This window comes from Gorilla gorilla, chromosome 2, assembly GCF_029281585.2.
Source record: "Gorilla gorilla gorilla isolate KB3781 chromosome 2, NHGRI_mGorGor1-v2.1_pri, whole genome shotgun sequence".
Lineage (NCBI taxonomy): Eukaryota > Metazoa > Chordata > Mammalia > Primates > Hominidae > Gorilla > Gorilla gorilla.
The window spans coordinates 81635427-81707515 of record NC_086017.1 but is presented as its reverse complement, the minus strand read 5'-3'; the positions used below and the strand labels follow the sequence as shown (position 1 = coordinate 81707515).

At 42.4% G+C, this 72089-nt stretch overlaps 2 protein-coding genes across 3 annotated transcripts; one reads left to right on the top strand and one right to left on the bottom strand.

Annotated features, from left to right (window-relative positions):
* Positions 1–36119: 36119 nt before the first annotated feature.
* On the top strand, positions 36120–49699 carry PROK2 (prokineticin 2). 2 transcript variants are annotated; one of them, XM_004035897.5, is made up of 4 exons: positions 36120–36436; positions 39804–39929; positions 46855–46917; positions 48529–49699. In XM_004035897.5, the coding sequence occupies exons 1-4, from the start codon at positions 36341–36343 to the stop codon at positions 48631–48633; spliced, it is 390 nt and encodes a 129-aa protein (XP_004035945.1). In that variant the 5' UTR covers positions 36120–36340; the 3' UTR covers positions 48634–49699. The 2 variants fall into 2 exon arrangements, with proteins under 2 accessions (XP_004035945.1, XP_004035944.1); XM_004035896.5 differs by lacking the exon at positions 46855–46917 and having other exon boundaries at positions 36124–36436.
* A 14680-nt stretch (positions 49700–64379) lies between these two features.
* On the bottom strand, positions 64380–67130 carry GPR27 (G protein-coupled receptor 27). Its single transcript, XM_019024428.4, has one exon. It carries the CDS (start codon positions 66820–66822, stop codon positions 65695–65697), a length of 1128 nt encoding a protein of 375 aa, XP_018879973.1. The 5' UTR covers positions 66823–67130; the 3' UTR covers positions 64380–65694.
* Positions 67131–72089: the final 4959 nt, after the last annotated feature.

Below are 72089 nucleotides of genomic sequence, written 5' to 3'. Positions count from 1 at the left end.
CAAAAGCATCTGATTACCTAATAGCTTTCAATATGTTAGCATATTGGTTGAACATATTTAAAAGAAATCTGTTCGAGACTCCAATTTAGATGAGAGGAGTCAGTAGCCAGCAGGTCTATGGCCAGAGTCAAGAATGAAGGCAAACAATGGGAAGATCAAAAGGTCTGATTCAGGCTGGGCGTGGTGACACACACTTAATCCCGGCATTTTGGGAGGCCGAGGTAGGAGGATTGCTTGAGGTCAGGAGCTTCGGACTAGCCTGGGCAAAATAGTAAGACCTTGTCTTTCCAAGAAAAAAAAAATGTTTAAATTTTTATTTTAGATTGGGGTAAATGTGCAGGTTTGTTACAAGGGTATATTGCGTGATGCTGAGATTTGGGCTTCAGTTGGTCCCATCACCCAGCATAGTACCCAGTAGGAAGTTTTTCAGCCCTTGTCCCCTCACTCCCTGCTCCCTCCCTCCTTTTGGAGTCCCCAGCATCCACTGTTCCCATTTTTATGTCTATGTGTACTCAAGGATTAGCTCCCACTTATAAGTGAGAAAATGCAATATTCGGTTTTCTGTTTCTGCATTAATTCACTTAAGATAATGACCTCCAGCTGCATCCAAGTTGCTGCAAAGGATGTGATTTTGTTCTTTTCTATGACTATGTAGTACTTCATTAGTGTATATGTACTACATTTTTAAAATTCAATCCACCATTGATGGACAGCTAGATTCATTCCATATATTTGCTATTGTGAATATCACTGCAACAAACATACAAGTACAGGCGTCTTTGGTAGAACAATTTGTTTTCCTCTGGGTATATACCCAGTAATGGGATTGCTGGGTCGAATGGTAGTTCTCTTTTTAGTTCTTTGAGAAATCTCCAAACTACTTTTCACAGTGGCTGAACTAATTACAATTTTCTTTAAAAATAGCCTGGCCTGGTAGCATGTGCCTATAGCCCCAGCTCTTCATGAGGCCCAGCTCAAGCCTAAGAGTTCAAGGTTACAGTGAGCTATGATCTTACCACTGCACTCCAGCCTGGGTGACAGAGTGAGACCCTGTCTCTTAAAAAAAAAATCTGATTCACTTTAGCTCAGAATTGCTTGGAACATTATTTACAATCTGTTTCAAGGTAGGAATTGTACACTTTTGATAGGAATCAGTTTAATTCGAATATGGTAGAATTTCTCTTTTGGCATTCTAGACGTAGGTTAGCTTTTTCTCTAATCTGTCTATCATATGCATGCATGGGGAAACTGGTTAATTTGATATAATTTAACCTGACACTTGTAGTTCCCCTATGATAACAATGATCAAACTTTGTATATAGGCCTTATTTATTTAAATAAAATCTAATTATTATGAAATAGCCCAGTGAGGAAAAATAAAAGAAACTGAAATTCTTTTCATCCAAAAGAAAATAATGATCAAGTATTGGCCGGGCGCAGTGGCTCACCCTCGTAATCCCAGCACTTTGGGAGGCTGAGGTGGGTGGATCACAAGGTCAGGAGTTCAAGACCAGCCTGGCCAAGATGGTGAAACCCCATCTCTACCCTGTCTCTACTAAAAATACAAAAATTAGCCAGGCGTGGTGGCACGTGCCTGTAGTCCCAGCTACTCGGGAGGCTGAGGCAGGAGAATCGCTTGAACCCGGGAGGTGGAGGTTGCAGTGAGCCGAGATTGTGCCACTGCACTCCCGCCTGGGTGACAGAGCGAGACTCCTTCTCAAAAATAATAATAATAATAATTAATAAAAATGATCAAGTATCAAAAATTAAAACATTAGAATCCTAATTCATTAAACTTCTAGGGATCTAGGGTGTCCTGAAAGAAACTTGGTTAAATATAAAATGTGTTCTTATATCCTTGTATCTCATTAAGTAGAATAAATATAATTGAAACATTCATGACTTAAGGATTGTATAATGTAAGATTTCCTTTGGGAAATGTTTTAATGGCTATATGTTTATTGCCATATATTTTTAGGAAAATAAATGTTATAGCACATCAAATACATGATTTCACCAATATTACTGCTCTCGGAAATAATGAAATAGATCTTGGTGTTAAGCCCAACTTGATTTAAAGACAAATATTAATGATGGTATGGGTGGTACTCAGATGTAGCAAAAATTGTGACTGGTACTCAGATGAATGGAATCCTGTGGCAGTACTTCAGAGTCATCATTCAGAACATTTTTATCGTATAGCCCTGGGGTGAACAAAGTGAAAAGGATGAAGGTCAAATGACCTCAGTGTATGTCATTACATCTTTGGTTTTTACAATTAAGAACAGTTAACATTTATGGGTGCTTGTGGTGCACCCAATAATGTTTATATAGTGCTTAGTACATGCCAGGTGTTGTAAGAATTTTATTTTACTTGTTTATTGTTTTTAATTCATTTAATCCCCACAAAAACCTCATTTAATGGATTACAGCTAGTACATGGTGAAGCTGGGATTTGCACCCAGGTGTCAGCCTCTGGAGTCTGCGCTCTTTAACAACTCTGCAATAAGGCATCTCTTGTGATAACAACAAGTGCCACACATATTATCTCATTTAATTCTCACTGTGCTCTTCTGCTGAGCTACATTATATCATTGAATACATGGTGTCAATGGGGCAAGCCAATTCATTTCTCAGTAAGTTGTATGGCAGGAAAAGCTTTCAATTACCCAAGATTCTAAGTCAATTAAAACCACAGTGGGGAGGGCACAAGAAGAACTACTGAAGTGTGAAAATCAAAAAGAATGTAGAATTTCAATTAACATTTATTTCTTATCTCATCCTTTTCAAAATTCATTATTTGTGTATACATTGTAAAGCATTTATGCATCGTTGCAATTGTGCATTATGTAATTTATATTTATATTTATATCTTTTATTTGAGACAGGTTCTCCCTGTGTCACCCGGGCTGGAGTGCAGTGGCATGATCTCAGCTCTCTGCAACCTCTGACTCCTGGGTTCAAGCGTTCCTCCCACCTCAGCCTCCTGGGTAGCTGGGACTACAGGCATGCTCCACCATGCCCGGCTAATTTTTGTATTTTTAGTAGAGACAGGGTTTTGTCATGTTGGCCAGGCTGGTCTCAAACTCTTGACTTCAGGTGATCCACCCACCTCAGCTTCCCCCAGTGCTGGGATTACAGGTGTGAGCCATCGCACCCTGCCCATTATGTAATTTATAAATACATATACGAATATTGGGAATGCCTGATCAAAAATTTTACACCGATGGGATGTTTGTACTTAATACATATTTTATAATAACTCCAGGTTTTCTCCCTGCCTGGGCCATTTCCATGACATGAACAAGTCAACTTGGAAACTTACATTATCTCCTTAAAACCTGTATCCACACTTAAATGAAGTATGCATGACTTCATTCACTATGCCATCCAAATTCATTCCCACAGCACATTGTCACTAATTGCCTGGGAGTATTTCAGACTCACAAAGTATATGTTACATTGAGGCTTCATCTACAAGACAAAACCAAAAACAAAACAGCTAATTGATTCAGAAAAAATATCTCATTGTCTGAAGGAATCCAAGAGGTTGAATGAATTAGCTGTTAGGATATCCATTGTGCTAGGCACAGCAGGTGCCACACGTATGGGCTCTGTCCTGATGGAGCTGACAGTTTATTGTTGCAGTCGGGAGCACAAATCCCTGGCAGTATGACCTTGCGCAGATGATTCATCCTCTCGGTGCTAAGTTTTCTCATTTTTACAATGGGCATAATAACAGCACCTACTTCAAACGATTGTGGTGAAGGAGATGGTGAATTAATATATGGAAAGTGTCTCGCACAGTGTCTGGCATCCACAAAGCACTATATTCTCTGTTTTGTTGTTGTTGTTTTTGTTTTTCATTGTCAAAGGAGGTGAACGAAGCACTAGATTCTTGTCACTTTGTGTGATGATTAATGTCATGTGTCGGCTTCACTACCCCACGGTACCCAGATATTTGCTCCAACCTTGTTCCAGGTGTTTCTATGAAGGTATTTTTAAATGAGATTCACATTTAAATCAATAGACTTTGAGTCAAGCAGATTACCCTCAATAATGTGAGTGGGCCTCACCCAATAAGTTGAAGGCCTTGAGAGAAAGGACTGAGCTCCCCAATGGAGGAGGGGATTCTGCCAGCAGACTGTCTTCAAAGTTGAACTGCAATACCAACTCTTCCCTAAGGCCTCCAGCCTGCTGAGCCACCCTGCAGATGCTGGATTTACCAGCCTCCACTATCACATGAGCAAATGCTTTAAAATCTCAATCTCTCTCCCACCTTTTTATTTCTCTCTGTCATACACATCTATGTGTGTATATATGTGTGTATACTCATATAAGAGAGATATGTAACTCTGTATTCATCCATAAGTAAGAGTTACTTAAAGCTAAGAGTGAATTACTGATACAGAGTAATATATCTCTCTTATATGAACACACACACACACACACACACACACACACGGGTATTTATGTATACGTATCCTGCTGGCTCCAATTCCCTGGAGAACCCTGACTAATACACCGTGGGATAATGGCAGCTAGCATTTATTGAGCCCATTCTACTTACTGTTTAACACTTCAGATATGATCTTACTTATTCTTCAGAAAATCCCTATTACCAACCACCATTTTACAAAAAAGAAACTGAGCCTAAAACAAGCCAGTGACTTCTTTGCCCCAGGTCATTCAGCTAGTGTGTAGCAGAGGCAGGATTACTCGAGTGCCTCCCTCACTTCTCCAGTACAAGTAAATGCTGTCATTGTTTGAGTATTCAAAGGTTTTGAATGGAGTGATCTGTCTACAGTATGCCCACAATGCCAGGTGATGTACAAATATTTATGTGGCTATTTTAAAAACGCTTTCAGGCTCTTGAGAGATACTAATTGCCAAACAAAATTTGCCCCCCCTTTTTTTTTCTCTTTCTTTCTTTTTTTGTTTTTTTGAGATAAGGTCTCTCGCTCTGTCACCCAGGCTGGAGTGCAGTGGCATGATCATAGCTCACTGCAGCCTCAACCTCCTTGGCATCAGCCTCCTGCATAGCTAGGACTACAAGCACAGAACAACACCTGGCAGTTTGTTTTTTTAAGTAGACACTCATGTCTCACTGTTTTGCCCAGGCTGATCTCGAACTCCGAGGCTCAAGCAATCCTCCCACCTCGGCCTTCCAAAGTGCTGGGATTACAGGCATGAGCTACCACACCCAGCTGACCACTTCTAGTTGTAATTCTTGCCTGGGCTGAACTGTTGAACTGCTTCAGCAAAGCTATTTGCAATACATCAGACAGAAGCTAAGTAGACAGGAAAAAACATGGAGACCACCCAATCCTCTGCCACAAGGGCTGCCTGGCAGAAGGGAGCAATTTTAACATCTTAGAGTGAAATTAGCCAAGGTATCATGACCAATTGTGGTTTTTGAGGGAAATAAATCTCTTTTGAGTTAGTTGAGGGAAACAGCTGTTTACAAATGGACTTTCAAAACCTCTCCTTCCTATCACTGTGCATATTATGGAATTAGCAAATCCAATCAGGCTTCTTCCAGTAAATAACTGTGACTATTGAATGAAGCTCATCTGAGGGTTTGCCAAGGACATTTAAACCAGTCCGAGAACCATCGGGCAAACCCAAATTAGCCAGCATTCACAATTTCCTTTTATGTGCAAAGCTGTTTCTAAAATTTAAGAGTTCAAAAGAGCTTTGAAGGAATATTTTTATAATCTGTGCCACTGGGTAACAGATTGAACTTAGCCTCAACTGGTGATATTTGTCTCCTTAATTATCAGCAATAACAACACTTTAAATTGATATGGTGCTTTTAACTTTGCAAAGAATGGTCAAGTTCATTTATCAACTCATCTACTTTGTTGTATCATACTACAATTTTCAACTGTTAGTCTAAGACAACAGGCTAAAATATTACAAAGAAAGATGGGCTAAGAAGTGTTGTCGATGTCTTTTTTTCTTAAGCTGAATTTAGGTGACAATGACATGATCTAAAGATACTTTTGTTATCTGATATAACTTATTTAGTCATCACAGACATAAAATATCTACTTGACAGTAAATGCGTAGAGAACACTTAATGTAGAAAAAAATTTAATTCACATGCACATTCTGAGTATAGATATGAAAATCGATGATTGGAAAATGACTGGAGAACTTTCTTTGCTGTTTATCTCTGTCTGCGAGTCTAGCAAATTGAGAGTTTGCTGTACTATTAAATACAGTGCTTCAAAAGAATACTGCAAAGGGGTTAAGAGCAAGCAAAGGGCTTGGCCTTGGCTTTTGAGTGGTCCGTGCTGTGCCTGGCTATAGAAGCATCTTTCTATAAGAAATATTCATACACTCACCATAATAGGAAAGTAATAGTTATGTCGGCAAACCCTTCAACTATAAAACTTGCTAAATGGTGTTTAAAACAGCAGGAAAGCATTTGTCTATACATTTTGTATTACTGTTTTGAATTGTATGGATTAGGGTTATATGGCATATTTTAAGATTATGTGATGAAGGCAACAACTCTGAAATATATGAGGCTGTAAAACTTATATTTAGATATTTCACTAAATAAGGAGACAAGTTTGCAAGTGAAATTAATAGAAGGTTTGTGCAATTTTGGAAGGTAAATCAAAGAAGTAAAGCTATTTGATGTGGAATTCCCATTCAGGAATAAGACATGAAGACAAATTAGTCAATGAAAAGTACATGTATACATAAAATATGTACTGGATTGTACTCTCATGTTTGAAAGTAGAAAGGCATTATCAAATAACTATAAATGGTATATTACTGCATCAGAATCAACTCTTACAGCAAGGGATGCTTATACCTGTTGCAAAAAAAATGCTGTCTGTCTGTGAGTAGTCAAAGTTCACAATTTGTTTTGTCTCTGTCTATTGTATTTCCATAATTCTAGCTATTCCTGTTCCAAATTTGGTGTTGCACAGATCCAAGAAGCAATTGGGAATTTTGTTCTCTTTCAATGTGCTCAGCAAAATTACTACTGTCATTGCCTATTACCCCAAGAATGATGTTTCTGTCTCTTCACTGTATCTTCCATGAGCTCTCTATCTGAAATAGCAGAAGGGAAGACTTCTGTTCTAGCGGCAGAAACCTAGCACCACAGCATTGCACAACTCCAGAGGCAATACTCACACTGTAGTTTAAGTGAATTCCTACTGTCATTTTTATAGACTACCATGTGAATGGTGCCCTTTGGAGTGTTGCAAATCCTCTGAAATTAATTTCACCTATTAAATTAACAAAAGCTTATAGGGTTATCTCGAGAACACAGGAGGTTCTCTCCGCAGTTGGCTTTCTCTCTTCACCTTTATAAGGCCAGACACTTCCATCTCAACCCTGGCTTTGCTTGGCCTCTCAGTGCAGGCACTGACGGGTTGATGGGATTTGGAAATCTAAATGGCCCAACATTGGTCAGGCATCCAACCCATGGTCTAATTAGCTGTGGTCACAGAAGTGGTTTTGTGCCATCTACTTAGCAAGAGACAGAATCTCTGAGAAGAGGTATGGATCAGCCAGGCAATTGGCTGCTGAGCTGGCTGTGGTTACATAGATAACACTGGATTTTGTCAGGAGAGCAAATACTCTCTAAAAATTTTCTCATTATGCAGAAGTCATTGACTCTATAAGTACTTACTCTTTCCTAATAGTGAAACTGCCATTGTCTGGTAGATTGTATTATTTATTCAAAAATTCTTTCTTTTTTATTGTACATAGATTGTATTATTATTCAAAAATAAATAATTTTTGAATAAATTTTGAATAAATAATTTTTGAATAAATAAATTATTTATTTTTGAATAATAATACAATCTACCAGATGATGGCAGTTTCACTGTGAATCGATTATCCCTGTGAATCGATTATCATTTCCTGCCCCATGACTGCATGTCAGGCCCAGACCTGGGACTTGAGGAAATGCTAGTGAAAATGATTGCTGTTACTTATCAACAGAGGCCTTAAGGGCCATCATCCTCTTTCCTTGCTGCTCTTCTCCCTCTGCTGTGATAGAAGCAATATTAATATCTGAGGTAAATATCCATATGATTTCAGTTAGTGATATTATTTGGTATTTTTTCTGTCCCTGCCCCTCCACCCTGCCATCTTTTGTTCCTGTTTTTCCTCCCCTGCCTTCTTTGTGGTTATGTTGTAGAAACTCTTGATTCTGTTACATTCTTACAAAGAATGTTGATGGTTTTGTTTTAGCAGGCAATTAACTTAGACAGGCTCAAACTAGGAGTTCTCTCTTGTGTATGGAGGGCCGCAGCTCAGATCTCAATTCTGTTCTCTAAGCCTGACCTACAAGCTGCTTTGAGTCTGCCCCATGCGCAGATCATTCAGGTGTCAGGAACTGGGGCGATATTTATGCACAGAAAGCTTTTGAGGCTCCTCTGCCCTGGCTCTCATCTCTGGGATTCTCTCGTCACTTTCCAGCAGCAGCGGTTGCCCCAGAACCTTTGGTTCTTCAGGCCAAAAAGAGCAGATGTTCTCATGGGTTTTGCCCATCCATGCTGTCTGCAGCCCAATCTCAGACTGAAGTCATGAAAATGGGAAACTCACCCTCTGATGATCCCTCTTCCCTGTTTTGACTCCCTCCCAAAATCTGCCTGGTTTTGCTCGCTCTCCAGAGTATTTTGTTTGGACTTCAGAGCTGTTGCCTGCAAACAGGACAGGCTCTTAGAAATCTACTCTGTCATACTGAGGTGAAATTCTAAAGCCAGTTCAGGCATATAATAAGAACTAAAAATAAACTTCTGTGGTTGAAAGCCATTAAGACTTGGGGTTATATTTGTTTCTGCAGCCTAACTTACCCAAAACTGGAATGTTGCTTCTTAACCATTTCACATCTATATTTGTGAAACTTATTCAAGGACAAATGAATTTCCCTGAATGTTTCTGATGCTGTGAATTTTGCTTTTCTCCTTCCACTGTTAAGATACTTTAAGTGGTACCCTTTCCTTCTTAACTTCCACTGAAATCATGAAGAAGACTGTCCCTTAACTTTTTAAGAAGATGTTCCATGTTCCATGTTTGCACACTCCATCCTTATCACTGAAACCACAGGGTTTAGAGATCAGGATTCACCATCATCTAAATTGAATACACATCTAGCATACTGTGCTACTGACAGAATTGGTCTTGGTAAATTACGAAACATTTTATTTAAAATATATGATTAATTGACTTCTGCTAAAGCATGGTAACATAAAAAACCTGTAAAGAAGGGGTAAAAACAAATTAGACAAAGGAAAGCATTTTTCTTGGAATTGTCATTTCAATGTCCACTTCCTTAGAAATGATTCCATAAAAAGCATGCCTCTCTTCATATAAAATAACCAAGCATGTCTCTGGCATAGATGTTAAGTATTATGCTATTGCCTTTAATAAAATGCAGGATTCTAAATAAGCAACCTTCAAAATTAGTGTAAAAACTCTTCTTCTCTTAGTTGATTAAAATTGTGAAAAAAGAAATACACACATACACATTTATATTTATATATTTTTCCCTAAGTTGATTACTTTCCAGTCTAGCATCTAATTGGTAACAAAAATCTCTTTATAAAAGTCAAAATCTTTATACAGAAATCTCTTTATAAAAGTCTACAGGGGAGTTGTAGATTAGAAAAGCCTTTTTGAAATTCATGACAATCTTTTAGTATTATCAATTTCCACTTAAATTACCAGAAAGTCTGGGAGGCTGACAACAAGAGATGTCCTATAGTCATCTTCACAGCTTCTTCTTTTTTATTTGAACATTTATCTATAATTATTTTGTAAATAGCCTGTACATATATTTATATAGCTCAAATTATGATTTCTTTTTTAATTTATGTATTTTCATCAGATTCTATCATTTATTCAACCAACATTTATTGAATGGCCACTTTGGGCCAAGCACTGCGGCTGCAGGAGTGAACAAGACAAAGCTGCAGCCTTCATGGTTCTCTTCCCTTTTTTTTTTTTTTTTTTTTTAGGATGGAGTCTTGCTCTGTTGCCAGGCCAGAGTGCAGTGGTGCGATCTCGGCTCACTGCAACCTCCGCCTCCCAGGTTCAAGCGATTCTTCTGCCTCAGCCTCCTGGGTAGCTGAGACTACAGGCCCGCACCACTACGCCCAGCTAATTTTTGTATTTTTAGTAGAGACAAGGTTTCACCATGTTGGCCAGGATGGTCTTGATCTCTTGACCTTGTGATCCGCCCACCTCAGCCTCCCAAAGTGCTGGGATTGGTTCTTCCTTCTATAGGGGAGGCAGACAGCAACCAGTGGCACAAATACAATCACTTCAAGTTGTCAAATATGCTATGCAGAAATGTAAAGCAGGATAAGGGGTTAAAACCTACTGGAATGCTTACCTGCTCTATAATTTATTTACCTTTGTATCATTCTGAATTACAGTAACTGCTTTGAATTATAAGTAATCCCTGCATAAAAGATTAATGGTTTATCTGCATTTTGCTTCCACTCACCCCAAATTCCACCACGCTACTGATGCTGCCCTTCCTGAGGAAACCAAAGACCTCCTCAGCTCTAAGTTCATTGAACATCTCTCACGCTTTTCCTAAGTTGACTCCTTTGCACATCTCTCACTGTTGCTCACTCACCAAAATATTGCTCCTGCCCTGGGGTCACCTCTGGCCGTGCTTTCTCTGCATCTTCTGGAATCTTCCCTTCATCTGGTAGTGTACTCATTATGCATTCACACTGAGGAGCCTGGGAGGGCCGGGTCCTCTACCCTTTTTCTTCTTTTTAAAATATTCGCCTTCGGGCATCTTATGCATCCCTCATGCCTGCTGCATTACCCACATATACTCTAGTGACTCAAAAACTCCTGTCTCCAGCTGAGGCATTGCTCCCAAACTCCAGACTAGTGCTACCAACTGCCTTAGGGCACTTCTCCTTGGATGTGCCTTGGGCTTCTGACATTCAATTAGTTCAACACTGAGCTCAGCATCCCACTTAGTCTCCACGCACCCCACTCAACCATTCCCCATCACAGAAAGTGGCACCACCATCTACTCCTCAGCTGCCTAAGCCAGAAAGCAGGTGCCATCCTCTCCCTCACCCTTCTCATCTTCTTAATTACAAAATACAGTGAAACTGACTTCCTTAATATTGCTCAGATCTATCCACCTGGCTTCATCCTTATTCTTACTCCCTTAGACCAGGCCACAGGGTGACAGACACACTCTCAGATTTGCTAATTTCAATCCATCTCCACCCTGCAGCCAGGATGAACCATCTGAGCTCTTCATCTGATTGGGGCTGTCCTAGGCTTGAAGTTCTTTATAGCTTCTCTCAGGGAAAAAGACTATCGGACATTAACCTATGTACCATTGCAGATTCTTTCAATTTCTTCATTTCTGAAGAAGCTCAGCTTGGCCATGGATGAACACCCCAAGCTGCCTGGGGCCCAAGTTGAAGCCGTGGGCCAGTTGAGTCTACACACCAACCTCTGCTTTGAGTCATCCCTCCACTTCCAGAATGGGATGAAATGTCGCATGATGAAGCATGACATCTGGCTTCCTGGGCAGCCTCCAAGCACCAGATGCTGCAACCCAGAAGTGTGGGGAAATTAACTCCCCATGGATGCTCCCTAAATAAGGGAAAACAAGAGGTAGAATGAGCTGGGCAAATTAATTCCTCCTTCTTTCTATTTTCATGGCCTACTAAAAGACAGGGTTTCTTCCCACAGCCTTTCCAGAGCAGTCCCATGTCCCAGGCAGACTCACCTGCTAAGCCACCTGCTATGCCTCTTTTCAGCTCCTTGTAACATGGTGGCCCCACAGCAGTGTGTGAGTTTCCTCACCATGCTTGGCTTCTTTATTTGCCATACTTCCCTTTTTAACTTCCCTTTTAAACCTTGGACTTGCACCTCCTGAATTGTTAGCACTTTAGTTTTTGACTCAGGCTCTACTTTCTGGAGGACCTGGCCTTAGACAAGAGCTGAACTTCTTGGCCACTGCCTGCATCACTGACTTCATCTCTCTTTCTATGTACTGAACCCTCTCCTAGCTACCACCGCCTGCAGTGTCACAGATGTGACACATTCTTTCTTTCCTCTTCCAGGCCTTTGGACATGACCTCTCACCGCTCTCCTGGGGAAATCTTAGGTCTCACCTGGGAAGCATTTTTTTAGACAACTGTTGCATCAGACTGGTTCAGGTACCATGTTTAGATGCCCATGGCACACTGTGCCTTCCTGGGAAAGGGCTTATCCTTCTTGTTTACTTGTTTGTCTTCTCCACCTGGCAGGAAGTTATTCACTATGTACTCTAGCACCTGCTTCAATGCCTGACACGTAGTGTCCAATAAATATTTGATGAATGATTGGATAAACGAATACATGTTTTCAAAAGGAGACAAATTCCCTGGAAAAGGTACACAAGCAAGAAAATTTTGCAAGTGTTCAATTTTTGTCTATGAAAGCTTTAGTATACTTTTTAAAAAACTGAAGCATATTACCTTCCATTTTTTTCTTTCTCACTATGAATCTTCATAGAAGTAAATACTGTAAAGTATAGTTTAATGGGTAGGGGTTTGTTGTTTGTTTGTAAAAATTTATGGAGTACAAGTATAATTTTGTTACTTGTATAGATTTTGTAGTGGTGAAGTCAGGGCTTCTAGGGTATCCATCAACCCAAATTATGTACATTACGCCCGTTAAGAAATTTCTCATCATACACTCCTTTCCATACCCCAACCTTCCAAGTCTCCCATGTCTGTCTTTCCGTACTCTATGCCCATGTGTACACGTTATTTAGTTCCCACTTATAAGCGAAAACATGTGGTATTTATCTCTCTATTTCTGAGTGGTTTCACTTAAGCTGATGGTCTCCAGTTCCATCCATGTTGCTATGGAGGACATGACTTCATTCTTTTTTGTGTCTGATTAGTATTCCATTGTGTATACATACCACAGTTTCTTTATCCATTCATCTATTGATGGAAATGGTTAGGTTTCATGGGTAGGTATAAGTCTGGTTCCAAAACTAGACCTTTATGTTCAAATCCCAGCTCTTCCACTGACCCGTTTTGGGTTTAGTGTGTGTGTATGTATGTAACTTGACATATACCTGGTTTCCTCATGTGAAACATGAAGTAAATAGTAGTCTCCACCTCATAGGATTGTTGAGAGAGTAAATAGCTAATATAGCTGAAGGACTTGGCATATGTTTTGACACTGTGCTGAAGAAGGCATTGGCTACCATTACTATTATTATTCGAAGAGGACATTTTTAGTTTCATCTCCTACATAATTTTGCAGCCCACCAGGTAGGATATTTCTGGCTGTAAGGCTTGGAAAAACCCATCCTAAATGACATAAAAAATAAGGTGACTGGGCATGGTGGCTCAAGCCTATAATCACAGTACTTCGGGAGGCCAAGGCAGGTGGGTGGCTTAAATTCAGGAGTTGGAGACCAGCCTAGACAACATAGTGAAATCCTATCTGTTAAAAAAGTACAAAAATTAGCCAGGTGTGCTGGCGCATGCCTGTAGTCCCAGCTACGTGAGGGGTTGAGACAGGAGGCTTATTTCAGCCTGGGAAGCTGAGGCTTCAGTGAGCCCTCTTGCTGCCACTGCACTCTAGCCTAGGCAACAAAATGAGACCCTGTCTTAATAATAATAATAATAATAATAATAATAATAATAATGAAATGGCCGGGCTCAGTGGCTCATGCCTATAATCCCATCACTTTTGGAGGCCGAGGAGGGAGGGTTGCTTGAGGCCAGGAGTTTGAGACCAGCATGGGCAACATGGTGAAACCCCATCTCTACAAAACACTTCAAAAATTAGCCAGATGTGGTGGCACATGTCTGTAGTCCCAGCTACTCAGGAGGCTAAGGTGGGAGGATCACTTGATCCTGGGAGGTCAAGGCTGCAGTGAGCCCAGATCACACCACTGCACTCCAGCCTGGGCAACAGAGCAAGACCTTGTCTCAAAAATAAATAAATAAAAAATAAGACAGTAAGGAAATGTATTATCTTACCTAACTGGCAGGAGTGGCACCATCAGTAGCTGAAAGATGTCGTCAGATACCTGGCTCTCTCCATCTTTCTCATGATGTTGTAAGCCTCATTTCCAAGTGCCTCATAGTAACAAGACAGTTGTGAGTGGCAACTGGAGCTACATACTTCTTTGTTCTCAACTACCTGGTGAAAAATGGAAAAACCACATCTCCAAGTGTGTAATATAAATGTTTCCTTCATTTTGATTGAACCAGTCCTAGTCACAGGACCAATGAGTCATGCAGGCAGGTGATGGGGGAATGGCACATGCCAATAGCCTCCTTAAGATTCACTCCTGGCCTGGCACGGTGGCTCACGCCCGTAATCCCAGCACTTTGGGAGGCCGAGGTGGGCAGATCACGAGGTCAGGACATCGAGACCATCCTGGCCAACATGGTGAAACCCCGTCTCACTAAAAATACAAAAAATTAGCCGGGCATGGTGGTGGGTGCCTGTAGTCCCAGCTACTTGGGAGGCTGAGGCAGGAGAATTGCTTGAACCAGGGAGGCAGAGGTTGCAGTGAGCCGAGATTGTGCCACTGCACTCCAGCCTGGCGACAGAGTGAAACTCTGTCTCAAAAAAAAAAAAAAAAAAAAGATTTACTTCTAGAGTCTCGGGTCACATTCTTCTAAGCTATACTTGGTCAGAATCGGAGTTGTGTTAGGAAGAAAGACACAAGTGAATGGAGGCGGGGCAATCAGTGTTCACCAATGTACTATTGCTCTCAGAAAATATGGAGATGCCTCTTTTTTCATATTTTAAAAAACTTCTCAATTTTTAATTTTTTTTAAGTTTTAAATTTTTGGAAATAATTGTTTTGTTTTGTTAGTTTTTAGAAAAAGGATCTCACTCTGTTGCCCAGGCAAGAGTGCTGTGGCATGATGACAGCTTACTGCAGTCTCTGACTTCTGGGCTCAAACAGTCCTTCCGCCTCAGCCTCACAAAGTGCTGGGATTACAGGCATGAGAGAGGATGAATTCTAACACATTACATTGTGGTTAGAAACTATGTTACCAGATGTAAGAAATAAAATAAAATTACATCTTCATATGTATATTTTATATATTTATAGCTAGCATTTATTGAGTGATTGCTTTGTGCCAGATCTGGTTTTGTGCCAGATCATCACTCAGATACTATTAAGTGATTGCTTTGTGCCAGACACTACCCATCATTTCCATCAGCCTTCACAAATACCCTAATTTATTTCCTCAGAAAATACTTATGAAGCCCCTACCATACTTCAGGCACTGTCTTGTCACTGGGAATATAGCAACAGCAGGAAAAGACCAAGACCCATTCCCTCATGGAAACTACATTCGAGAAATAGGAAACTGTGGCTGAGAGGGATTGAGTGAATTGCCCAAAGTTACACAGCTTGAATGTAGCAGAGTCGAGATTTGAACTTCAGAAGTCTAATCTAACTCCAAAGTCAAGAATGGGTGTATTAGTCTGTTCTTGCACTACTATAAAGAAATACCTGAGACTGGGTAATTTATACAGAAAAGAGGTTTAATTGGTTCATGATTCTTCAGGCTTTACAGGAAGCATACTGGCTTCTGCTTTTGGGGTGGCGTCAGGAAATGTACAATCATGGCAGAATGTGAAGGGGAAGCAGGCACATCTTACATGGCCACCGCAGGAGGAAGAGAGAAATGGGGGAGGTGCCACACAGCTTTAAACAACCAGATCTTGCGAGAACTCACTCGCTATACTGTACCAAGGGGCGATGGTACTAAACCATTCATGAGAAACCCACCCTCATGATCCAATCACCTCCCACAAGTCCCACCTCCAGCATTGGGGGTTGTAATGATTCCAGTTCTCAGCCAATGGCAGGCTTCGTTCTTTCAGGCCTTGACTTTTCAGGGGAGAGCTCTCTGGGGCCTGGAGGAGGCATTGCTCTAGGGGTCAGGCACCATGCCCCACAGTGGCATCACTGCTTGAGAGCACCCAGAACAATGAAAGGCAGCCTACGAGCCAGGGGAGGGTCCACTCAAACCAAGGGTGTATGGAGCAAACTGCGTAAGCACTGAGGCCCCAGGAGAGATTTGCACAGGAGATGCAGGCACCCAGTATGATCAATCCCTCTCCCCAGACCTCCAGCCATCATTTGCAATAACCGAAGTTAACATTACCTGATGCTTTGCTTCTGGGAAACCAGTGTGCATAACCTCCTTAAAAAAAATAAGGGTTTGGCTGGGCTTGGTGGCTCACACCCATAATCCCAGCACTTTGGGAGGCCAAGGCAGGTGAGTCACCTGAGGTAAGGAGTTCGAGACCAGCCTGGCCAACATGGCAAAACCCCATCTCTACAAAAAATACAAAAATTAGCCAGGTGTGGTGCTGCACACCTGTAATCCTAGCTACTCGGGATGCTGAGGCAGGAGAATTGCTTGAAACTGGGAGATGGAGGTTGCAGTGAGCCGAGATTATGCCAATGCACTCTAGCCTGGGCAACAAGAGTGAAACTGCGTCTCCAAAAAAAAAAAAAAAGAAAAAAAGGAAAAAAAAGGGTTTGTGGCATGTAGTGGGGCGAGAGTTTCAGATTTCTGAGCAGGAACCTAAGCTGATAGAAGAATTGTACACATTAAAAATGCCTGGTCCCTGTCATATTGTAGTGATCTGTGACCTTAAATTTAAGTATTCAACTTTCACCAGGTTATTTTGAATTTGAGTTCTGCTAGATAGAATCAAACCTATGTAAGGCTGGGCACGGCAGCTCACGCCTGTAAATCCCAGCACTTTGGGAGGCCAAGACAGGTGGATCATTGAGGTCAGGAGTTTGAGATGAGCCTGACCAACATGGTGAAACCCTGTCTCTACTAAAAATATAAAAAAATTAGCCAGGCATGGTGGTGCACGCCTGTAATCCCAGCTACTCAGGAGACTGAGGTAGGAGAATTGCTTGAACCCAGGAGGTGGAGATTGCAATGAGCCAAGATCACTCCACTGCACCCCAGCCTGGGCGACAGGGGGAGACTCTGTCTTACAAAAAAATAAAAAGAATCAAACCTATGTTACTAATTGTTACTGAATCATCTGAATTTGACTGGCTTCAAAAGTGTCTTTCCAATAGGACTGTTTGTTTAATTGGGTTTAATATTATGCATTTTTCAACCAGTCTTGAAGAAGTTTTCAAACACCCACTATGTGTCAGGTGCTATGCTAGGCACTGGGTGAATTAAAAAGGCATAGTCTGGTCCCCGGAAGCAGACTCAGAGATAAAGATTTTTGTGAAAATGATTTACGAAGGCAGTGTCTCCTGGGAACACTGGGCAAAGTAAGAGTAGGGGAACAGGGCAAAGCAAGAGGAAGAAGCCCACCAGAGTGGCGATCTCAAACCAAAGGCCAGACTCCACCTGATCCTGCAGGGAGCTCTGGAGAGTCAACTGCATCTAAGGGTTTTTCCTGACTCAGAATAAAGGAGCTGGGCTTTCATTCTGCTGTGTTAGCAGGTCATTGGCTACTGGCTACCCCAAGCAGATAAAAGCACTCTGGCATTTCTGGCCCTCTGCACAAGCAGAGCAGGGTCTCTCTGGGAGCCTGAGAGCAGTTCTGTTGCAGGTCCCACTGACATAGCAAAAGAACAATGCAGCCAAAGTAGGAGAGCATGGAAATGGTAAAGGAATGTGAGGGCTTCTGAGCTGAGCATCAGCAGTGGCTGCTACAAGTTCCCTAAAAGATGGTAATAGTCAGGGGCTAGGCGCTCACGCCTGTAATCCTAGCACTTTGGGAGGCCGAGGCAGGTGGATCACTTGAGGTCAGGAGTTCGAGACCAGCCTGGCCAACATGGTGAAACCCCATCTCTACTAAAAATACAAAAAAAGTAGCTGGGCATGATGGCTGATGCCTGTTATCCCAGCTACTTAGGAGGCTGAGGGATGAGAATCGCTTGAACCTAGGAGGTGGAGGTTGCAGTGAGCTGAGATCACACCACAGCACTCCAGCCTGGGTGACAGAGGGAGACTCTGCCTTTAAATAATAATAATAATAATGTTTTACCAGCTATCTGGGCATCCCTTCTCCCAGTCAGCTTGACACATAAAATTAACCATTATATCTGCCATTATCAAATGCAATAAATGCAGCATAGGAAATAAATAAAGTGCAATTTTGTAAGTACCTATTTGGGAAGAGGCAGACATTCTCAATCTGCAAGCACTCTAACCTTTCCCCTTCCCCTGACTCCCCACCTAGACATAGGCCCCGTGCTGGTGATGGAGCAGCCATGGTGCCCCCACCAGGAGCTATGTGTGAGGACCAACATTCCAAGAATGGCTGGGTGGGAGGATGGAAGAAGCCCCTGCCTCTGATGGCATCGTGGAGCATGGGCACCAGCCCTGGACTGCTGTCTCCAGATTGCTTTTACGTGAGGAATACAATACCATTGGTAGAAAGCCAGAGGACGTTAGATTTTTCTGTTTCATGCAGCTGAACTTAATCCTAGCTGGTCTCCAAGCCTTAGAGGAAGGATTGGCCTTAGAGAGATGAGAGCACTTGTTTAATTTCACAGGAAGAAGCAGCAGAGGGTAAATGCAAAAGTAGGGAAGAGGCTTCTCACACTAGCTTTTTAATAGAGGTAGAGATGATTGTGACACTCTAATAAAGGAGCACTCAACACAGTAAGTGAAAGGGCATGGCTTATGATCTCTGTGGGAGTCTTCACCTGCAGAAAGCTGGTTCATGTAACCCAGGGCTTTTCAATCTCAGCACTATGGATGTTTGGGGTGGTTACTCCTTTGCTGTAGGGGGCTGTCCTATGTAGCGTGGGGTGTTTAGTAGCATCCTGGCCTCTACCCACAGTAGCACCTCCCCCAAGATGTGACAAACAAAAAAAGTCTCCAGATATTGCCAAATGTCCCCTGGGGGACAACATCACCCCCAGTTGCAAATCACTGGTTTAGCCTGTGAACTTATTCTCTCGGAAAGATATTTAAATCCTAGAAGAGTTTTTTTGTTTTTCCGTTTTTTGGTTTTTTGATGGGAAGAAGGAATGAGGGAGTGAGGGAGATGTTGGTTAAAGGATACAACATTTCAGTTAAATAAGAGAAATAAGTTCAAGAGATCTATTGTACAACATGGTGACTATAGTTAATAACAATGGCTGGGCACAATGGCTCACACCCATAATCCCCGCACACTGGGAGACCAAAGTGGGTGGATCACCTGAGGTCAGGAGTTTGAGACCAGCCTGGCCAACATGGTGAAACTCTGTCTCTACCAAAAACAAAAACAAAAACAAAAAATTAGCTGGGCATGGTGGCACATGCCTGTGATCCCAGCTACTCGGGAGGCTGAAGCAGGAGAATCGCTTGAACCCGGGAGGCAGAGGGTGTGGTGAGCTGAGATTGTGCCACTGCACTCCAGCCTGGGTGACAGAGCAAAACTCCATCTCAAAAAACAAACAAACAAAAATATGTGAGGTATGCATATGGTAATTCACTCAGTTTAGCCATTCCGCATGTATACATATTTCAAAACAACATGCTGTATATGAAATATACAATTTTTACTTGTCAATTTAAATAAATAATTTTTAATTGACAGCAAGCTATATTACTCCTATATTTGTGGTATAGTTATTTTTAAAAAAAGCATTGTATCAAGCAACCAAGGAAAAAAACACCTCAACAAGTATTATTTTAATTATCTACAAACTTTATAATTATTGACAAATTATATCCAAACTGTAAGGAAGCTGAAAATATAATCTTCTTTTGGTTCTACAGGTCTACTACCTTCCTTTAATTAAGCATCAAAAACAAAAATTGGCAACTAGAAAAATATATAGTAATATCAATCACAGAATAAATTCACTATAAATGCACCTTAGCTAAGACATTTCCCACTATACATCCACAATTTCCACATCTATAAATGGAGACGCTTAGGCAAGAAAGCCCGGAAGTTTCTTTCTCCTTTAAAATTAAAATCATTCCATGATTCACTGCACAATTTTTGAGTTATGCTGGACCTTGAATTATGATTCCATTTACAAAAATGTGATTTACATGCAAATTTGGGGAAAATAGGTCTATAGAAAGAGACATCCTGGCTAGGCACGGTGGCTCAAGGCTGCAATACCAGCACCTTGGGAGGTCGAGGCAGATGGATTACTTGAGGTCAAAAGTTCAAGACCAGGCTGACTAACATGGTGAAACCCCGTCTCTACTAATAATAGAAAAAAATTAGCAGGGTGTGGTGGTGTGAGTCTGTAGTCCCAGCTACTTGGGAGGCTGAGGCAAGAGAATTGCTTGAACCTGGGAGGTGGAGGCTGCAGTGAGCTGGGATCACACCACTGCACTCCAGCCTAGGCAACAGAGTGAGACTCCATTTAAAAAAAAAAAAAAAAAAAAAAAAGAATGAGGCATACTATGATTTTTCTTCCAGAGGTTCTGTTAAAGAATATAATTATTTTAAGGTAGGAAAATCATCACTGATTAAAAAATTCAACAAAGTAATTGTGCTATCATTGATTCAAGGTCAGGTTTTTACACTGTTATCTTCTGAAAGCATTCATTATCAGCTTCTTTGCATGCTTTTACAACTGACATGACCAGAGTCAAAGAGAATATGCCAAGAAAAGGTCAGTAAATGCTGAGGTGAATCAATTTGCATAAGAAAAAAAAAGGAGAGCGTTGTTTCCATGGCTTCTAATAGAAGCACAGAGAGAAATGTGAAAAATAAAAACCAGTTTGCTGTGGCAAACGAAATAAACTGATCTATAAATATATCATGATTTTAGTTCCATAAAATCTCATTGTTCAGTGGTGATCTTTATTATGAGTAATCATGGGTTGCTTTTTGTTTGTTTCTGGCTTTTTTTCTGCTGATCTCTGTGCCACACGTCTCTGAAATAGCACCTACTAATTTCTTTTTTATCTCGTTCTGGTATATAGAGAATATATGTAGTCATCAAGTAGGAAGTTAGATACATAACTATCCAATTTCAACATATAAAGTACATTTATAGAGTCAAAGAGGATGGTATAAAAAATGAAAACCCAAAGATAAAGTCCTCAGCAATGTTTTCCTTGGGAAAGAGAACAGTTCATGTTTAAGACACTATGTGTTTTCCTAAGAGGTTGAGAAGTCCCTCTTACGGGCAGTTATGTTGCTTCTTCAGTCCTGGAGAGATACAAAGGGCATGTCGGTCACTGATGGGTGTGTACAGAGTAACCCTGCTTTGCTCAGAAGTGGGATACACGGCTCTTGCCTTTGCCGCTGCAGCATCCATCCCCTCTTCCTTTGTTAACCTTTATTTTCCTTAGGAGAACCACCCCCACTTACCCTCAATTCAGGTGGTCAGAGTGGAGCTACCCCCAGATGTATAGCATCAGCAGACACCTCCACATTGCAAGCCCATCCAATCAGCATATTCCATCCCTGTGGCCAGAGTGATTCATTCCGAATGAACACCTAACCCAAAATGGTCCACAGAGACTCAATCCTGGGATTTCTGTTGAACCGACTGGAAGAAGGGGAGAGGAGTTAGAGCCCTACTTCCAATAAATGAGGAACAGAGAGGGTGTCGGCCTGAGCTGTTGGGACTACCTCACAGGAGGATGAAACAGAGACCAACCCAAGCCAACACAAACCACAAGGGAAGACAAGCTTGAACCTACCCCTGGTCCTCTGGGATTCTAGAGGATGTAAATTCTTTCCCTTTGCTTAAGCCAGTTTGAGTTGGGTTTCATTGCTTGCAATTGAAAGATTCCTGAGGAAGTCAAAAAAGTCAAGTTCTGCAAGAACCTAGAGAAATGTTCATAGCCCAGAGATATTTGTGCAATGAAGTAAAGAGAAATCCATGTTTTTTTTTCAGGGATCTGTACATAGCTTGCAAAACTATGAGGAACAAATTAGGACATGGTTAAACACACAAAAGCACTCAGAAAAGTGCTTAGCTCTAGGGCTAAGGAAAAATGCATATGTGGGGAGGGGCACACATGGGCTTCCAAAGCCCTGGCAGTGTTCAAATGCCAAAGCTGGGTATTGGCCACAAGACATTTATTATTATTATTATTATTATTATTATTATTATTATTATTAGAGGCAGGATCTCCCTCAGTTGCCCAGGCTGGGGTGCAGAAGCACTATTAACTTGCTGTAATGTCAAACTCCTGGGCTCAAGTGATCCTCCCAATTTAGCCTTCTGAGTAGCTAGGACTACAAGTGTGTACCACCACCCCTGGCTAATGGTTTTTACTTTTGTGGAGACAAGTCTCACTATGTTGACCAGGCTTGTCTCAAACTCTCGGCCTCAAGTGATTCTCCTACCTTAGCCTCCCAAAGCTCTAAAATTATAGGCATGAGCTACTATACCTAGCCTATTGTTATTTTTTTATGCACATATACATCTTATATTTTATCTTAACATTATATATTTCAATATCTTTGAGGTTAAGAAACTTGCACAAAATCACAGAACTTATAAATGAGGCAGTGTTAGTATTCATCTCACCAGGTTTTGAAGATTAAATGAGGCAAAGCATGAAAGGATGCCAAACCATGCTGGACACACGGCAAGTGCTCCGTAGATGTTTGATGTTGTTATAATCATAACTGTTTGGGGATGTTGGGAGGATTACATAAGATAATGCATATTAAACACTTAGCCCAATTTCTGTCATCCATGAAATGCTTATTTTAATGTTGGCTATTAATATTATCATTTTTATCCGAACTGGATAATGCGTTTTCTTGGCCAACATACCTTCCATAAAAGCAGGCCATCCATGATATTTCTTTGTGGGTTAAGCTTTTTCCTCCTACCATTCAAGCTCTTAACCAGCCTTACATTTCAAGAATCTTCACAGTAGTGCAGCAAAATTGTAATTTATACCTGTACTGTACAGTAGTCATTAGCCACATGGGGCTCTTTAAATTTAAATTAATTAAAGTGAAAATTTCATTCCTTAGTTGCACTAGGCACATTGCAAGTGCTCCACAGCCACTTGTGACTAGCCGTACTGCTAGGGACTACATGGATATGGAGTATTTCCATCATTGCAGAAAGTTCTATTGAGCTGTACTGTGCTACACTGGGGAGTAATTAAAACCAGAACCTAAAAAGCACAGAGCCCTTCATATGAGGGGTGGAGAGGAGAGGCATCTCTGGGCAAGGCTTCCTGGCTGTCTCCCAAGAGGCCTCACAAGGTGGCTTCACCTTGACCCAGTGACGATAATCCAGGGTCTCTCTCAGCCTTGCAGACTCAGAGCCTGACTCGTCAGCACCAGAGGTCTCCTCCATTTGGGTCATGAATCAGAATGTCAGTCTATTGATTTACCATGAAAACCCTTACTACTTTCACTGCCCAAGGACTGGCATTCAGGCCGCTGGCTCCCGTGACTTCTCCCCACTGGCAAGGCCACCAGAAGTCCATGTATAATCAAAGGGCTGCAGTGAGTCAGAGCCAGGCCAATGGCAGTGGTCTGTGTGTTCTGAATATGCTATTGCCCAGCATCAATATGGACCTGCCTGTCCCTGGAGCCAGACAGGCACATCCTGGGCTGGAGTTCCACTGGCCTGATGGTGGTCAGCATTGCCAAGTTGTACTCCTGGGACTTACCTTTTTTCTTTCTTCCCTACATCCCTTTTTCAATTTTAAAATAATTTTAAACTCACAAAACATTGCAAAAATTATACAAAGAGTTCCTGAGTACCTTTCCCCCAGTTTCCACTACAACAGCATCTTACATAACTAGAGTACATTGTCAAAACCAGGACATTGACGTTGGCACAATACCCTTTTCCTCTGATAACGGCAAATGTGTTAATGGGTTCTTACACTGTGTCAGACATATTTTTGTTTCATTCTCACAACAATCCTACACTGTAGGTATTATTATTATTCACTCTATTTTATTGAGAAGAAGACTGGAGCTCTGAGAAATTAAATATCTTTCCTAAGGCTAGACAGACCATACATGGCAGAGCTGGGATTGGACTCTACCAAATCTGACTCCAGAGTAGCACTCTCTAAATATGAATGGATGGGAAAGACTTTAACAAGCAGACCTCAAACGCCAGACCAAAACGCTTTTCTGCCTGTTTGTATTTGTGGCCTATGTCTCCCGGATGATTCAGTGTGTGTTAAACCTGCACTTTCACTGGGAAGGGGAAGGGGGAATAATGGGCTATAACCCCCAAATTCTGATGATGCATTGCTAAAGCCAAAATTTGCTCAAATGCTTATTAAATTTATCTTAATGTTTGAGAAAGATAAAAATAGTGCTCAAAATATAAAGACTACTGCAGGGTAGTTGTACATTTTATACTTCAAGAGCTCACTTGATGTCATGGCTTATTATAATTAGAGTAAACTTTCAATAATCAGTCACGGAGAACCATGAATACTCTTCAGGACGGGTGTAGACTTAATGAGCTGAGCTGCCAGTTTAGGAAATCAGGTTTAGACTTTGAACGTGGTAATGGTGAAATTGTTGCTCTAAAAAGTACCATCTGGTAGCAACTTGCATCGTACAGAGCAGCTACTGCACTATTCTCACAGCACCTATTGCACAGTGCCTGCAGGCACATAGCAGTGATAGGCGGTATATCTCTGGTGAATTAAATTGCCTGTGTTCTTCCTTCACAGCTCCTCCTCTCCTACATGTGAAAGAACCACAAATGAAAGGAAATCAGAGAGAGTTGGTTTTGTTTTTGGTCAGTTTTGTTGTTGTTGTTGTTGTTTTTGAGACACAGTCTTGCTCTGTTGCCCATGCTGGAGTGCAACGGTGCCATCTCAGCTCACTGCAACCTACACTTCCCAGGTTCAAGTGATTCTCCTGCCTCAGCCCCCGAAGTAGCTGGGATTACAGGCACCCACCACCATGCCTGGCTAATTTTCATATTTTTTTGTAGAGACGGGGTTTCGCCATGTTGGCCAGGCTGGTCTGGAACTCCTGGCTTCAAGTGATCTGCCCGCCTCAGCCTCCCAAAGTGCTGGGATTACAGAGGTGAGCCACTGCGCCTGGCCAGGGAGTGTTTTGTTGGACAGGACTCTTATCAAAACTTGGATGTTCCACCCCAAAAATAAAAAGTTTGAAATCTACTGGCTCACACAAACTAGATGTAAAAGAGATCAATTACAAATGAGACTAACAATTGATTCATTTTAAAATAACTGATTAACCGGAATCGGTTGATGCTGAGATAGGATTTGGGGGTTTACATCAGCCTTTAGGAAAGTCATAACTTACAGTCAAGGCTGAGTTCTGGAACCTCATTCTCTCAGCAAGGAAAACGGTTCTATCTGAAGCACCCCAGTAAACTCACCTCCTGACCACTCTCCCTCTCTCTACTCCTCCACCTCTAGCTATTATGATGGGGGCCTATTAAACAGACAAACACATAAGAAAATGGAAGGGAGAATGCTGTAACAAGATCATAAAAGCACAGTTACCATGGATCATTGGCTGGGGCTTGGAAATACTTTCATTATGGCGAATTGCATCCATCAGCTCGAAAACATTTTGGAAGTAAACAAATGAAAAGAGTTAGCAATCTGCCACTTAGGATTCTCTAGGTGAAGTCTTATCCTACCAAAATTAATTTTCCAATCCCCTCCCGCTCAAACCTGCACTATCCTTTTTGCTAATTCGTGAGCCAAAGGTTGATAATACTTATGTATACATTTAGCAAACCCAAACTCTGCCAAACTATGTGAAAAAAAACAAATGACTTCAGTGGATAGAGATTCAGGATGCAACCGCACACTCCATGGCCACTTCTAACTGTGAGGACAGTGGAACAGGTGATCACAATGACTTGATATATATGGAAGAGACCTTCCTAAAAGTAGTCTCCTGTGTTTTGGAAAGTGTGTTTATAACTGTTTTGTAGAGGGGTCCCCACACCTCAAAGAGGAGCCAGTATGGTTGGGAAAAACTAGAACTTCGAGGCAGGAGACCAGTGGCCTATTTCCTGCTCTGTCTCCTGGTTCCTATGAGATTAAATCTTTCGGATTATCAGTTTCCTCATTTGTAAAGCAAGGTAGATGAATTAGATTATCCCATCATTTTCTGTATTTGATTAATGAGTTCATTCAAGATTGGCTACACATTCAAAATGTGACCAATTCCTCTAAATTCCTGTACATGAGTGGGTTTTTTGTTAAGGCTTGGATGTGGTCAAGATAAGGGATTGAGATTTGCCTAGCCTTTTATCCCTGGCACATGCAAAAAGTGCTCTGTAACCAAATATTTTGGAAATGCTGAGTTGTACCAAGTTGGTACAACTAGTTTCCTTTTGCAGAACCTCTCGGGGTCTTTAATGTGCTAATACAAATTATGGCTCCTAAGAGGTCTCTATCTGATCATAAAAAAATCACAATTTTTCTAAGAGGAAACACTCCCTGGCAGATGCTGTACTAGAGTCCTCAGTCTCCAGTGTTAGGCTCACTCTAATTGATCCTGCCACCTAAAAAAGCAGGCAGGATACCTTTGATAGACAACTCACCTTATGAGAGCAAAGGCACCCAGTCCCCACTTAGAACTCTGACAAATGAACCTGCAGAGCAGAAACAAGGATGGCCCACTTTCTTACCACTCACAAAAATAGCATCTCTTCTGAACTTCTTCTTCGGGGGATTCCTCTGGGGGTAAACATACCTCCAGACAAAAGGTCACATGTGTAGAATTGTACCTGTTCTCTGCCATTTTGTTTTTAAGTCTTGATCTCTGAGTTGTAAAGAGAGAGACAGAGAACAAAGAGAGAGAAAGCAACAGAGAGAGAGAGGTGAGAGGGAGGGAAAGAGGCAGGTTTTAAGATAAGTTTGAGGAAAATTCACATCATAGTCATTGTTTCTTCCTTTTGGTTATTGGCTATCTAAACTTTTTACGGCAATATTTAAGTAAAGCGTATAAATTCAAGGAGAAGCTGTGATAGTTAAGTATTTCGCATAAGACCTAACTGGGTGGAAACCCAGCTCTACTACTTCGAAGCTACTGTGATTCTGTATGACACAGTTAATCTCTGCAAATCTTACTTCCCCGTTTGTAAAATAGGAATTGTGGTGGTAGCTACCCCATAGGGTAACTGGAGGTATTATATAAGATGTACTGAGATTTATTGAGTACTTACCATATGCAATGCATAGAAAGAGGCAGCCTTTACATTTAGAAATGGAGATTTTTGTAATTGGTTTGTGCCTATAAATTCCTGTACCCAGATGTCTTATTATTTCTTCCAAGTCCTTTCCCTCAGGAAAAAAAATATAGATAGATAGATAGATAGATAGATAGATAGATAGATAGATAGATAGATAGACATATATACATACATATATATATACACACACAATTCAAATTTAGGGGAGAAAAAAATTAGTAAATAAAATTTGTGTGGGCTAGCTAATAAATGTTGACCTAAACTAATAAAGAAGTAATTACCTAGCCCTGGTTTTTCCTCTTAAGAAAATTCTTTTCTTTTTTTTTTGGACAGAGTCTCATCTGTCGCCCAGGCTGGAGTGCAGTGGCAAGATCTCCACTCACTGCAATCTTCGCCTCCCAGGTTCAAGCGATTTTCCTACCTCAGCCTCCCAAGTAGCTGGGATTACAGGCACCTGCCACCACACTTGGCTAATTTTCTTCTATTTTTAGTAGAGACAGGGCTTCACCATGTTGGCCGAGCTGGTTTCAAACTCCTAACCTCAGGTGATCCACCTGCCTTGGCCTCCCAAAGTGCTGGGATTACAGGTGTGAGCCACCGCACCCGGCCAAGAAAGTTATTTTCTGCATGAGACTTTCTCTCTGGAAAGTTAACAAATATGCTACCGATTTGCATAACAATCTCTTCCTTCTAATGAAATACCTGATACATAGCCTTAAGGCTCACCTTCAATGCTAAAAATAGATATTAAATACAGTCAACATTGTAATGAATAACACCTAAATCTTTTAGAACCAAATGTTCATCCTGATCCCTCATATTATTTCAAATGCATTTTATACTAATTATTTTTTTTAAAAAGTCTTTCTCTTGAATTAATATTTCAACTATTTAAAAATAGGTAAACTTTATTTTACATTATCACTTGAATAGACCAAATAATTTTTAGTGCCTCCGTAGACAATTGGCTTTCAAATTGAATCTTGGTGATTTATTTTTAAATATAAAGAGAAATCATCAGCTTTGAAAAGATTAAAATAGATGTCTTATTTAGAATTATAAAAGCAATTCATTTTTCATGTCACATTTAAAGCATAGTTATTATATTTAAAAGATATTTCAGACTGATATTATGGGTTTGTTAACAAGAAAAGCCACCGTGTAATAGAACAGTGATAAAAGATGAAGGGTGAAAAAAATAAGAATATCTATTTTACTTTTTTGGAACCCTTCTAAGTGAAAAATCATTTACACAAAGACAAATGGGACCTAGCTAGGAAATTACCAGACCCACCTATTATGTGAAAATAATTAGAAGTCATACGAAGAAGGTACATACAAAGTAAGCCCTCAGACAAGCGGGAATCATTTTTAACACCAGAGCAGGCCAGGCACAGTGGCTCACACCTGTAATCCCAGCACTTTGGGAGGCCAAGGTGGGAGATTGCTTGAACCCAGGAGTTCAAGACCAGCCTGGGTAACACACCCATCTCCATAAATTTTTTTTTTTAAAGTAGCCAGATGTGGTGATGTGCACCTGTAGTCCCAGCTACTCGGGAGGCTGAGGTGGGTGGATCGCTTGAGCCTGGGAGGAAGAGGCTGCAGTGAGCTGTGGTCATGCCACTGCACTCCAGCCTGGCCTGGAGTGACAGAGAAAGACCTTGTCTCAAAATAAATAAATAAAATTTTTTAAAAAAATTAAAAACAGGCCGGGCGCGGTGGCTCACGCCTGTAATCCCAGCACTTTGGGAGGCCGAGGCGGGCGGATCACGAGGTCAGGAGATCGAGACCATCCTGGCTAACATGGTGAAACCCCGTCTCTACTAAAAATACAAAAAAAAAATTAGCCGGGCGTGGTGGCGGGCGCCTGTAGTCCCAGCTACTCGGGAGGCTGAGGCAGGAGAATGGCGTGAATCTGGGAGGCGGAGCTTGCAGTGAGCTGAGATTGCGCCACTGCACTCCAGCCTGGGCGACAGAGCCAGACTCCGTCTCAAAAAAAAAAAAAAAAAAAAAAAAAATTAAAAACAAAACTAGAGCTTCATGTAAAAGAGTAACAGAAGTGTTCTTCCTTTATGTAGCTGAGATTGTGTCAGGCTTTCACTGCAAGATGGCAGATGGAAGACCCATTTGCTTCCTTTCCCCAATTCTACCAACACATTTATTGAGCACTTACTATATAACTGGCAATTGAGATGAAAGTACACATAACAAGGTGAACATGCAAGGGGTCCACCAGTGAGCCAGAACTTTGGGCAAATTCCCACAACTCAGAAAGCAGATGAATTCCACCAGTAAACAGAGAGAGCCTCAAAAGGACAGCCCAGAACAGACCTAGGAAAAGGAGGTGGGAAACAATTTACTCGAGGGGCAATAATGAAACTCTAGGCTCTTTATGATCTAATGCATGAGTCAGCAAACTTTCTGTAAATGGCCAGAGAGTAAACATTTTCAACTTTGCAGGTCATATAGTCTCTCTTGCAAGTACTCCACTCAGCCCTCGTGGTGTGAAGGCAGCCTTAGACAAAACATTGGCAAGTGTAGCTGGGTCCCACTCAAACTTTCTTTACAGGAACAGGCAGTAAGTCTCAGTTTGCCAGCCCCTGATCTAAATTCTTACTACTGTGGCTACATTATATGAAATCTAAAAATTTTAAGGGGAAAATTGCCTGAGTTTTAGCTCTAGCCACCATCTTCTCTGTACCCCGGATCTGTCTGATTGCCTTTCCCCACACCCAGAGGTTGCCAACACCCCAGCATCCATCTGCACTGTCAATCAGTTATACAAGGTGAATCTTGACGTTTCTTGTCCAGCCTTTATCTTAACCAATGGTAAATTCTACTTGTTCTACTTTGGTTTTTTTTGCTGTTTGTTTGTTTGTTTGTTTGTTTGTTTGTTTGTTTTAGAAAGAGTCTTGCTCTGTCACCCAGGCTGGAGTGCAGTGGCTCTATCTCAGCTTACTGCAACCTCCCAGGTTCAAGTGATTCTCCTGCCTCAGCCTCCTGAGTAGATGGGATTACAGGCATGAGCCACCACGCCTGGCTAATTTTTGTATTTTAGTACAGGCAGGATTTTGCCATGTTGGCCAGGCTTGTCTCGAACTCCTGACCTCAGGTGATCTGCCCACCTTGGTCTCCCAAAGTGCTGGGATTACCGGTGTGAGCCATCACGCCCAGCTCTCTACCTGTTCTACTTTTTAAGTGAGTCAGTTCACGTCTCTCCCTCTTTGCTGCCAACACCGGTAGCAGAAGCCACCTGGACCGCTGCCATGGCCTCTCATCAGGCCTGCTCTCAGCCACTCTCCAATCTCTTCTCTATATTTTTTGTAATTTGTTCAACAAATATTTATCAAGTGCCTACTATGTGCCAGGCATCTTTCTAGGTACTGGAGATAAATTAGTGAACAGAACAAAGTTTTTGAACATCCCTTATCCTGTGGAGCTTAGATTCTGGTGTATGTGTGGGGAGGTGGGGGCAGTAAGGCAACAAAGATAAAACGTAATATGTAATAGAATATGCTAGAAGTCTTAGTGCTAGGGAAAAGTGAAATATAAAAGGACTAAAAGGCAACTGGCATGCTGGGGCAGTTGCAAATGTAAATAAGGGTGGTTAGGATAGGCCTCCTTGCAAAGGTGAGATTTGAACAAACATTCGAAAGTGACAAGGGAGTCTGCCATGTGGCTGTTTGGGGAAAGAGCAGTCTGACAAGGAGAAGATCCAGGACAAAGTTCTCGAAGTGGGAGCATGCCCTGTGTGTTCTAGAAACCTCCAGGGCGGCAGTGTAGCAGGAGCAGAGCTGGCAGGAAGACAAGAGGTAGGAGTAGTAAACAAAGTCAAAGATCTAAAGGTCTCTGTGAGAGAAACGAGAAACTACTGCAGGGTTTAGAGCAAAGAATCTAACTTACTTTAAAAAAAAAAATAGGTGTTGATGATAGAATGTAGAGGGCAAGGGTGAACCCGGCAGGCCAGTCTTGAGGCAATGACAGTGACAGTAATCCAGGCTGGAGGTGACAGGGGCTCAGAACAAGAAGGGTAGCATGACAGAGGGTTTATTATTAAAATATATTCTGTTTTATTTTATTTTGTATTTATTTATATTTTATAATATAAAATATTACATTATCACAAATATAATTATATTATAATAAATAATAATATAATATAATAATATAAAGTAGATTTGCCTTCAAAAGGCAACAAGATTTTCAGACAGATGGGTCTTAGGTGTGAGAGAATGAGAAGGGTGAAAGATGACTCCAGGGTCATCTTTGGAAGGATAGAGTTGCCTTCAGCGAAAGGGGTTTGGGGGTTGCCAGAAGGTGTTGGGATGTGGACAGGTTGAGTCACACTGCAGGGAGGTCTTCCTTATGAAAGCTGCTCATGTCACACTTGCCCCATTCTTATGATTTTTCTCCTTCCCTGACCAACCATGAAGACCAAGATCTTTAGTGTGGCCTACGTAAGACCCTGCAAAGGGTCCCTGCCATCCCTCTGGCTCCGTATTTGTTCCAGACTTCGCTTTAGGCACATTCCTTGGGCCACATTAGCTACCCTTTTGTCTGGAATGCCCAGCCATCCTCCATGTCTGCTGTTTTATTCTTTTTTTTTTTTTTTTTTTTTTTTAAGACAGGGTCTCGCCATCACCCAGGCTGGAGTGCAGTGGTACAATAACAGCTCACTGAAGACTTGACCTTCCAGGCTCAAGTGATCCTCCCACCTTGATTCTTCAGGTAGCTGGGATTACAGTCGCCCGTCACCACTCCCGGCTAATTTTTTAAATTTTTTTGTAGAGACAGGGTCTCCCTGTTTTGTCCAGGCTGGTCTGGAACTCCTGGGTTCAAGCGATCCTCCTCTCTCGGCGTTCCAAAGTGTTGGGATTACAGGCATGAGCCACTGCACCCAGCCCTGTTTCATTCTTCACCTCAGTTAAATTCTGCATAACCTTCAGCTCTCATCCCATATTCCAGAACTGTAAGGAAAGCTTCAGGTTTCCTCATATGCTCTCTCATAGTGACCCTAAATTTATCTTCTGTAATTATAAAGTTGTATGATTATTTGATTCATGTGCATCTTCCCATGAGATGGTAAGCTCCCAGAGGGCTGGGTTCATGTCTGTTTTGCTCACCCTTGTACCCCCAATGCTGCACACAATATCTGGAATATAGTAAGTCTTAGTTAATACCTGTTGAATGAATAAATTATGGTTTTCTACCCACCTAAAAGAAAATATTAGCTTACACATTTACTCACTTTCAGAGTCTTTGTATAATTCTGGTATAAAGAATGCTGTACTAGAAAAAATACAAAGGAAATTACACATTATTATTTATAATAGCAATTACTAATATAATTCAAAGTTCATTATGCTCATTAAGGAGTCCAAGCCATGAATGATTCATTTCCTGTAGAATATAGCACTGCTCACCTGATACCTTGTTGTCTTCAGAAACCAGTGACAGACTTGCACTGTCTGTCCCCTTGAAGACAGATTGTCATGTGGCTTGTTTTGGTCACTAAAAAGTGAGCAAAAGTGACAGGCATCAATTCCAGGCAGAGAAAGCTGGTGTACAACCCTCTGGCTGCACCCAACTATGTTAGTTTCCTGTGTCTGCCATAATGAAATTACCACAACTGGGTGGCTTAAAACAATAGAAACTTATTCTTTCGTGGTTCTGGAGGCTAAAAGTCCAAAACCAAGGGGTTGACAAGGCCGTGCTCCCTGTGAAGGATCTGGGGAAGAATCCGTCCTTGCTCTTTCAGATCCTGATGGCTGCTGGCAATCCTTGGTGTTCCTTGCCTTGTAGAAGCATCGCTCCAATCTCTGCCCCCATCTTCACTTGGTGTTCTCCTGTGTGTGTGGCGGGGGGGGGGGGGGGGGGGGCGGGGTGTGGTGGGGGGTGTGGTGGGGGGGGCGAGTCTAGTCTGTGTCTCTGTATCCAGCTCTCCCTCCCATTTCTCTTATGAAGACACCAGCCATTGAATTTAGAACCCACCCTAATATAGCATGACCTCATCTTAAGTTGATTACGTCTGCAAAAACCCTATTTCCAAATAAGGTCACGTCCACAGGTACCAGGGCTTAGGCCTTGAAAATAACTTGCTAGGGGACACAGTATAGGCCAGTACACTGGCAATCATGAAGCACATGTTGAAATGGAGCCTTATCAGTCAGCCCGAGTCCCAAACTGACTGCCGTGAGACAGGCCTGTGTCTCCGAGCTCACTTCATTTCAGTCACGTGGCCCCCAAGTAAAGAGATAGGCTGAATCATCTGCACCAGGTAAAGCTTCCATCTCTCTTGCTTTCTGGTGACTACCTTTAACGGATTCATATACATGACATGAGTCTGTACTGTATATGATCTTCTTGTAACTGTCTCTGGACTGTCCTTCATGGGACATATTCCTGTTGCTGGTCATTTACTGAATGCCTGCCATATGCCTATTATCGTGCTGTGTGCCAAGAGGGATGCATAGAAAATTAGACACAAGGATCCTAATCACGAAAAGTGTACAATCTAATATAGTGGGCAGGACAGAAAAGACTTATATCAGCATTGGCTGAAATTGTCAGGGGAGACCAAATAATAAGGCTTAATAAGAGGTAACCCTAACAGAGCTCCCAGTCTGTTCCAGGCACTGTGATAAGCATTTTGCAGGTATTATTAAATTCCATAGGGGTTGTACCCCATGAGGTTGGTATTTTATAACCATTTTATAAGACCGGAAACAGAGGCTTCAAAAGGTTGTGTAACTTGCCCAGTGATCACACAGGATTCCAATCCTGATCAGCCTGTCTCACAAACATGGGGTTCTATAGACGCTCCTAGATTGCATTTTCGTTTAAGCTGAGCCTTGATGGTCTGCTGGAACATGGTAGGCTACACTTTACACACACAAGGCTCATTTCACCTAATACAGTTATGCCTGGGCAGAGTTGATCATGTGGCAATATCAACAGGTTACAGTAATAGAAAAGAATCAATAAACTACTGTTTCATTTCTATGTCATTGTTGCTAAGTTGTCCCAACTACCTTTTTTAATGGACTAATCCAAACTCTTTTTTTTTTTCATTTTTCCCTTTATAACAATTGAAGTCAGACTTCATTTTTCAAACTTGGCCTCAGATACAAAGATGACATATCAAGAGCCTTCATTTCTCTCCTAAAGCATTAAAACAATTAAAATTTCCAAAAGAACATGAAACTAAACAACCCTATTTTTAAGTGTTTCCAAACTTATTTCTTTTTTTTAAACTTGTTTCAAAACAGCCTTATGAGGACTGTTTTCCAAACAGCTGTGTAAGAAGCCAGCCACTTTTGAAATCTGATTTTTCCTATGTAGACATATCATATTTTCTGTGCTTGAAGAAGCAGGGAATACCCAAGCTGGCATTCAATAGTAGCGAAGATGAAATAGACCATTAAAAGAAAGTCATAGGAATGTTAAAATCCATGTTGACTGGTTTTTACATTTACCCGGCAGCATTCCCGAGCTAGCGTTGGCATGGAGACTGGAAAAGGAAACTTTCCACAAGTCTGTCACTTGCTACTGTTTCTACTTACTCCACTGTGAGTCCAATTTTAACATTTTTTTAAGTTGAAAAAAGGGTTTGACTCCTTTTGTGTTTTCTGTTCAAGGCGTTTTTTAAACATGAGAACACGTGTGAAAAAGGTTTTTAAAAATCAGCCAAAGATTGGGGTTTCCAAATATTCAGCTGTTTAACATTCAGATAATTGCCTGCCTTCCCCCCGCTATCCCCCACATTTCGTCTGAATGCTTTGGCATGGGGGAGCCCCACAGTCTGAAAGTAACTCTGTCCCAACTCTCCTTACTGCATTTATTAAAGAGGCTGAAAGACGCATCTGCTTTTCAATAGTTTGTGGTTCTTAAGAGACCAGGAAAGCCAGAGGTTCTGACTATTCAGGAAGAAAGTTGGGTTTCCCCAAACGGGCAAGCAAGTTCGGTGTGGTCACATCTAGGTATTCTTGACGTCATTTTTGTTGAGGGAAACAGGCTGCAGTTTCTGGAGCCAGGCTAGGATGAGAGATGGAGGGCAAATCTGTCACTTATTCTTTCCTGGTGTACCTGGAACCCACTAGACACTCAGTTCATGTTTACGTGAATGAAGGAATCACAATTACGCCCTATCGCATCTGTAAAACCGAAGGGTGATTTTCCTGGGCTGGAAAGTTTAAGAAAGAAGAGAGAGCTGCGTACCTAGGGCTTAAGGGGCCTCAGGCTGGCACTCAAAACCAGGCGTTCTCATTTCCCTTTGGCATCACCCTGAACGGCTGTGCCTGGAGCTGGCGCGGGGCTGAAGAGGGGAGGAAATACATGTGAGGAAAATCAGAGGAGAGGGTCGGGAACAGATGTGGGCATAAAGGGAAGGCATCTGACTTGAAAGAAACAAATAGGAGTCCCGCAGCTGGAAGGACAAATCCTTTCACGTCGCGGGTGATGTGGGATTGGGGCGATTTTGCTCTCCCTTTGTTCTTTCCCCTGCCTTCCACGTTTCCAGGGTATTTGATTGATGTCTGTCTTCTCTGTTAAGTTATTCCACCGTGAGGAGAGAGCCGGTGGCAGTACCTGGCACGCAGCGGGCGCCCAATATAGACCTGCTGAGCAAACGAATGGATTCAGGGGCTGCTGTGTCCCCCTCACCCACCCCCCGCCCCCTATGTGTCCACAGCGCCCCGCACGTAGTAGGCGACCCCTAAACATCTGTACAGCAAATGATTTGCAAGTTTTCGGCGCTGAGCACGTGGAGCTTTGGAAACCAGGACAGCAAATGAGTGTCTGGGAGACCACAAAAGCGGTTCCGGCGCGTGCGAAAGGCGGTGGCTGGGCGACAGCGGAGGGAACGGCGCAGAGCGGGGCGCCCCGCCGGGAGCGCTGCCTGCGTGGCGCCCGAGGCGGGGGCGCGGGGGGCCGCGCATAGCACGTGCTCGTCTGGGAGCCGGCCGGGCCGGGGCGGGCGCGCGTGTGCGCGTGGGGCGTGGGGTGTGTGCCCGCGCCGTGCCCCCCGCGTGTGCTGCCGGGCGGGCGCCGGCGTGAGTCACGGCGGGGCTAGCCTTTATAACGGCCCGGAGGCTCGCGGGAGCCGCCGCGCCCGCCCGCCCGCCGCTCCGCCCTCCACCCAGCGCACCCGGGCCCCGCGCCCCCAACTGCCTCCGGCGGCCGCCCAGTCCCGAGGGCGCCATGAGGAGCCTGTGCTGCGCCCCACTCCTGCTCCTCCTGCTGCTGCCGCCGCTGCTGCTCACGCCCCGCTCTGGGGACGCCGCCGTGATCACCGGGGTAAGCGGCCCGGGCGCACCTGTCTGCCCCTGATGCGCGCCTGGGATGTGCCCAGGGGGCTTGGGACGGGGACCCTGAAAATCAGGCTAGAGGCAAAGGGAGGGTCGCCCTGGGCGGGGACACCTGCCCCTGTCGCCCCTTGGCGCACTTGGGAAAATACCCAGATCCAAAAGCAGCAGACGGCTGGGGACACTGGGCGCGTCCTGGAAGAAACAGTGACAAGGATGTCGCCCACCACCTTTATTACCACCTTCTCCCGCTTACTTCTCCCTCATCACCCACGGCCTCACTCCTCGCATTTTTCTTCTGTTAGGCTGAAAGAAGTTTCTCTCTGAGTCTTCTCAAGTACTTTTGGAGGCTCTCCAACCTCGAACCTTAAAATTTGACGGCCCCTTCCTGAAATGCAAAGGACCAAGACGAATTCCCCAAGTGCCCAGAGTCTTAATCCTACAGTCAAAGAGTTTGCTCCCCAATGCGTCCTCCGCAGAAACCCTTTGAAATCGCTTGGTCCAGGGCCATGTGAGCGCTTTGAAAAGCAATTGTGGGAGCTTCCTTCTGGGTTCCGGGGCTTTCCCCCGCGCTCAGGGTCTTGAGGTATCCCCATAAAAGTTTTAAATTTCTAATTCCTGGCAAAGCACCTCCAGTGCTCCGGCATAATGATGGAGTAGGTTGCTGTGTAGATGTTTAAACTTAGAGACGATATCTTCATCTTTTTTGTAAGTAGGAACTAGTTCAGTTCTCTCCCACTCTCAACAATTTTGTGTGGATCTGAAAAACTGGATTTGCAGTACAATACTAAATAGTCTAGTTTACATTAACAAGGCAAAACTGCTGTCATTTCCTGGTTGTTCAACTTCTTTACTGTTTTTTAAGTGAGGAATTATTTCACACCTTCATTAAATTACTTCAAATATTTAAGTGCACGTAATGGGATTTAAATAAAACGTCTATGTTTGAAATGTTGATACATAGATAATAAAATACCATTTGACTTTAAAGGAAGTATCTTTGTCTTGAGAAAATCAAGCTCTATTTTCTCTATATTAGTTATTAGGTTTATAGAATTTTGAAAGTCCTTTTGCTAAATCAGCATTTGTATATATCCAACAGATATTTAACTGTAAGCTCTGTGATATTTATTAGAAAAGAGATTTTTTCAAAAAATTACTTGCATAGCTTTGCCAGTCCATGTGGTTGAAAAAAGTTTTTGCAGGTCTTTCTAATACATGAGAATTGAAACATGATTGGATTTTTTTCTCCCTCTTCTCCTGCTGGCTCATTTAAAGTTTCTCCTAATCCTCTGAGCCCAAGATCCCTTTGCAATATAAGTATCTTTTTGTTCCATTCACAGGACAACACTATCTGAATAGATTTGCAATGGGTTAAGGATGAAGGGCATTAGGAAACAGCTGTCTAATTAAAAATATATAAACCTATGCAACTCTTTGTAAATTTTCCAAGAACTGAAGCTTTTGTTACAAAATAAAATTTTATCACATTGGCTGTCTATCTGTTAGAGAGGCTTAGACTGGGCTTATTATATAGTTATGTGTGCTGTTTTTGTTGTTGTTATTTTAACTCAGTGTTACAAAAAGAGAATTTTAAAAATGTCTCTAAAGCAACAGGGCAATAAAATGTAGTTATGTCTCCATGACAGGAACCATCTGGATTCAAATGAAAAACTCAGTAACTTATCAAGATATATTGTGTATAGCATGTTAAACATCCAGGTGATTGAATTTTAAAAGATTTTGGCTGGATTTTTGATTGTCTCATAAAAAAAAGCTCATGGGGCCTCAAAATTCGAGGTATTGAGCATCTGTTGAAATAAAATGCTGGCTAAAACTTTCACCTGACATCCACGGTTTTTTGGGTAGCGTATGTAGGTATTTTGAAATTGATTTATATGCCCACATAGATTTGTTAAAACTATATTGTAAAAGATCATTGACTAGACATCTTATTTATGGGATGTAATGGCTACATATACATGATTTCTGGCATGCAGATAAAAATTGGAAAATTGAAACATTTACATATTGTCCTATAAAATCCAAACACCTCAAGGTGAAATTTTTAGCTTTTATCCAGATACTTTGTTTAAATAGACTGAGAAATAAATTCTAATGAGGGAAGTAAATGAACTTTAAAGCAAAATAGTTGGTTACTTTTAATGAGAAATAATGTTAAGAATGTACCCATATTTTTATGTCTTGAGAAGTTATGACTGTCCTCAAAACTAAGAATTTTGAAGGACTGTTTTAGTTGTTTCCATTAATTGTACATTTAAATTTGTGCCTAGATGATAGAGGTTTTAGTTTCTTACATATATAGTACAGGATGTTTTTATCTTATCACTACCAAAACAGATTACTGCCCATGGTTCAAACAAAGCATTCTATTTTTTGTTGGTTCTAGGAAAGAATAATAGTTCTTCAGATCCATTTTCATGCAAATAGATTTAGATTTTATTATTTATTTCTATTTACTAGAGTATGGAAATTCCTCCATAGTTGATTGTTTCATTGTATGTATTTACAACTTTTATATTGAAAGCAGGTGACTGGAGTAATTACTACTGACAATTGCACCTGTTACTTGCATTTCTTAATTTGATGGATCTTACAGGATTGTTAGCTGATTTTGTAATGTACATATATGTTTATGCTAAGCCAGTAATTTGCTCTTTGCAGCTTATTCACCTGAAGGAAGATTAACATAAGGCAAGCATCTTGGTCTGTCCATTTTCAAACTATGAGACTTCTTTAAAGAGAAAATGGTGAAAAAGCAAGTCAGTGGTGTGAGAAACGTCAAGTCTCATGAACCAAAATGCAAATATTTGAAAGGGAAAAATGAGCACTTCTGAAATTTACATCAGTGCCTTTATGGGTCTGGAGTGTTTCATGCCAGATTTAGAGACTATTTAAATCTCTTTTTTTAAATTGGCCCCAGTGTATTCTGCAGTTAATAGTCACAAAATCTTGTGATTCCATTTATGTAGTTCCTAATGGCCATGTGTAGTATAAGAGTAATATAGTCTTGTTCTTCAAGTTCAAAGCCAATTCAGCCATAAAGCACTGGAAAAAGAGAGCTGATTTCATTTTTAAAAGATCTTATGTTTATTTAAGATTTTCATAATCCAGGGGCTAGAATTTAGCCCACTTTCGAAAAATGAGAAATAGCTATTCTGATCAGATTTTATAATAGCTATATACAAGTAAATGAAGGTTATCATTTAAAAAATATACCTGATTATTAAAGCCCAAGTGTTTAGATATTTAAAGGGAATTTCACTGCTAATTTTAGATTTCCTTAGCCTGAGACTTTCCTGTTATCTATATTTATCTGTTTGTTTATTACATTTCAGGCTTGTGACAAGGACTCCCAATGTGGTGGAGGCATGTGCTGTGCTGTCAGTATCTGGGTTAAGAGCATAAGGATTTGCACACCTATGGGCAAACTGGGAGACAGCTGCCATCCACTGACTCGTAAAGTTAGTATATATATATTTGTATTCATGGTGGTTCTACTGTGGTAACTCTGAGCAGGGTCTGTATGACATGAAGGACTGGGTAATGTGCTCGACAAACAAAATGAATGTTGGACATTGGCAAGGATAACAGTGTAAAACTACCCCCTCTCCTCTCCCCTTTCATTTCAAAGAATTGTATCCTCTGTCTTTCTTATTCCAGTGATAGTTTTCATGTTACTGCTCTCATGGTGTTAGAAGCATTTTACCAATATAATTTGCAACACATGAATTTGCTTAAAAGTTATTTAGAACAAAAATATATATTATACTCTAGTATGCATCTTTGCAGAAATCTGAGTATAGAAGTTCTTAAAAAGACTGCTTTTAATATTAGATCTACTGATAAGGCAGAAGTAAGTAAGCTCTGTGTTTTGGGATTTTTTAGAAAATCGATTATACAATTACTCTTGTATGTTAGTTTAAATATTCTATATTTTGACTCTACCTACAGGACACATTTTTCAAAATTTTAGAGATCGATGATATTTAATTTTCCAATTTGCTTTATTATCTGTCAGCTCAATATCACAGTGACCTAAATAACACTTTTGAAAAGTTATTAACAGTAGTGGCATGATCATAGGGTGGCAGGATTGGACAGGCTTTGAGAGATTGTATCTCCAAGGGTTGCAGACCCACCTGTCTACAGGGGTCAGGAAGGTTTACATTACATGAGGAAGCGGGTGGGTGGGAGGCAGAAGGCATGTGGAGCTGGAGGTCCTTGGCCTTCTGGTTGAAAACTTTTGAAACACAGTGTGGTCTCAACAGAGCACCCCAGGAATGCCAGGTTGCATTGCCTTCCTCTGGTCCCACCTCCACATTTTTCCCATTAGTAAAGTGCCTCCAGTGGCGTTGCAACAAGTCCTAGGGCAGGTGGTTTTCGAGAGGCAGAGCTCAGTCTCTTTAGAGTGTTCTTTCTACACATTGTATACTTTCTTTTAGATACAAGTAGAATGTTATCAAAGCAAACCAAATTCCATTTTCTGTCTTATTTTTTCACATGTGATTTAGGGTTTAAAAATGTAACACAGCCAAACGTCATTCCCATACTCCACAGTCCCAGAGAACAGTTAATATTTTCACCTCCTCGGAGTGAACAGAATGAAATAAATTGTGGCCCCTTGGCCCAGGTTTAACTCTGCAAGCTATAATGTGGATTCCAGTTGTTTTGGGCCTATCTAAAGACTGAATTTGCTTTTGGCTTTCCTGTGGTTGCCTTGTGAAATGCTTCCTGTTACATTTAAACCATCCCTCCTGTGGTTTTACCATGCAAGACTGCAATGTCATTTAAAAACATGACATGCATTGTTTTTTCTTGGACAGAAGAGGTTTAAACTGTTACTTGTGTGTCTCAATGCCAAACTTCCCTACAAGAGGGGCCACTGGCCCAGCTGCCTTTAGCATTTCTCTCGTTATTTTCAACACCCTTATTGAATTATGAGTTATCTTTTGTACACTTAAGTCATTGTCTCTGAAACATTTACTCTTAACTTTCTCCTTTAAGAATTACGTTGTTTTTGGCTGGGCATAGTGGCTCACACTGTAATCCCAGCAATTTGGGAGTCTGAGGCAGGCAGTTTGCTTGAGCCCAGGAATTTGAGACCAGCCTGGGCAACATAGTGAGACCCCGTCTCTATAGAAAAATTTTTTAAAATTAGCTGGGCATGGTGGCACACGCCTGTAGTTCTAATTACCAGGAAGGCTGAGGTGGGGAGGGGATCAGTTGAATCCAGGAGTTTCAGGCTGCAGTGAGCGTGATCTTGCCACTACACTCCAGCCTGGGTGACAGAACAAGACTCTGTCTGGAAAAAGAAAAATTGCGTTGTTTTCATACAGTATTAGTACAGCTTCACATGCCCTAGATGCTAGAATCACATAGCCTGTTTACTAAAACAAGGGAAAAGTGACATATCCCATGGAACTATGTTTGTGTTAATAACAATCATAATTGCACCTTGTTAAATACTGTGATGTACCAGATCCTCTATATTAAATGTTGTATATGTACTTCTTATTTAATACAGCAAGCCTGTATACAACATTAAGCCCCAGAGGGGTTCAGCAACACAGGCTGTGAGTAAACAAGAGACACTCAACTTCATTCTTTGTGACACTCTGTTGTTTATGTGGTCTTAATCATTACACGCTTCTACCTCCGCGAAAGCAGTCGTTGGGTTTAATTTGAACACTTTTTAGTCCAATTAACCAAAACTGGTTTGTTTGGATAACAGAGACAAAATGATCACTGGAATGAGTGATAACAGTTCAGACTGGGAATTTGTGTCGTCCGATAGTTTTGATGAGTGTTCCAATCCTCTGCAATATTTAAAAGAGAACCGAATTCTATTTCCCCAGTTCCTAGATAACTTCAATTTCAGGTTTAGTCCAAGATTAATTTTGAAAGTAAACAAATGCAGTCTTCTTGCATAAGCCTGGCTACATCTCTTTGGTTCTGTTTTTATCATGGATCCAATAATGAAATCTTTAAATAATAGAGTATGGTTTTCAGATGCTCACTTGAAATGTATTTCTGGAATTTTATTTTCTAACTTTTCATATTGGTTGCTTTTTTATCTTCAAATACATTTTCAAAGGTTATTTTGATGACCTATTTTAAGAGAAGATCCTAGAGTTGTACTTGTTCCAGATGAAATTTACCTATTGTAGAAAAAGATCTAGTTTCTTGCAGAATATCTCTCAGCTGTATGGTCTGTTCAAAACAACTCAAGAAAAAAGTCTTTCCTCAATACATTCTGATGAACATTCTGTACAGTATTCAATTATGCTCTGAAGTTTAATGGCTCATTAGTAGATAGTAAAAATGTAGACCCTATATAGAATTTTTTTTTCATTTTGTTTCAGCTTAGTCATTAGCCACCGAAAATCTGTTTATTTGGGTCAAGTGAACAGTATTTGGTGACTGAAACTGAGAACCATAGATAGGAGTTGATAGCTACTGAGTTCAGTTTACTGTTTTATTTAACATGTACCAATTAACTTGTACAGTTTATAGTCCCTGACAGGCTATTGTTTTATAATTGTATAGTTTTGAACTTTATATTTGATAATTTTAAGATAGAATAAAATATATGAGATATATGAGTTCACCTAGGAAGCATAGTATGCATATTTTCTAAATACATTTTAAAGCAAATAATAGTTTTAACAGGTATTCATTTTTCTCAAATTTTTTATTTTATTTTATTTTATTTATTTTTTTGAGACAGAGTCTCGCTTTGTCACCCAGGCTGGAGTGCAGTGGTGTGATCTCGGCTCACTGCAAGCTCCGCCTCCCGGCTTCATGCCATTCTCCTGCCTCAGCCTCTCAAGTAGCTGGGACTACAGGTGCCCACCACCACGCCCGGCTAATGTTTTTGGTATTTTTCGTAGAGACGGGGTTTCACCTTGTTAGCCAGGATGGTCTTGATCTCCTGACCTCGTGATCTGCCTGCCTCGGCCTCCCAAAGTGTTGGGATTACAGGCACATTTTGCACAATTTTTTAACACTTAAGAATGACTTAACTGAATCATGCCTTTAGAAGAAACTTTCTGTTTAAAAAAAAAAAAAAAAACAATGTTTCTATTAATGCCGGTAACTTTCCAAAGTTTACATAGAAGATTAGCCATTTCCTTCCCGTTTTGACTAATGTTTAGCTTTGAACACTTTTTAGTATTCAATAATTATATGATTAATACTTTAATTTTTATTGCTTATTGTATTCTGAATTTTTTCAGTTTAAACAACTATGTTTCCTTCAAACAATCTTGTTTTTAAATTTTCCTGCGCTTTTTATGTGAACATTTTTAGCACCAGGTTTTTTTTAAAAACTTCACTTTCCTTCGTTTTCTGAAGGAAAAAAATTCAAATAAAAACCTGGTACTTGTTTTATTTTTTTAACTTGATATTTAAAAAATTATTAGTGGTTTCTATTTTAGAACCAACCTATGAGGAAACATTGTAAACATAATTTCAGAATATGAAGTCATTAAAATTTTAACGTATTTTTTAAAGTAAAAAAATTTTAAAATACTAAAATATAACTAATGCAACTAGAAATTTAGCAAAAGATGGGGAAGAAAGCATAATATGCTGATTTTCTCATCTTTCCTATCACAATGTCAAGAGCTACTGTCTATGATTATTTCTTGGGATAGCATCATAGCAGTGTTTATAGGTTCAATTCAGCAAAAAGACTTACAAGACAGAAATAGGCTTTAGTCTAATACAGGTTTCTCAACTTTGGTACTATATGCGCTTTGCCCAGTTTCTCCCAATGGTGACATCTTGCAAAACTCTAGTACAATATTCCAAGCAGGATATTGACGTTGATACAGTTAAGACACAAAACATTTCCATCACTATAAGGATCCCTCATGTTGCCCTTTTATAAGTGCTAATTTCTCTTTAAAAGTGCTGCAAAAGAGTAAAAGTCATGCTTTCTCAAAGTGCTGGATGTTCTGCCTCGGTAACTTCTAGAATTTGCTGTTTGGAATTCTAGGCTATTGGAAACTTTGCATTGAGTGTTGGTTGATTCTAAAGTAAACCATGAAGTTTGGACTAAGTGGTTCCAGTGTGCATCTTCTGTAAGCACTTTCTCTTGCATTTGTGATTATGAGACGCCTGTTAGCTTTGTCACACAGTGTCTGTAGATCTAGAAGTGAGTGGGCCAGTCAAGAAACTGACAAGCATCTACCGAGTGTATAATATCAGAAATCATGGTTTTTGGCCAGGCACAGTGGCTCACGTCTGTAATCCCAACACTTTGGGAGGCCAAGATGGGCAGATCACTCGAGCCCAGGAGTTCAAGACCAGCCTGGGCAACATGGCAAAACCCTGTCTCGACTAAAAATACAAAAATTAGCTGGGCATGGTGGCACATGCCTGTAGTCCCAACTACGTGGAAGGCTGAGGTGGGAGCATCACTTGAACCTGGGAGGCTGAGGCTACAGTGAGCTGAGATCATGCCATTGCACTCCAGTCTGGGCACAACAACAGAGCAAGACTCTGTCTCAAAAAAAAAAAAAAAATGAAAAGCGAAAAGAAAAAAAGAAAAGAAGAGAGAAAAAGAGAAAAGGAATCATGGTTTTTGTCATTAGGAGCTCACAGATCTGAGTGAACTGGGTTTGAATGAGAAAAAAGCACCTAAGTATTAAGGACCCTGCAGTTCAGTGTAATCATTATGTTAGGGTCAGTCAAGGCAGATCCAGATTGATGTTCATACAGTCTTGGTGTCCTTGATTTAAAGAAATAATACAAAGATTTTTTTTAAGTTTCACAAAAACAGATGACCTTGTGAACACACTACCAGGGTCCCTCCTAGGTCCTGGATTAGAGGTCTATACATGAGAGGGGCTTCGGCCTCTTGGGCTTCATGGTGAGTCCATCTCTGAGTGTGGTGGTGTGAGTTACCTTTTGCCTGCTCGGAGCTGGGCAGGGCAGTGAGGGGAGCCTTGGGATCTGAGTCGGTCATCTTACTTCTGCCCTTCGGGGAGTTCCTAGACTCTGTGGGGCATTGCAGGGCATTTGATTGGCACATAGCAAATATCTCCTGAGTGTTTTCTGTGTACCAGGCTAAGAGCTATATGCTCATGAGTAAAATGGATATGGTCCCCTCTTTAGAGAGTCTGGAGTCTGGGCTTGGTGGTGTTTGAGAAGAGAGCAAAATCTGGAAGAAAGCAGGACCCTGTTTAACTATGAGCACTTTCCCCTCCTAGCTGAGTAACCTCAGTCCAGGACCTTCGCTTCACCTCAAAAGGAAGCCACTTACCTCTATCTCAGACAAAGCAAAAATCTGGTGCTGAGGTTTGGGATGACATTCATACATGATGCCTTCTGAGACCTGACCCATGGCGCACAATCCATGTGATTTTTCTTTTCTACTGGGCCCAAGGTACTGCCCACCCCATGTGACAGGCCGGAGAATGATCATAGTGTCATGATGCAGAAAGCACAAGGCTGTGAGCACCAGCAGCTGAAACAATTTTACTGGTGTTCTGTCTTGTATCATCAAGAGGGAAGCTCCACGATGCACAGCCTCGCCTGTTTTGCTCATCATTGTATGCTCGGCACTTAAGATAGGGCCTGGTATATAGGTGGCACTCAGTATCTGTTGAATGAGTGAATGAAAGAAACATATTTAGTGATCTCCGTTTGTAACAGTTTAACATGCTCATTATAGGTGTATTTCACTGACACACTTCAGGCTCCTTTTACTTGGATATTGCTATCTGTGTTTGTTTTTCTCAACCTCAGCGCTATTGACGTCTTGGGCCAGATAATTCTTTGTCGTAGGGGTTGTCCTGTGCGTTGTAAAATGTTTAGCAGCATCCCTGGCCTCTACCCACTAGACGCCTAGAGCATCCCCCTCCCTGCCCTTAGTTGTGACAAATGAAAACATTTGCAGACATTGCCAAATGTCCCCTGGGGACACAGTCGTCCCTAGTTGAGAATCACTGGCCCACGCAGCAGTTTTAGGCTTGGCAGAAAGGAAACTTATAGTCTCAGGGTCAGAATGGGCTATAAAGGTCGTTGATGATCACTTCTCATGCTATCCACTTATAACTGTCTAAGCCAGTCTAGCTGTACTCACCTCCTCTGATGTGTTCTTGGTGGCAGCAAAAGAGCCGGCCCTCAGTGTTCCCTTTGACACACAGTGACAGAACCATTCTGAGCACAAGTCTATATTAATCCAGTGGTGAACATGACTGCATGTAGATGCTGTCATTAGAACCTGGGAAGTCATGACATAGCAAAAGGACAGAGGAACTGGGATGGCTTGGCTGTATCTTGCTCCGCCAGTTCACTACGTGCATACCCTGCCCTCCCATTGCCTCTTTTTCTTCCCTTTGTATTTATTGATCTCAATCGTCTCCCTGGCCCTTCCAGAACAATTTTGGAAATGGAAGGCAGGAAAGAAGAAAGAGGAAGAGAAGCAAAAGGAAAAAGGAGGTAAGAAGAATGCGAATGTGGTACCACCAAAAGACATGCCCAGAAGAATTAGCCTTTACATTGTTGGACTACCATAGAATTGGGTCTGTCCTATCAGTTCAGCCCCAACATAAGATTAGAATGGTTCTGCCACTGTGTGTAGACAGCTTTGATAATCTGTATTGATATCTATATGATATATACAAAGAAATTTATCTGGAAGGCATCTAAAAGATGCATTTCAGATTTTCTCATAAGGACAGATCATTGATGTGGGGTGGCCTCTTTTGGTGGAACAGAATAAGAAACACACTAGAATGATGTTGAATTTGAGTTTGGAAGCAGGAAGAACACATCCTCTGCCATGCTTAAACTCTGGAAACATCTCTGAGACATGAGTCTGTAGTCACTCGTCTCACTCACTTTAGCCTGAGTCAGAGTCACTTGCCATCTGATTTCACAGACGCTCCAGGCCTGGGATTAAACTTTCTTCATATAACTTGTAAGACAGGCAGATTCTCAGGAAGGTGCTATTGCTTAGGGGAGGGAAAATAACATTTGCTATCTTTATTCTAGAAAGCATACGTATTTGGTGTGTATACCATTTGCCACTGGCACAGACAACCACCATGCTTGCTGTTGGTTGACCCTCCTCGACCCAGCTTGGCTGGTGAAATGGGCTGGGCTCTTAGAGTGACTCTCGAATGAAGCAGACCTTTCACTGCTACTCAATTTCCATTTATGCAAATTGAGCTTGTCTTCTTCTCTTATTTTCCTCTGTTCCTTTTAAAGTTTTTTCCTGGCATTTTGACTCCTGGCATCTGTGTGCAAATGTATGAATTAATATATTGCTCATTGATGGTGAGTTCATATTTGCTCATTGCATAGACATGGTCATGCCCATGATACCAGGTTCAAGCTTAAGGAGCTTCAGTGATAGGATACCATAAAAAGAAATAAATGAGAAAAAGTAAAAGGCCGTACAGCTTGAGGGCTAAAAGCTTGGTCTCTCGGGCCCACTCACTGCTATCCAGGCTTCAAGTTTTAGATAAGTGACCTTGGCCAATATACCAGTCTCTCTTTGCCTCATTCTCTCATCGGTAAAATGGGTACAATTAAAGTGCTTGCCATCTTTACAAGGTGTTTGTAAGAATGGGAAAGGATAACATATAAAAAGTACTGAGCAGGCCAGGTATGGTAACTCACATATGTAATCCCAGCAGTTTGAGAGGCTGAGGCAGGCAGATCGCTTGAGGTTGGTAGTTCGAGACCCGCCTGGCCAACAAGGTGAAACCCTGTTTCTACTAAAACTACAAAAGTTAGTTGGGCGTGGTGGCATGCACCTGTAGTCCCAGCTACTCGGGAGCCCGAGGCAGAAGAATCGCTTGAACACGGGAGGTGGAGGTTGCAGTGAGCCTGTGCCACTGCACTCCAGCCTGGGCGACAGAGCAAGACTCTGTCTCAAAAACAGTAAATAATAAATAAATAAAAAATACTGAGCATATTGCCTAATGGGTAGTTAACGCTCAGTAAACACTAGTTATTGTTATTTAAAGAGCTATCTCAAGAATGGTTTGGTTTGTTTGTTTTTGAAACCTTTCCAGCTCTGACTCCGTTTTCTTTTTTATTTAGGTTCCATTTTTTGGGCGGAGGATGCATCACACTTGCCCATGTCTGCCAGGCTTGGCCTGTTTACGGACTTCATTTAACCGATTTATTTGTTTAGCCCAAAAGTAATCGCTCTGGAGTAGAAACCAAATGTGAATAGCCACATCTTACCTGTAAAGTCTTACTTGTGATTGTGCCAAACAAAAAATGTGCCAGAAAGGAATGCTCTTGCTTCCTCAACTTTCCAAGTAACATTTTTATCTTTGATTTTTAAATGATTTTTTTTTTTATCGAAAGAGAATTTTACTTTTGGATAGAAATATAAAGTGTAAGGCATTATGGAACTGGTTCTTATTTCCCTGTTTGTGTTTTGGTTTGATTTGGCTTTTTTCTTAAATGTCAAAAACGTACCCATTTTCACAAAAATGAGGAAAATAAGAATTTGATATTTTGTTAGAGAAACTTTTTTTTTTTTTTCTCACCACCCCAAGCCCCATTTGTGCCCTGCCACACAAATACACCTACAGCTTTTGGTCCCTTGCCTCTTCCACCTCAAAGAATTTCAAGGCTCTTACCTTACTTTATTTTTGTCCATTTCTCTTCCCTCCTCTTGCATTTTAAAGTGGAGGGTTTGTCTCTTTGAGTTTGATGGCAGAATCACTGATGGGAATCCAGCTTTTTGCTGGCATTTAAATAGTGAAAAGAGTGTATATGTGAACTTGACACTCCAAACTCCTCTCATGGCACGGACGCTAGGAGTGCTGCCAGACCCTTCCTAAACCTGTCACTCAAGAGGACTTCAGCTCTGCTGTTGGGCTGGTGTGTGGACAGAAGGAATGGAAAGCCAAATTAATTTAGTCCAGATTTCTAGGTTTGGGTTTTTCTAAAAATAAAAGATTACATTTACTTCTTTTACTTTTTATAAAGTTTTTTTTTCCTTAGTCTCCTACTTAGAGATATTCTAGAAAATGTCACTTGAAGAGGAAGTATTTATTTTAATCTGGCACAACACTAATTACCATTTTTAAATCGGTATTAAGTTGTAATTTAAACCTTGTTTGTAACCGAAAGGTCGATTGTAATGGATTGCCGTTTGTACCTGTATCAATATTGCTGTGTAAAAATTCTGTATCAGAATAATAACAGTGCTGTATATCATTTGATTTATTTTAATATTATATCCTTATTTTTGTCACGGTTGTTGTCAGTTTTTATTATAAGCAAATTTCTAAATAGGCTACGTCCCAACATGGATAAAGACCCCAAGGTTGGTAAAGTAGCCCCAAAGATATGTGCATTTTCATTTTACATACAGCAGAGTTGTGTTTGCATGGATTTTAAGGTAGTTCAAAAAATAAACGATGCATAAATCAGTGAGGTTTTGGAGTGTGAAGGAAAATGATGCTGTGCAAAACTGATTGTAATCAGGAATGGGCTTAAGTGTATTGACTTGGCAAAGAGTGATGGGAGTGTGTGTCGTGAGTGGTTAGGCAGGGTGCTAGGTGCTACCACACAGTGATGCCGATGTAGGCTGGCCTCGACAACCCACCAAGTCTTGTAAATGGTTTCAACGTCGCAAATAAACAACTTATGAAATGTGTTCAACTGACTAAACTTGCCCATGCCAACCCACCAACCATTTCCAAACACAGAAACTGTCTGTCCATTTTGTAGTTATTGACTCAGCCAGGGCTTATGATAGCACATTGTATGTAATTTTACCCCTTGAGCTAATGGGTCGCATAAATGTATGGGATTTTGCTGTGCTAATTACCAAACTTGGTCAGAAAAGTATTATTTTTGGTTGTTCAGTTTGTGTTCAAGAAACATTCCTCTGCGAGTTTGCTGAAGAAAATTCAACTTCAACAAGGGGAATTATGAGTAAAGAAATAGGCACTTTGGCAATTTTGTTGTTTGTTTTCATATAATGTTCAAGACTTTCGAGGCTATGTTGGCCAGGGGCGGTGGCTCACACCTGTAATCCCAGCACTTTGGGAGGCTAAGGCAAGAGGATTGTTTGAGCTCAGGAGTTTGAGACCAGCTTGGGCAACATGGAGAAACCCCGTCTCTACCAAAAAAAAAGAGAGAGAAAATAAAAATCAGCTGGGCACAGTGGCATGCACCGTTAGTCCCAGCTACCCTGGAGGCTGAGGTGGGAGGATCACCTGAGCCTGGGAGGTCAAGGCTGCTGTGAGCCGTGATATTGTGTTACTGCACTCCAGCCTGGTTGATAGAGCAAGACCCTATATATATATATATAAAGAAAAAAAGGCTATGATGTTTCTTCCAGTTCCTAGGATCCTCTAACACACATGCTGGGACTTCATAGACCAGAATTTCCACAAAGTACGGCAAGATGAAAATTTACACGAGAAAAACTAAATCCACAGTCTACTTTGAAAATATCATGAATGAATTCCCTTCATTCCAGGGTAGAAAGAAATCTTATGCTAGAAGATGATGCCCAAACCCTACTGGACCTTCGGATTTCTTTGCAAACATTGACTTTCATGAAAACTATCATTTCTGACTTTGTTTTGCCTTTTATCAGAAGCAACATTTTTTTAACCATAGAAAAGTTTATGCCAAAACTATTTCCTATAAACCCTCCTATCTCACTGAGAACCTTTATTCTTCTCAGTATTTCAATGTAGTTCTTTTGTTAGAGCCTTTTATAAAGTCAGTTCAGTGATAGATCAAACATATAGCCCAATTTTCCTCTTCATTGGTTTCAATATTAGAAATCTCATCCCACACTTTTCTAGCTTCATTTTTAGAAGGTTAAAGCTGGGGGCCATTTTAACTTTAAAAACCAGACACTTTTGGTATTCAGTAAGGGTCCCTGTGCAATTCACTAGCAACCTTTTATGGTGTTTCCACCTCCATGTTGCTATGTCTTTCTGATAATATCCTCAGAATTAATCTCTGATATCTTTCCCAAAGTTGTTAATTCTCACTCCCTTTTGTGTTAAAGAGAACTCAGTTTCTTCCAGCATTTTCACAAATTTTAATTGACAAAAATTGTATTTATTTCTGGTATACAACATGATGTTTTGAAATATGGATACATTGTGGAATGCTAAATTGAGCTAATTAACATATGGACTACCTCACACATCATTATTTTGCAATGAGAACAGTTAATATCTCTTAGTGATTTTCAAGTATACAATATTAACTGTAGTCACTGTGTTGTATGATATATCTTGGTTCCAGGATTTTTTAATGTATTTCAAAGATGACAGTCTTTGACAACATGATCTTTAAATAAACTTTATTATCCCCCACATATATATATATATATATATATATATGCATATGTGTATATATTTTTAGGGTACTTTCAGAGTACACATTTCCCAAAATTAGAGATGCAATTATGATGCTGTTCTTGAAGTATGGTTCCCATTTTTTCCATCACCCACCACTCTGAAAAATTTTGATTTGATTTTTACAGGATGAGGCCTAAGTGTTAGGATTTTTTTTAAAGCTCCCTGATTAATTGCAAGGTACATCCATAGTTGACAGCCACTGAGAACCAATACAGGACTGTGTTCCTATAGAAAGGTTACTGGTACCCAGTGACACTATTTGATGAGACACCTTCCTAGTTGAATTAGAAATGAGGATAGTAGCTGAGTGTCTTTGATTTTCTTACCACCCTCAAAAGTTCCTGTGGTCCTCAGCACCAGTTCCCTTTCATTCTAGAGGGAAGCACACAGAGGGGTCCCAGTGGGGAATTCCCAGCAGCAATTAGCCCATTTGAAGAATTCCACCCTAGAATTAGATTAGGGAAGCAGGCCCCAGTCCAACCTGGCTAGCCTCACAGCTCCCTGGGTTTCATGAGTTCTCACATCCTCTAGTGCACCCTCCCGGGTGACCCAGCTTCAAAACTCCCTAGCAGGCACTCCCCTCTCCCAGCCCCTTCCACATACATCTCAGGATTTCATTCTATTTTACTGGGTCCATAAATCATCTAAGTGCTTTAGAAAGACCAATATTGCACCGCACTGTAACTGAATAAATCAGAATGGTAAGCATTTCAATAAAATAGATATTTGTCATAAAAGATTAAAAGCAAAAAAGTAGGAAATTGTGGTATAGGCAACACGATGGCTGGCAACAAAATGCAGAGGCTAACGCATATTTAAGCATTCTTGTGCCCCTGTGGAGATTCCCTCATCATAAAGCCTGGCACGCTGACTCATGTAGTTGTGCCAGCTGGGCAAAACGATGGCCTTCTCCGTGGAGTGACAACCATGGTGAATAGTTCCAGGCACTCTCACATTACTCCAGAGTTTCTCCATCTCAACGCTAGTGACTTTCTGGGCCACTTTTTTTTTTTTTTTTTTTTGAGACAGAGTTTTGCTCTGTCACCAGGCTGGAATGCAGTGGCATGATCTCTGCTCACTGCGACCTCTGCCTCCTGAGTTCAAGTGGTTCTCCTGCCTCAGCCTCCCGAGTAGCTGGGACTACAGGTGTGCACCACCATGCCCGGCTAATTTTTGTGTTTTTAGTAGAGACAGTGTTTCGCCATATTGGCCATGGATGGTCTTGAACTCCTGGCCTCAAGGGATCTGCCCACCTCAGTCTCCCAAAGTGCTGGGATTACAGGCATGAGCCACTGCTCCTCGCCCTGGGCCACATAATTTATTGTTGTGGAGGACTCTCCTGTGCATTGTAGGATGTTTAGCAGCATCCCTGGCTACTAGTTCCAGTAACACTCCCCAAGTTTCGACAACCAAAAATGTCTCTAGACATTGCCAAGTGTCCTCTGCAGGTTGCAGGTGGGGATAAATTGTCCCCCTTTGAAAACTACTGCTTTAGTCTAAAGCTATTTTGTGTCTGCTTGACTTCACTTGATAATAATATGTTTTTATTTCAGTATAAAAAGTTGAAAAGACAGTATTTAAAAAGTTAAACCTCCAAATGTGACATTGCAAAATAAGTATCCTAAAAAACAAGCAAAATGTTTTGTATCCAAAATAGTGGATGGGGCTGGGCATGCCAGTGGCTCACACCTGTAATCCCAGCACTTTGGGAGGCTGATCACTTGAGAGCAGGAGTTCAAGACCAGCCTGGCCAACATGGCAAAACAGGTAGCTGGGATTACAGGTGTGCTGGTGCATGCCTATAATCCCACCTACTGAGGAGGCTGAGGCACAAGAATTGCTTGAACCCAGGAGGTGGAGGTTGCCTTGATCCAAGATCAAGCCACTGCACTCCAGCTTGGGTGACAGAGCAAGACTGTGTCTCAGAAAAAAAAAAAAAGTAGTGGAAGGGTAAAACATTTGATATAATTTACATATTCAATAAAAAAATCAGTTATCTGTCAGCTCTATAGTTTACTGTGTTTCAAGGAAGAAATTTTTATAGTCACTCTTTAAAATAAAGTTTAAGATGAAGGACTCTTTGGGAGGCCGAGGCGGGTGGATCACAAGGTCAGGAGTTCAAGACCAGCCTGGCCAAGATAGTGAAACCCCATCTTTACTAAAAATACAAAAATTAGCTGGGCTTGGTGCTACTCAGGAGGCTGAGGCAGAATTGCTTGAACCCAGGAGGCAGAAGTTGCAGTGAGCAAAGATCGCACCACTGCACTCCAGCCTGGGCGACAGGGTGAGACTCCGTCTCAAAAAAGAAAAAAGAAAAAAGATGCTATATAATTCATCTGATATTCATCTAATTTATCTATGATTGAATTAATCTGAGCCCTTAATTTTTTTTTTTTTTTTTTGAGGAAATGTGTCTCCCAGGCTTGTCTGGAACTCCTGGGCTCAAGTGATCCTCCCACCTTCCCTCCCAAAGTGCTGGGATTACAGGTATGAGCCACCACACCCGGCCAACTTCACATCTTTAGAGTACACTTCTAACGCATTTCCACATTGTTTAAATCTAAATTTTAATCATCTTGATTAAAATGTGATATAACTAATGGAAAATTTTTTTGCAGAAATGTAAAAGCTTTACAAGCAAAATTGGGGGAAATTGTGCTTTATTAAGTTAAACAGTTGAATAATTGCTGAGAAGTTCACATGTATGTAGTCTTTCCGTGCAAACAAGACTGAGGCTGGCAGGAATGCATTTGGTTCATTCTTAAAAGCAAACAAGCAAATCAACAAAAACTTTGTATTATTGAAATTTTTAAACATAAAAGTAAAGGAAGTGTAAAGAAGTCTCATCTATCCATCATTCAATGTCTCATCAGCATTTATCATCTTGATGCCAAGCGTCTTCTACCTCTACCGCCCCACTTGCCTCCACCCCTTCTGTATTGTGTTGAAGTGAATCAATTTTGTCCTTTCTTGACAAGGTCCACTGGTCACTATTTCATATGGAAAAGACAGCCAGCCATATTCTGTATGTTATCAATACATCTTCAGCCTGTACTTTTAAATATTTGCTCTTGAGATATATTTTTGAAATCCAAAATAGGCGTTTGAAATGGAGGAGCAAAATATTTCAGGCCCAGAATGTGTATGTGAATGAACGTTTGCTCCTGTATAGAAATTTAAAAGAAAATATTTTGCGACTCAAAACATAGGAGACTTAGAGAAGTATATGTCTAACTGTGGTGCTGTGATTGGTTTACAGGAGCTGAATGGTGCCTGAAATTAGTCACATTTGCTTTAAACAGCAAATGTGAATATTCTGTATTAATTTTTTTGAATCTGGTTAGAAGAGGAAAAATTTCTACAAGGAAGATATTTAGTAAAACTGGTAGACTCTTAATTGTCTTCCACAGTTCTTTTATTCTCACATTTATTCATTACTTCTCATATTCTGTCTCTCTCTCTGTTTTAGCAGGGTACATGACCACCCATCTAGTCATCTAGAGACTGGAGACTGCATTTACCAGCTGCCCAAGTGTGGCCATGTGACGTAAATTCTTAGCGATGAAACATGAACGGAAGTGATCTGCCACATTTACTTAAAAGAAAACTACACTTCCTCTCCAATAAGGAGATGCAATAACGAATCTGTCTGCTTTGCAGAGAGTGAAGGCAATTGGGGAAGATAGTAGAGCTGACCCACCAACGTGGGTCCCTGGATAACCTCCAAAAGCAGTCACCTCATATTAGAGAGAGACAATCATGCCACTGTTGTAACTTTGTTAAAGCACTCCCACCTCTACTAACCAATAAGTGGAATCATTCTCTTCAAAAGTGCATCATGTTTTTATACTTTATACTTCATTTTGTTATTTTTTATTTATTTATTTTTGAGACGGAGTCTTGTTCTGTTACCAGGCTGGAGTGCAGTGGCGCAATCTCGGCTCACTGCAACCTCTGCCTCCCAGGTTCAAGCAATTCTCCTGCCTCAGCCTCCCGGGTAGCTGGGACTACAGTCACGCACTGCGGTGCCCAGCTAATTTTTGTATTTTTAGTAGAGACGGTGTTTCACCATGTTGGCTAGGATGGTCTCGATCTCTTGACCTCGTGATCCGCCCTCCTCGGCCTTCCAAAGTGCCGAGATTACAGGCATGACCCACCACGCCCAGCCGATTTTGTTATTTATTTATTTTTTTCGAGACAGAGTGTCGCCCTGTCGCCCAGGCTGGAGTGCAGTGGCAGGATCTCGGCTCACTGCAAGCTCCGCCTCCCAGGTTCACGCCATTCTCCTGTCTCAGCCTCCCGAGTAGCTGGGACTACAGGCTCCCGCCAACACGCCCGGCTAATTTTTTGTATTTTTAGTAGAGACGGGGTTTCACCGTGTTGGCCACGATGGTTTCGATCTCCTGACCTCGTGATCCGCCCTCATCGGCCTCCCAAAGTTCTGAGATTACAGGCGTGAGCCACCGCGCCCGGCCTTTATGTTTTAAAAATCGTTTTTGTGTTCTTGTTCAGTGGTTGCCATGCAGAGAGTGGGATCAGTCGGCACACTCACCCATCCAAAACCGGTTTGGATGTTGGGACTGATGGAGGGTGTGACAACACTTATTATTCACATTATGGAATGTTCTGGTGAGAACAGGGCAAGCACAGGTTGGCCCAGGTGGCAAAGGCAAGGCACTGAGGTTGATTTTCAGTTTTATTGTGACCAGGAAGCAGAGCTGAGCTGAGGGTTCTTACCAGGGTGGGCTAGCTCAGGTGTAGGACAAAGAGACAAGCAGAGAGAGAGAAAGAGAGAGAGAATGTTGGGGTTTGAGGGCTGTCAGTGTTCCAATGTCAAAATGAGGTTTTCCTCTTAACTATGGTCCCGATACCTTAATGAGAACCTGCTAACTAAATAATCTTCAAATGAGAAATGATTAAACTTACTTAAAAATGTTGGTCACGAGAGCTTCTAATTCCAAACCCTAAGAAAATGTGTAAATCCATCTTCTTGCAGCCGATGTTTTAATCTCTGAAAGCTGTCACCTGCCCATGGATTAAGACATTTTAGAGATAGGGAAAGTCACTGAGGCCCGTTACAACTGTGAATTTTCTTATGATGCTGAAATGAATTTTAATCTGGCCAAAAGGTACCAGAGAAAAAAAAAAAAGACCAAACTTTAAATGACAAATTTAGAGTGAACAAAGCTGCTTTTCACACTAGCAAAAGCAAATTAATATACAGTTAACAGAAAACTAATTATGTCTTTATATAATTGTGTTTCTTTCAATAGAGGCAGGTCATTAAATGTGTATCCAAAAGTATTAAATTCTAATATATTTATAAAACTTATGAGGTAACTTACAAATTGAGAAAAAATCCTTTGTTAGCCCACGTGTCACTATACTCATAAAGGATTAGAGCAATTATGCAAATTAAGTTCTAGAAATAGCTCTGGGTATCCCATAATTCCTCAAGACAGATATGCAAATTAAACTCATCGTGACTGTGGGTTAAAAGAATTACACACTGTACATTTACGCTCCTTCTGTCACTTTGCAGAATGAGTTCCTGTAACAGGTTTTTTCCTGTCTCTTCTCTTTCTCCTCTGTGTAGGACATTGCCATACACGTTGGTCAATATTCAGGAAATATATGGAGAATTTATAAGGAATAAAAGGGAAAAATAAATCTGTTAAATTAAAAGACAAGAAAAAGTTTCATCTCATGCACTTTAAGCTTAATGAATCCTATAGAATTTTTTTAATAAGACATGTATTAGGTGGCATTGAAATGTAAATACTATTTCAAAGCCCTTCAAAATTAGAGTACTTCTGTATCTTCAAGAAAACGAAACCCTTTACTGTTCCCTCCAGGTTCAAACCAAAAAACAATGTATGCTTCTGAGATATCATTTTCTGGCAGAAAATAAGATTTCCATCCCACAAAGCTGGGCAGATTTGGCAGGCAGATTGGCATAGTTCAGATAATATGCATTTATCAGGGAAATGTTTAAATATACACTTTTCCAACAGTTTACATGCTTTCCACCTAGAGTGGGCTGGCCACTTAAAACTTAATTTATAAATAAGTTATTTCTCCTAGAAGCCAAGTAGTGATAGCTTTAATTTATCTGTCTCCTAAATGTAACTGAGAAATACAAATATTGCATTTATGCCTTGACATTGCAACTTAAAATGTTTTTGCATGATTTCTCTGTGTAATTTGAAATGACTTCAAAACTTCAGGCTTTCACATATAAAATTTGAGCAGTTTATTTATCTTATATTCTCCGACTAGGATACAGAGTTGGTTGGGTACCTACTGAGCCTTTTCCCTGCCCTCTTTTCTCCTAAACGAAAGCACAAAATACCCTTTTCTGTAGTGTAAACCTGCCATTTCCCCCATCCCTCCTTTGGGAGGGTATTGGAGTGGCACTTTTCGGGGCTACCTGTTTGATTTCTATTCAGTTCTGACATTTCTGGTCAACGGCGTCTTTGCTGGCTCTCCTCACAGCATGATTTTATGTAACAAACTTCCTCCAATAAAATGGCCACATTCCTTACTGGCACTTGAACATTTGGATAGAATTGGAAGAAAAACCTTTGAAGAGGGAATTATGTGGTTTTATTTCGCTCAGAGAAATGTATTTTGGAAAATGGATTCCAGAGTGTGGAGAGTGCAGAGGGAGTCAGAAAGAAATGTAAGAACCCAGGAGGAGGGAGAGATGGAAACTGGACAATTTCTGTTTCAGTCTTCGGGTGTTTCTTTTTCCCTCCATTGAGTAACCAGAGACAGAACGCCTAGGGCTCCTTCTGGACAATCAACGATGATGTCTGATCTCTTCAGTATTCCCAAGCTCTTTATCTAGATCCCTCTTTTGGCATCTACCATGTTCTGCCTTGCTTTATGGTTTTGGGTACATTTGCCAAGTTTTCCCAATTAGCCTGCTAACTTTTTTTTTTCCGAGATGGAGTCTCACTCTGTTACCCAGGCTAGAGTACAGTGGCATGATCACAGCTCACTACAACCTCCACCTCCTGGGCTTCATTGATCCTCCCACGTCAGCCTCCTGAGTAGCTGGGACTACAGGCATGCACCACCATGCCCAACTAATTTTTGTATTTCTAGTAGAGATGGGGTTTCGCCATGTTGGCCAGGTTGTCTCAAACTCCTGGCCTCAAGTGATCTGCCTGCCTCGGCCTCCCAAAGTGCTGGAATTACAGGCGTGAGCTGCCGCAACTGCTATCTCTTTAGCAAGAGTGCTGCCCCTTCCTTATCCCTGTGTCCTTCTCCACTGCCCAACACAGAAACTGGCTTCTTATTAGCTTTTAATATCTATTGGTTAGACGGATTTATTCAGGTGGTTTTCCAGATTCCTGTAATTAGATTTATGATATCAAAAAAGTTTGGGCCAGGTATGATGACTCACACCTGTAATCCTAGCACTTTGGGAGATCAAAGCAGGAGGATCACTTGAGGCCAGAAGTTAGCCCAGTCTGGGAACATATACACCATCTCTACAAAATTTTTTTTTTAATTATCCAGGAGTGGTAGCACATGCCTGTGGGCCCAGCTACTCAGGAGGCTGAAGCAGGAGGATCACTTGAGTCCAGGAATTGGAGGCTGCATTGAGCTATGATGGTGCCACTGCACTCCAGCCTCAGAGACAGAGTGAGACCTCGTCTCAAATAAACAAACAAACAAACAAACGAATAAACATGAGTGGATCAAAAAAGTATCATAGACCAGGCATGGTGGCTCATGCCTGTAATTCCAGCACTTTGGGAAGCTGAGGCAGGCAGATCATTTGAGGCCAGGAATTTAAGACAAGCCTGTCTATACTAAAAATACAAAAATTAGCCGGGAGTGGTGGCACACACCTGTAGTCCCAGCAACTTGGGAGGCTGAGGTGGGAGCATCAATTAAGCTCAGTGGGTGGAGGTTGCAGTGAGCCAAGATCATGCCGCTGTACTCTAGTCCAGGCGGCAAAGCAAGACTCTGTCCAAAAAAAAAAGGCCCGGTGCAGTGGCTCACACCTGTAATCCCAGCACTTTGGGAGGCTGTGGTGGGATCACCTGAGGTCAGGAGTTGGAGACCAGCCTGGCCAACATGGTGAAACCATGTCTCTACTGAAAATACAAAAATTAGCTGGGCATAATGACAGGTGCCTGTAATCCCAGCTACTCGGGAGGCTGAGGCAGGAGAATCATTTGAACCTGGGAGGCGAAGGTTGCAGTGAGCCAAAATCGCACCATTGCATTCTAGCCTGAGCGACAAGAGTGAGACTCCATCTCAAAAAAAAAAAAAAAAAAAGTATCATAAAGTGCAATTAAACAGAACTGACCTAATAATAGGTATCTTTTTAATCTTCTGGACTTATTTCAGTTTAAGAAATCATGCCAAATATATCTCATTTTTCTAGAACCAGGTTAATTTAACAGCAGCAGGCAGAACAATCAGATAGTTGAAAATATTAATAAGCCTAATTTTTAAAAAAATTGTGGACGCAGCTCTAGAATATCAGGCACACCTAGCAAAGGGGTCAAGGAGATGCAGTAGTTTCAAGTATTGTTGCAGTTTCTTGTCACTCCAACTAACAAGCTTCCTGACTACTAATGGCTGAAACAAAAGTAGTTTTAATTTCAAAACCAGAAGTCTAGAGATAGGAGGTCGCTAATCTAATTAAGCAACTCAAGAATGTTAAAATGGGTGCCTGCACTTTTTATCTTTCTGTTCTGCGATCTTCACTGTCTTGACCGTGTCTCCCCTCATGGTTGAAGGATGGCTGTTGTGGCTCCAAGCATCACATCCTATCACCCCAAAAGGAGTAAAGAGGGAAGGAAAAAGAGTTCTCTTTATGGGCTGAGTTAGGCCTCAGAAGTCTCGTCCCAGCTGGGGGAAAAGCATAAAGAACCCCTTGGCATCGGATTAAGTTTGCTTTTACTTATATTTACTCCTGAAGCAGCTAATAGGACTCGGATGTGGGTGGGTGGAGGTGGTTTCCCATCGCCTCCCTTGCCCCTCAGGGAGAGAGGGTCCTGAAGTTCAGTGGTCTTGGCAGCCCACACAGGATGCACATCTGAAGAACACAGTATCTTGGGTCAGCTGCATTTTATAACCCCAGCCACCTCGGTGCCCACAGAAAACCTAAAATACCAGTAAGACAATAAGTCTGCCACTTAGCCAGCTGTGTGCTCGGATCTAATGACTTAGTTTGGAGCCTTGAAAGTCTTGTAGGGCCTGCCCCAGGACCATCACCCTCTTTCTGTAGAGGCTAGGAATTCACTCTTTATGTTTAGTTATCTCTTTATGTCTGAAAGTTTAAGAGGCAGTTGAGGGGGGACAAGGAGCAAGGGCTTTGGCCATGAGGAACACTGTATGCACAGGCATGGTGGTGTGACGTGGCGTGGTCTGTTCAGGCACTGCTGGCAACTAGGAGTGACTGAAGCATGTCACACGGCCTGAGGAGAGAGTGGGACGAAGTGACACTGGAGAGGGAGCAGCAGCTGATGGGATGCACCAGACGCAGGAGTGCAGACTTCAAGGAGGTAAACCATGCACTCTGGGAGCCCAGAGGAGGCGTGACTGAGCCAAGAAGGGTTTCCAAAAGCCTTGGACCTGGATCCAAGATCCGATGTTCAGCCAGGACTTGGAGGTACAGTGGTATAGATTAGTTATGCCTGTGCCATTCCAGTTGTTAAATATTGTGAATTTACACCCCTGCTCTAGAGGAGTTGGTGAGGAATTGTCAGGCAGAAAGGTGGGAATGGGCTTTCTGGGAAGAGTGGAGAGCTGGTATAAGAGTAATCCAAGAAGGGAAAGATGAGAATACAAGGGAAGGATGAGGCCAGGGTGGTAGAGGGCCTGACTGTGAAAGGTCTGTGGCAAAGAGGTTTCTCCTCCATCTTGTAGGCCTTGGGAAAACAGGGTGGACTCTATCTCATCAACCCAGTGATCCACCTGCAAAACAATAACGCTGGGTCAGCCCTAGGACCTGGCACCCTGTCACCTGTTAGGGAGCAGGGCATTTGAGAATGTAGAGGGCTGATGGTGAGAACAAAGACTTGGGAGAAATAATTTTGCCGTTTTATTTCTTTTTAAAAAAGAAAGAGATAAAAGGGAGGGAGGGAAGGAAGGAAGAAGGAAGGAAGGAAGGGAAAAGAGAAAAGGAACAGTAGAAACCAATATGGCATTTGGTAAGGCTGAATAGTGGACACAGAGATTATCATTGTTGTTACTGATTTGTTACATGCTTCCCCACTTTGCTTAAAATATTTCATTTAAAAAATGAACATGTCACACCTGTAATCTCAGCACTTTGGGAGGCCAAGGCTGGTAAACCACTTGAGGCCAACAGTTAGAGATCAGCCTGGCCAACATAGCAAAACCCTGTCTCTGCTAAAAATACAAAAATTAGTTGGGCCTGGTGGCAGGCGCCTGTAATCCCAGCTACTTGGGAGGCTGAGCTGTAATCCCAGCTACTTGAACCCAAAGGTGGAGGTTGCAGTGAGCTGAGATCACGCCACTGCAATCCAAGCTGGGCAACAGAGCGAGACTGTCTCAAAAGAAAAAAAAAGAATATGTCAGGTGTACATTTAAACAGACATACAGACATGGTCCTTCTACAAAACTATTTGACAAGATATCAAAAGTCCTAAAAATGCTTCTTTTGACCCAGCAATTCCATGCTAGAACATACAGACAAAGATGTATGTACGGGAAGCCTATATTGCTTCAAGTATAGTGACAACTGCGTGGGAGGGTGGGGAAGTTGTGCTAAATTAACTTCCCAAATAAATAAAATGACCAATTTTAATGAAATCTTCCCTAAATACATGGTGTCTGTGCTGGTACAATAAGTAGAGTACTGTGGACACAACTAACCTTTTTTTTTTTTTGATAATTTTTGATTAATGTAATTAACAATCAAAGTACATGTTAATAGATTCACCAATCCTAAAAGCTGTTGGGGTGGCCCTTTGCATCTCCCCACTTTCTGCTACATAGCTTGTTTCTCTGGCTCTTTTGGTTCTCGTTTCCTTTAGTTGGCTGTTATTTCTTGCTACTCTCACCTGCACACTCACTAGAAATCTTGCCTTCCCCCTTCTAATCAGAACTTTAAAACATAAAAATAAAAAACCCAGGTAGCCAAGTTTGAACGCATCATGTCTGAAGTAAATCATGTCTGAACGAAGTCCTGGAGGTCTGTCTCCAACCACCTGAGGAACCTGCTGAAATGCTTTTCCCCAGGACCCAACTCAACATGTCCTCATAAGACTCTGGATCACACAAACACTTAAGGTAATTTGTATGAATGTTAGAATTTCAGAACCTCTGGCTTATGCATTCTCATATGACAAAATATCCCTTGAATTCAAGGCTATGTCAGGCCAACACGTCACCTCTGGTGCAGCTGAGCTGCTGCCCAAAGCTGGAGTGGCTCAGGAGTCAGCCATGATGGGCTGGTTCCTGTGCCATGCCAGGTGTGAAAATCACAGAGACTTGGTGATCTCTGTTTTGGGGACTTTTTCGAGACAGGGTCTCAAGAGCTCTGTCATCCAGGCTACAGTGCTGTGGCACAGTCATGGCTCACTGCAGCCTTGACCTCATGGGCTTAAGCCATCCTCTCACCTCAGCCTCCCCAGTAGCTGTGACCACAGGTGCACATTACCACACCCAGCTAATTTTTTGATTTTTTGTAGAGACATGGTCTCGCTATGTTGCTTATGCTGGCCTCAAACTCCTGGTCTCAAGCAGTTCTCCTGCCTCGGCCTCCCAAAGTTCTGGGGTTACAGGCATGAGCCATCGCAGTCTGGTTCGACCTCTATTTTTGGAACTGAGATCACTTGGGCAGGTGGAGGGTTAGATGAGGAGAGAGGTACTTCTGGGCTCCTCTATCTTGGGGTTCGCTGAGGTTTCCGATCAGTGGCCCTTGGATGATTGAGGCCAACCTGGATTCATGATGTGGGGAGAAATAGGGTAACTGTCTCATATTTTCCAAGTGTGAGACTGTCTTCACCGACTGATTAACTTCCACAACAAAATTAAATCATGCAGCCTATTTACCAGAGATCAATTAAATTGGCCACACTCTTTTTATAACTTATTCCCATTGGACTGAACATTTAATAGTTTATATTATACTCAGCTAAATTTCAATATAATCTACCACCCCCACTTTTACCTAGTACTTTTATCAAAATGATCGCTTGTACTTGAGTTTGATATGTTTATTTAAAAGCTTTTTTATGTCATTTAACGAATAGTCATTGAAATGTTGTCATCCAAATAAAAAAACAGTTTTAAAGCCGTATATATGTCTACTGCTTCTTCCCTTTAAAGAAGATTCGCAGATTTTATCTTGCATTTTAAATTAAGCCTCCACATGTCTTGGATATGCTGATGGTCAAACTATGAAACCTGTAACTAAAGAACACGTGCTAAAAGGATCATAGAGCATGTTATCCTTACATAACATACTTAGAGGCATGTAACATACTTGGACGCATGTATTATTACAGCCTCAAACAACACCACCACCACAACAAAACAACCACTCCAGAATGAAAATACTGGTATATTTGTATAATGCAAAGAGAAATACAGATATAAATCCTCAAAACGGAAGGTACATTAATAAAAATGTAGCATTATAAGCCAAAAATATTATATAGTACTTGCAGAATTTAGTCTTTCAGTTTAACATTATAATGTCTAACAAAGAAATATTATTTAAATTATAGTTCTCATTATTAATTTAAAACAACCATCAGTAGAACAGCACAGCTTAACCTAGCAAACATTTTAAGGAAATGCTTTGTTTCCTAGAAGGAGGATATCATTATATTCCATTCATTTATACCATGAACAACAGAAGAACAATTTTCAAAGTGGAAATTAGTTTCATAAGACAGAATAAAACTGGGCTTCTCAAAGCACAAGCCAGTTCCATAAAATTAATTTTTTATTGGCAAAAAATACTTAAAACAATTTTGATGTAGTACTCTGCTTCTCAGAGCCCTCCCAATCCTCCAACCACAATCTGTACACACGAACACATGCAATACTGTATTTTTCTCCACATCATTACTAACCAAAACACTTTACTCTTTTAAAACTTACAACTTGACAGAAATGTTTCCATTCAAGATTGCTATAATACAGAGAGCAGTTGTCACTGACGTGGTTTTTAGCAGCAGAAAGTAAACCGGGAACCAAATCTTACTTGTTACTTACTGCTTTAAAAAAATGACTGCCTTGCTACTGATCTCCATCTCTGCTCTTTAAGTTCAATATCAACACTGAGACTTTCAAAGAACCAGCGCAGCACAAGGACCCTGCAGCCGGCAATTCAGAGGGCATTTCAGACAACTTCCCCCCATCCCCCACTTTCTCCTGCTTCCAACAGAAGATCCTCAAGAAATCTAACTTGTGAAGAAGTCCCCCTAGGTTCCTCTACTTCACTGCAAAATGTAATGCCACTTGAGGTTGTCAAAAATAGCTTCTGTAGAAAACTGGCCATGGTCTTTAGGAAACGTTGCATGAAGAAAATTAGTACAGCCTTTATAGAAAAAGAAAAAAAGGAACCACACATGGAATAAAAGACGTCAGTACCGGTACAAAAAGACTGCAGGGCCTATTGTCAGGAAGAAAGTCGAGTTAGGAGGACGAATGTGCGGAGCTGGAGTGGGCTGAGCATCCTACTCCTCACCCACCCCACCCCCAAAGGAGTCAGTACAATCCAAGTGTCTGTCCACTTCGAGTCATTTTGAAGGCAGCTTAGAAAATTAAACAGGGGCCAGAAGGAAAAGATACAACGTCACCGTCCAAGCCAAAGGGAAAGGCTGGGTTGGGGGTCTATGTGGCGGGGCCTCCCTCATAAACCAATGCCTTTCAGGTCGCAGGGATGGGTCGCCTGGGTGGTCCGGGGGCTCTGGCAGCAGGGGAACTGGGCCCTGAAGCAGTCCCTCAGCTCCCTGTTGAAGAGGAAGCACACGACGGGGTTGATGCCGGCCTGCGCGAAGGTCAGCCACACGGAGGCCGTCAGGTAGGCCTGGGGGACGGCGCCGGGCCGCACCAGGACCCGCAGGTAGCTGGCCACGACGTAGGGCCCCCAGAGGAGCAGGAAGAGCAGCGTGACGGCGTAGAACATCTTGCACAGCCTCTTCTCCGTCTTGAATTCTTCCAGCACGAGGAGGCGGCGCGCGCCGCGGCCCGGCCCTGCGGGCCGGATGCCCACAAGCGCGGGCGGCGTGGGCCCGCGGCCGAAGCCCGCCGTCCAGTTGGCGGCCGCCTGGCCGGTGGCGCCCGGGCCGTGGAAGGTCCAGTCGTGGCTGACGGCGGGCACCAGGCGCGCGGGCCGCATCTTGCGGCGGTCGTGGATGAAGAAGAGCAGGCGGAGGTAGACGAGGTGCGTGGCGCCCACCACCACGGCCAGCAGCAGCAGGAAGCCCAGCGCGCCGGGGGCGCCGTCGGGCCGCTGCTCCAGGGCGCACGGCGCGTCCTCGTCGTCGCCACCGCCGTCCAGCACTGGCGGGAAGGCCGCGGCCAGCGCCAGCGCCCAGGCGGCGCACACCAGCATGGCGGCGCACGGCCAGCCGGCCAGGCGCTCTGCATAGAAGCGGTGGTGCGCGATGGCCAGGTAGCGGGTGACGCCCACGCCCAGCAGCAGGAAGGCGGCGTGGAAGCAGAAGAGCGCGGCCAGGAAGGCGAGCAGCTTGCAGCCCAGCGCGCCCGGCGGCGCCCCCGCCGCGGCCGCCGCACGCCGCGCCGCCAGCATGACGGCCGGGAGGCAGGCGAGCGCGCGCAGCCCGTCGGCCAGGCACAGGTCGAGCAGCAGGTAGTACGGGGCGCGGTGCAGGCTGCGCTCCCGCACGATCAGCAGCGCGAACAGCACGTTGCCCGCTAGGCTCACGCACAGCAGCAGGCTGAGCGTGGCCAGCTTGAGGCCCAGGGCGGCCGCCTCGCCGCCGCCGCTGCCACCCGGCTCGCTCGCGTTCGCCATCGCGGCCTCACCAGGCCGTGCGCTCCGCCCCGGGGCCGTCCCCTGCCTCGCCGCTCCCGCAGGCCGCCCGGCCCGAGCTCCGCCGCCCCGCCGGCCCTGGGCGAGCTCCCCGTCCTGCGGGGCTCAGCCCGCTCCCGGCCGGCCCCTCCTGGGCTCCCCGAGCCGCCGCTGTGCCGCCGCCGCCATCTCAGGAATGGTGCGCGCAGGAGGAGGCGGCCACTCCCTGCGCCCTAGGCGCCGCGGGCTTCACTGCGGACAGGGCCTCGCCACCGTCCGCAGCCCCCCGCATCCTCCTCCGTCTCCTCCTACTCCTCCGCTGCTGCCGCCGCGCCTCTTGGCTCTGCCCCCCGCCGGGCCCGCCGCCGCCGCCGCCGCCGCCGCCGCTGCCGCCGCCGCCGCGGAGCCCCCTCCCCTCCGCCGGAGCGCGCAGCGCGGCCGCCGCCGCCAGCCCCGCCGAGGCATCCCGCACCGCCTGGGCCCGGCTGGGCTGGGGGCGCCTCCGCAGCAGCCGCGGGGTCGGGAGGCGGCCGGGAGGGAGGCAGGGCCCAGGACGCAAGGTGGCGACAAGTCGCGTTTGGCCCCAGGTAACGGGGGTCCGGCGGCGGCGCCCGCGCTGGGGTCACGGTGGCCGTGCGCGGGGGAGGTTGCCTGGGCTGGCAGGGTCGGGAGGCCTCAGAGGGGACAGGAATATCTGGAATGAGCCTTCTGCCCGAAAGCTGGGAGTAATTTACGATAGTAATAGTCATCGTAATCCTAAAACCGCTGATACTCAGGTGCGCACTGATGTGGGTGGCAGTGTGCTGGAGAGCTTGGCAAGCATTATCTCCCTCAACAGTAATCACGAAGTTGTTGCCATCCTTAATCCCACTTTATACCTCAGGAAGCAGAGGCTTGGAGGTCAAGGGAGTTGAGAGCCGGGAAGTAGCGGAGCTGGGATTCAAATTTCGCTTGGTCTGATTTCCAGTGCTGGACTCACAGCGACTCTGCAGCATCCCCTGCTCGCTAACTCATCCGTGATCCCGGTGAAGGACCTATATCAGGGAAAAGAAATGCAGCATTTCATCTTTAAGTGACTTGGAAGGTGAACCCTATGCCACCTTCCTCCCAGGATATCTATTTTCTGGGTAAGCCTGAAAGGGCAGCCACTGTTGTGATTCTCAGACACACCGCATTTGTCTCGCAGGACCTTGCATGTGCTGGTACCTCTGCCTGGACCAGCCCCACAACAGGCTCCCTCTCCGTAGGGCCTCCTCCTAACCCGTCTGTCTTACTCTGTATCCCTGCCCTCTAGTCATTTCCTTCTTAGCACTTATAATTTGTCATTATATCCTTTCATTTCTTTTTTTAAATTATGCTCTTCTAACTAGTCTCTAAGCTCTTTGAAGGCAAGGGATCATGCCTGGTTTTTGGTACCACTGTATCCCCAGTGCTTAGCATGGTAAAGCCAGAATTAAGCAACGCATTGTTTCTCACCCACACTCATATTTTTTTTCTTCTGTGCAGAAAATTATTTGTTGCCTACTGATTACATGCAAGGCAGGCACCTTGATGGACATTTTCAGGATAGTGCAAGATCATAGAGGGCCTTAATGATCAGGCTAAGAAGTCGAAACTTTAGTCTGCAGGCAGTCAGGAGCCCTTGAAAGCTTTTGAGAAGGGGAGCGACATGACTAGGTGTGCTCCAGGAACATCATTCTGGCAGCAGTGTTGAGGAGGGATGACAGAGCAGAGCCGGTAAACCTAGTACAGAGCCTCAAACTTCACTATGTGCAGAAATCACTGGGGACCCTGTTAAAATGAAGATTCTGATTTAGTAGTTCTGGAATGGGGCCAGAGGTTCTGCATTTCTAACAAGCTCCTGGGTGAGACTAATGCTGTTGGTCTGCTGACCTTACTTTGAATAGTAAGGCCCTTGGGGACAGTTTGGATATTTTTTTTAAAATCTAAGTGATTTTTCAAGAAAATCAACTATTGAGCACCTGACTTGGGACTCCTAAGTGGCCAGCAGCAAGTGGCTGACCAGGCACATCTGTAAATATATGTTGATAGAAAATAGATTTTGGAGGATGTATGGGTTAGGAACTGCAGTTTGATACTAGTAGCAAAAAACGTGTACATGAGTTTATTTTCCTCATGAAAGAAGAAGTTTGGAGGTCAGTAGTTGCTGACATTGATTTATTGGCTCAAGGACTGAATCTCTGAAAATCTTTTAGCCCTTCCCTCATGATCACAGTAGGCTGCCGACACCCCAACCATCATTTCTTCATTCCAGGCAGAAAGAAGAAAAGGGAAAAGAGCAGCAATATTCCAGCCATCTAAGTAGGAAGAGCTTTCTAGAAGCCCTACATTATAAACACACTTAAACATATCATTGGCTATCAATTGAGAGTGAGCACTTGAGCAAGGGAGGGTAGGAAATGGTTTCTTATTTCTTTGTTTAAAGTTAGACCCATGGCTGTAGAGAATTCGATCCTGCCTTGCTGTGGCCCTTAGCGCTTGGGCTGCCTCTGCCTAGAGGAGGGAATGCCTTCTTAATAACCCACACAAATTCACCAACTCTGGTTGCTTTATGGTAATACTAATGGCAGCCAGCTTCTGCCCAGAGGAGGGAATGCCTTCTTAATAACCCACACAAATTCACCAACTCTGGTTGCTTTATGGTAATACTAATGACAGCCACCTTTTACTGAGCCGTTGCTGTATGCCAAGCATTGTGCTAAATTCTCGACATGTGTTATTTAATGTAATCATTGTAATGGCCAGATGTAGTATGTGCTGTTACTGTCTTCATTTTGCAGAGGAGGCAGAGGGGTTAATTTGTTCACGCTTTCACCACTTACACTTACTTTACACTTACTTTCAAGTAAGTGTAAGAGCTAGAAGTCTGACTTTATTTATTTTGAAACAGGGTCTCAGTCTGTCACCTAGGCTGGAGTCAGTGGCATCATCGTGGCTCACTGCAGCCTCAACCTCCCAGGCTCAGGCAGTGCTCCTACCTCAGCCTCCTGAGTAGCTGGGACCACAGGCTTACACCACCACGCCCCGCTGATTTTTAAAAAATTATTTGTAGAGGCCAGACGCGGTGGCTCACACCTGTGATCCCAGCACTTTGGGAGGCCGAGGCGGGTGGATCATGAGGTCAGGAGATCGAGACTATCCTGGCTAACACGGTGAAACCCCGTCTCTATTAAAATGCAAAAAATTAGCTGGGCATGGTGGCAGGCGCCTGTAGTCCCAGCTACTCAGGAGGCTGAGGCAGGAGAATGGCATGAACCCGGGAGGCGGAGCTTGCAGTGAGCCGAAATCGTGTCACTGCACTTCAGCCTGGGCAACAGAGTGAGACTCCGTCTCAAAAAAAAAAACAAACAATTATTTGTAGAGATGGGGTCTCCCTATGTTTCCCAGGCTGGTCTAGAACTCCTGGGCTCAAGTGATCCTCCCACCTCAGCCTCCCAAAGTGCTGGGATTACAGGCGTGAGCCACCACACCCAGCTGAGGAACTCTGTGTTTAGAGTCCATCCTCATCATCTCCACAAACACTGCCTCTTTGTTATAACTGCGAAGAAAGTTTTTGAGTTTATAAAAGCAGTAAACTAACATACACAAACTATTGATGCTCCTGTGCACAGAATTATAACCCCTTTCGAGAGGGAAGGATTTTTCAAAACCATCTAATCCTAACACTTGAATTTTACAAACAGAGAAGCTCATGAATAGCTGAGTGGGAGGGAGAACCCAGGTCCTCCCACTCCTAGGTCACTACCTTCAACTTTAAATCTTCATATTTTTTGTTCTAATGAGCACATGGTGTTCGACAAGTCACTTAACCTCTTGGAATCTCAAATGTGTCCATTTATGAAATGGGACGTCGGACCAAATGATTTCTGAGGGTCCTGGGCTCTGAAGTTGAGTTTAGGTATAAGGAAATGGAAGTTAAGTGATTATGTCTCCCAAATGGGGAGAGATTTATTTTTCAGAAAAGGACACAAAAGAAGAGACATTATTAGTTCCTTATAACTTAAAATTTTCTGTTTTCTGTTTCTATCTACAGTGCAAAATGCTGCTCTTGAGATTTGGTTTAGTCATTTTCCCAGGCTCAAATAGCAGAAGCAGCAGTAGAAAATATATAAATCATGGTTCTCTCACAGCATTCATATGCCTACTTCTTTCATTATCAACATTTGTTCAGTAGATTAATACTTAAGGAAAAACTGTTCACATTTCATTGGCCAGGATCAACATATTTTCCTTTTACTGTTTCTAGGAAGCTGCAGGCAAGAATTTTAAATGCTTTCTTAGGCACCAAATTGCATGCCTTCATCTCAAAGCAAAACAGCTCTATGACATTTTTTTCCTATAAGAAAATTTCCATTATTCTTGTATAATCAAATTATTCCTTTTGGACATGGAAACAAAAGTATTTCCCACCCCCACTCCCCAAATCATTTATGTCACTTCTTTGGTGTACGTATAGATGGTGTGAATGGTACTAGAAATCCTGACTGTTCAGAGGAACTGGTTGGCACCCTTTGGCAGATACAGTCAAGGTCATGGGTTCCCTAATCATGAGGTCCAGTCTGGCCAGTGTATCCTGTTTAACCTCAGGCTTCTGGCCAGTCACCTGCCAATAGGTACATTAAACACCAAGTTAGAGAAGGTTGGTTTGACTTAACTCCATCCCAGGTCTTAGAAAAAGTGAGCCAAAGTCTAGGCCCAGTGGATGTTGGATTATCGAAGGGCAGCACTCAAGTTGACCTCCCCATGGGACGAAGTCATAACTTTGACAATGAATGTGGGCCTTGCGGTGAGGACCACTCTGGTTCATGTCCAGGTTCCACCACTGACTAGCTGTGCATTAGTGGTAGTTGTACATGAACCAGATTGTACCTAACTGTAAAGAGCCCAGACTTTGGCTCATTGGGCAAGTCTCTTGCCTGCTCTGAACGTCTGAATATCAAAAGCCCATTGTGGGAAGATTCAATTAAATGAGATTCATTTACAAAGAGTGTAGCACAAGGTGTGCACACAAGTCGTGTGCAATAAATGGTTAACTACACTTATGCATATTTGCTCTTACCTGACTATATAAATGTCTTGGCTAACCATGATTTAATTGACTTTTATATTTCCCACTTCAGCTTAACCTAGCAGGATGCCCTGTACACAGTAGGTTCTCAATATATATGTGGCAAGTATGAGTGTCATTCTATATAATCAAGAGTGCAAGAAGTGCAGCTGCTTCCTAGAAACCTAATTTCTGACTCTGT

Bases quoted from the DNA above. Each gene is read 5' to 3' on its own strand.
- PROK2 (XM_004035897.5), top strand. From the start codon at position 36,341: ATGAGGAGCCTGTGCTGCGCCCCACTCCTGCTCCTCCTGCTGCTGCCG. The intron at 36,437-39,803 runs GTAAGCGGCCCG...ATTACATTTCAG, and splicing joins ACGCCGCCGTGATCACCGGG to GCTTGTGACAAGGACTCCCA. The intron at 46,918-48,528 runs GTAAGAAGAATG...TTTTTTATTTAG, and splicing joins GAAGCAAAAGGAAAAAGGAG to GTTCCATTTTTTGGGCGGAG.
- GPR27 (XM_019024428.4), bottom strand. From the start codon at position 66,822: ATGGCGAACGCGAGCGAGCCGGGTGGCAGCGGCGGCGGCGAGGCGGCC.